This window comes from Eschscholzia californica, unplaced genomic scaffold (assembly GCF_041429995.1).
Source record: "Eschscholzia californica isolate CP2 unplaced genomic scaffold, dmEscCali1.0.p SCAF_2, whole genome shotgun sequence".
NCBI classification, from domain to species: Eukaryota; Viridiplantae; Streptophyta; class Magnoliopsida; order Ranunculales; family Papaveraceae; genus Eschscholzia; species Eschscholzia californica.
The window spans coordinates 30131282-30203370 of record NW_028238309.1 but is presented as its reverse complement, the minus strand read 5'-3'; the positions used below and the strand labels follow the sequence as shown (position 1 = coordinate 30203370).

Sequence of the window (72089 nt, the reverse complement as noted above, 5' to 3'; positions counted from 1 at the left end):
TCTGTCTCCGTACTCCTTCAAATGAGTTTTTTATCCTTAAAAGTCTTCCATTTGCTCTATGTAACTCAACTTTTTACCAGGGTTATGGTATTTTTCCTCTTCAAATTTGAACCAGATTATACGACAAAATTATTCAACAATCTATTATAAGGACAAATCTATATGAATGTTTTTCTGTTTTCTTCTTACAAAGACAATCTATTACAAAATACCTTCAAAGATAATCTCTTCTATTATTCAACAATTTATTTACGGTCTACTAATTAAGTCCTTGGGGATAAGAAACTCCTTATGAATCTATATAACAAATGACATAGGTTTTGGTGTCATGTCATAACTTTGATTTATAAATCTCAGCCATCCAATTTTCTATTGTAAACCACAACCCTTCTTTTTTAAAGAGTCTTTAAAAGATAAAGGTGTAAAAGTGAAAATAACTACCCACTCCCTATAAACTCTCTAATGTTATACTACATGTGGCTGCCCATAAGGATATTAGAGATCAATGTTGCTATGGGACTTTGGTAGTGTGGCCCATGCAGGTCCCCTAAAGCTTCTCAAGGATAAGATGGGAGAAAACATGAGGTGGTGTTGTTGGGTGAGTCACTAGGATGACAAGCATGAGGTGCCTACTTGTTGGGTGAGTCACTAGGATGACAAGCATGAGGTGCCTACATCATGTAGGACTTACCATCTTTATGCTCCACGTTGCCAACATCTCTTGCTATAAATACACCATTCCTCTCATTAATTTTGGTATGTAAGTTGAGTTGAGAATAATATACTCATACATTTATAACTAAGTTTGGTTAATTAAGTGTTCCTTTTACTATTTAAATTCTCTCTCTCTTGGGTACAATTACAATACGTTATCAGCACGATAGTCTCTTGATTCGAGTAAAGAGATTTAAGGGTATAGACGAAGGATTGTATTGAAGGCTATCTGAAGATTGAGGTAAGTTGTCTTATTAATTTTCATAATGTCAAATCTAACCAATATCAAATTTGCAGATCTCTCAAGAAGATTATGGAAAGTTCATAGTTCTTGTAATATCATGAATTCTAATAAAGGAAGAATAAATTAATAAGGTTTGGTTTGTAGTACTTTATCTAATATATTTTATATTTTCCCACTGTCTCTTTAACAAGTTAGTATTGTAACAACAATTTCCCAACAACCGGTTAAATTACGTGATCGTTGTAGAATCACGGTAAAAGTACTAGCTAAAGACGGTGGTAACCGTTCTGGCAGAAAGTGATCGTGGCAACGATCGCAGTAGAAATAATAGAAGTGGTGGCTACCACCTTTTGGCGATCGTGGCAACAATCGTCAATTAAATACCAGAGATGGTGGTTACCACTCTGTGGATCGTGGCAACGATCACCAAATAGATACCAGAGATGGTGGCTACCACTCTGGAGGACGAGGACGTGGGAATGGTCAAAATTGGAATAACAGAGATGGTGGCTACCACTCTGGTGGACGTGGTCGTGGTTACGGCCGTGGTCGTCGAGGACGTAATAATAACTCGAGTAGTAGACCTCATCCATTTAGCCGACAAGACAAAGGAAAAGGGGCATTAAATGAACCTTCTGAAATGCAAACTAAGTCATGTTATAGATGTGGTATGACAGGTCATTGGCAAAGGACCTGTAAAACTGCTAAACATCTGGTAGATCTTTATCAAGCGTCGTTAAAGAAATCAACGACCAATACAGAAATGAACCAGATGGAGATAGGTGGTTCCTCCTATAACACTGGATTAGATGTGTCTGATTTTCTAGTTGATGAAGTGGAAATTCATCATACTGAATCACAAACTGAGTTATTTCCTGTTGATTACGGCAGTAATCTTGAAATTCCAAAAGATTGTGTCCTAGCAGTCGAAAGAGATATATACGATGGTAGCTTTGATCATCTACCTCCCGCTGAATTTGACAAACTACTTGATGAAGAGTTTGACAAAATTTTCCCAGAATAGTGTTAAATTTGTATATGTTACTTTGTTTCTTAAATAATTAGTGTAATATATTGTCATGTTCATATAATATAAATATGTTATAATCTTATGTCTTATTTTTGTGTACATAAGGTATGTATTACAGAAAGACAATATCAAAGGATGATGAGGATATATGTGTAGTTGATAGCGGAACTACAAACTCTATCTTTCGAAACAATAAATATTTTGAGACCTTGAAGTTATACAAGGCTAATGCGATAACAATCGCTGGTTCATCTAGTCTCATTGAAGGCTCTGGTAGAGCAACTATAATATTACCGCATGGTACGAAAATAACCATTAATGACGCATTGTTTTCAACCAAGTCTTTGAAAAATTTATTAAGCTTTAAAGACATTCGTCGAAATGGTTACCACATCGAGACTAGAGATGAAAATAATGAAGAATATTTATATATTACTTCAAATACTTCTGGCAAGAAGCATGATTTAGAGAGACTGTTGACTATTTCTTCTGGATTGTATCTTGTAAGGATAAAAACGATTGAATCATATGTTGTCGTAAACCAGAAGCTTTACGACCCTAGTGTGGTGACACTTTGGCATGATCGTTTGGGACATCCTGGATCTACCATGATGAGTAGAATAATCCAAAATTCTCAAGGACACCCATTACAGAACCAGAAGTTTCTGATAACTAAGAATTTTAATTGTAAATCCTGCTCTCTTGGTAAATTGATTGTAAAACCATCTTTCACAAAAGTTCATATAGAATCTCCTAAAATTTTTGGAAAGGATTCAAGGAGATATTTGTGGTCCTATTCACCCATCATGTGGACCATTTAGATATTTTATGGTATTAATTGATGCATCTACCAAATGGTCTTACGTTAATCTTTTATCAACACGTAATAATGCTTTTGCACTATTACTAGCTCAGATTATTAGACTATGTGCTCATTTTCCAGATTTTCCTATAAAAAAAATACGTCTTGATGGGGCAGGAGAATTTACATCAAAAGCATTTGATGCTTACTGTCAGGCAGCTGGTATTGATCTTGAACATCCTGTAGCATATGTTCATACCCAGAATGGTCTAGCAGAATCATTCATAAAACATCTACAACTAATTGCAAGACCAATGTTGATGAAAACTAAATTGCCTATTTCGGCATGGGGATCTGCAATATTACATGCTGCAGCTTTGATCCGTCTTCGGCCTAGAGCAAATGGTTATTTTCCGTTACAACATGTTTTGGGTCATCAACCAAATATTACACATTTACGTGTGTTTGGGTGTGCGGTGCATATCCCTATTTCACCTCCAAAACGTACTAAATTTGGACCTCAGCGGCGGCTAGGTATATATGTTGGTTTTGACTCACCATCTATTATAAGATATCTCGAACCTATGACAGGTGATACTTTTACCGCACGTTTTGAAGATTGTCATTTTGATGAGACAATTTTCCCACCATTAAGGGGAGAAAATCCGTCTACATCGGATAATAAACAAAATGATTTATGTTGGCATACAGAGAGTTTGTCTTATCTAGACCCTCGAACTAGTCAGTCAGAACTAGAAGTAGAAAGGATAATACATTTGCAAAGCATTGCAAATAAACTACCGGATGCATTTAATGATGCTGCAAGGGTAACTGAATCATATATTCCTGCTGCTAATGCTCGTGCACGAATTAATATTCCTGAAGGACCAGGAGAAACTGCTATAGCAAATGAGTCGTCGAAGCCACGTCAGAAACGTGGACGACCAATTGGTTCTAAAGATACTATTCCCAGAAAGAGGAAGAACCAATCACAAAATAATAGTTCTCTAGAAGAGACTATAAATGATACACCAACACTTTCTGAACAAATACCCCTTGAAGAGGGTAAAGCCCTTGATGAGGCACTGTTACAAAACAATGAGGAAGTCTCTATAAATTATGAATGGTCAAAGGAAGTATGGGACCGAAATGAAACAATTATCGACGAGGTATTCTCTTTTGCAGTGGCAACCTCAATTCTGAAAGAGAATGATGATTATGAACCACGCTCTATTGAGGAATGTCGATAAAGACCTGATTGGTCGAAATGGAAAGATGCAATTCAGGCAGAACTAGATTCACTCAATAAGCGTAGTGTTTTTGGACCAGTGGTCCTTACACCCAAGGATGTAAATCCAGTTGGGTTCAAATGGGTTTTTCTAAGAAAACGAAATGAAAATAATGAAATCGTTCGCTACAAAGCACGACTTGTGGCACAGGGTTTTCTACAAAAACCTGGGATAGATTATGAGGAAACATATTCTCCTGTTATGGATTCCATTACATTTAGATATTTAATCAGTCTAACCGCTCAAGAAGAACTCGATATGCATCTACTAGATGTTGTTACTGCATATCTATATGGCAATCTAGATACTGATATTTATATGAAGGTACCTGAAGGATTCAAGTTACCTGAAGGAAAACCACGTGTCATGTATTCACTTAAACTTAATAGAGCTTTATATGGTTTAAAGCAATCAGGGCGAATGTGGTACAATCGTCTCAGTGAATACTTGACCAAGGAAGGTTATGTAAATGATCCGATTTGTCCATGTGTGGTCATCAAGAAATCAAATATTGGATTTGCTATCATTGCAATATACGTTGATGATATAAACTTAATTGGGACAGTTGAAGATGTCTCAAAAGCTGCAGAATATTTGAAGAAAGAATTTGAGATGAAAGATCTTGGAAAAACAAAATTCTGCATTGATTTACAAATTGAGAGGAGCACAAGTGGCATACTTATTCATCAAAATTTATATACTGAAAAAGTCTTGAAAAGATTTTACATGGACACTTCATATCCTCTTAGTACTCCAATGGTTGTCAGATCTCTAGATACTATAAAAGATCCTTATCGTCCTAAAGAAGATAATGAAGCACTACTTGGTTCTGAAGTACCATATTTAAGTGCAATCGGTGCTTTATTATATTTGGCTCAATGTACTAGACCTGACATCTCTTTTGCAGTAAATTTATTAGCCAGGTTCAGTTCGGCACCAACAAAGCGACATTGGATGGGAATAAAACATATCCTTCGATACCTTCGGGGAACTACTGACATGGGGTTGTTCTATTCGAAAAATTCATCCGATAGTTCACAAGTAACAGGATATACTAACGCAGGATATCTCTCTGATCCACATAAGGGAGTTTCACAAACAGGTTATGTTTTTACTAGTGGTGGTACAACTTTCTCTTGGCGATCAAGTAAACAAAGTATGCCCGCTACCTCATCTAACCATGCAGAAATTATTGCTCTCCATGAAGCAACAAGAGAATGTGTATGGCTTAGATCCATTATTGAACACATTAGAAGCTCAAGTGGTCTTGATTCAATCACAAAATCTCCCATAGTCATTCACGAAGATAATTCGGCTTGCATCGCTCAGATCAGAGAAGGATACATCAAAGGAGATAGGACTAAGCACATATCCCCTAAGTTGTTTTACTCACATCATCTCCAGAAGAATAATGAGATTGATATCCAGAAGATACAATCGTGTGAGAATTATGCTGACTTGTTCACCAAGTCTCTGCCTACTACGACGTTCAGAAAACTGGTAGATGGCATCGGAATGCGAAGCTTGAATAGCCTGATGATGTAAGACTACATCGTTCCAAGATATGATATTCATCAGGGGGAGTCTATTATCATGTGCAGGTTCATGTATCTCTATCTACGCTCTGTACTCTTTTTCCTTCGTCCAGTTTTTGTCCCAATGGGTTTTTCTGGCAAGGTTTTAACGAGGCAGTATTTAGCGTATCCAACGTCACTCGGAATCTATTATTTGTACTCTTTTCCTTCATCAGATTTTGTCCCACCGGGTTTTTCTGACAAGGTTTTTAATGAGACAATTATTCCAAGTGATGGGCATCCAAGGGGGAGTGTTATACTACATGTGGCTGCCCATAAGGATATTAGAGATCAATGTTGCTATGGGACTTTGGTAGTGTGGCCCATGCAGGTCCCCTAAAGCTTCTCAAGGATAAGATGGGAGAAAACATGAGGTGGTGTTGTTGGGTGAGTCACTAGGATGACAAGCATGAGGTGCCTACTTGTTGGGTGAGTCACTAGGATGACAAGCATGAGGTGCCTACATCATGTAGGACTTACCATCTTTATGCTCCACGTTGCCAACATCTCTTGCTATAAATACACCATTCCTCTCATTAATTTTGGTATGTAAGTTGAGTTGAGAATAATATACTCATACATTTATAACTAAGTTTGGTTAATTAAGTGTTCCTTTTACTATTTAAATTCTCTCTCTCTTGGGTACAATTACAATATCTAACTATTTTTCTCTCTTTCCTCTTTTCTTTTTCTCCCTTCAAACAACTCTACTCTCGATTATTATTTTTAATATATTTTTATTACTTCAATATTTGTATAAGACCAAAATATTCGATAATTTTGTAGCTTGCAGGAGAAAATCTAAGCATTGAGTGTTTATCAATCTATATAACAAATGACATAGGTTTTGGTGCCATGTCATAACTTTGGTTTATAAATCTCGGTCGTCCAATTTTCTTTTGTAAATCATGACCCTTCATTTTAAAGAGTCTTTAAAAAGATAGATATTTAATATTCAAAATAACTACCCACTCCCTAAAAACTCTCTAACTCTTTTTATCTCTTTCCTCTTTTCTCCCTTCAAACAACTCAATATAACTTCAAAAAAAAAACTCAATATGATCTGAGTTATTATTTTAAATATATTTTTATTACTTCGATATTTATATAAGATCAAAATATTTAATAATTTTGTATAACATAAATATAAAAATTTCCGTGCCCATAGGGCACGGGCTATACCCTAGTATCAAATAAGGAAAGAAAAAGATTGTACTAATATGAGTACCATAACGAAACAATCCACTCACTACCAAAAGCACTAAACTGATGTGATCCCTTAACATGTGATAGTTAGCCGGCGAAACTCTGAGCGTGAAACCGTGTGCCTCTCTTACACCGTAATCACTAAAAAAATCGATCTATCCCTCAACAATATTACCATGATAAGTAATATTGACAACATAGCTTGTGAAACCAATTTACCTAAGCTTCCTCATTAAATTACATATTCACCTTAATATGATGAGTTCATGTTCATCTAGGCAATTCATCAAACACTTAGTGTGTGTCAATTTATTTTCTGATTTCATAAAACCCATAAACATTGTGGGGGCTCAATTTATCAAAATCAAAGTAGAAAAATCCATATCAAATTAAAGTTTCCAGTCATCAATTTTAGAAGTAGAAAGCCACCAACAAAATTTCCTTACGTTCGAAACAGTTTTCAGAAGTAGTATATCCAAAAATATCGATGAACCAAAGAGATGAAAACATTCAAATAAGAGAAAACAAAGTAATGATACGAAAAGATAGGTTACCAAAACCTTATAACATTCTCTGATTTGTTCTCTGGACCTGTAAGTTTTGGTTTACTTATGACGAAGAATCATCTTCGATTTCTAAAACACCCAAAAACTTTCATCTTCCATTCAATCAATAAATTCTGACATGCAAGAAGCCTATCAACTGAAGTCAATTTGATAACAAATAATAAGGGAATCAATAGGGGAGAGACGTTTAGGGTTTTGGAGTAAAGGAAGAGTTGAGCAACTTTTAACAATAAATTGAATTGAAGTAAGAAGGTGAGGCGTTACTAATTTGAGTTGAAGAAGGATTTTTTTACCCTAGAGGATTATATTAAAAATGTCTAAGCGCTTCTACACAATATTCTTTATTAAGAAATGATGTTTGTCCCATTAAACATTTTCCCTCTGTTTTATATAAGGCCAGCGCTTTTACACAATATTCTTTATAGTTTTCGGGGTGTGAAATTTTAAAGGGAATATGCAAACGGGAAACATATTTTATGAGGAATATGGTTCAAAATAAAAAAAAACCTCCACCTCACCTCACCTCTCTCTCTCTCCACCTCACCTCTCTCTCTTCTCCGACTAGGTCGCCGGCCGGCGACCATGGAAAAAAAATTCACTTTTTCTCTCTCTCTCTAGAAACTCCGGCGAAGGGGTTTCCCTTCGCCGGAGTTCCGTTGAAGAACAGACTAGATCGATTTGTTCTTCAATATTTTCTGGCCGACAACCTAATCGAAGAGAGAGAGAAGATGAGGTGGAGAGAGAAGATGAGGTGGAGAGAGAAAGGTGAGGTGGGGGGGTTTTTCATTTTTCCCTCTAACAACTTACAAAATTAAATTGTCAAACAAAATTGACTAATTTTTGACCAAGTCTTCACACCCCGGAAACTATTTTGCTTTCCCCAAAGCGCTGGCCTTATATAATAGATAGACTATGACAGAAAACTCTTTAAACACTCTAGATGAATTTGGATGGCGATAGAATATAGTTTGATGGTCCTTTTCATGACTTATCATTTAGAAATAAACCTTAATTAGACTGCACTTTTGTCTATTGAAAGAAAATATTTGTTCGTTTGAAACTAATTAGGTTTACCAAAATTGAAGAACTATGGGAAAAGCATGGCAGGTAAGGCGTAGATGGAAGTAAGAGAAATTAAAATAATAAGGGAGAATCACTGAAACCCTCCACTTTTGATAATGCGTTTACTGAAACCTCCCACTTTTATTAGTAATTACTGAACCCCCCCCCCCCCCACTTTCGTTAGATTTAACAAAAAATATGGGTTAGTGCTTGTCTATTTACTTCACTGCCCTTAGTGCTTGTGTATTTACTCAACTGAAACCCCCCACTTTTATTAGTAATTACTGAAAGCCCCCACTTTTATTAGTAATTATTGAAACCCTCGCTAACAATATTTTTCAATTCAAAAAAAAATTTACTGAAACCCCCACTTTTATTAGTAATTACTGAAACCCCCCACTTTCTTTAGAGAGAGAGAGATAATTTCGAGGCGTCTCTCTCTCTAAAGATTGTCGAACCCAGGTAATACATCTCTCTCTCGTACTGATCGAACTACCCTTTAATCGAATTAGGGTTCTTCGAATTGGGGGTGAAGTCAATACACAATTTCTGCAATTTCGAGTTGTCTCTCTCTCTCTCTAAAGATTGCCGATTGGAACTACATTTATTCAAGCTAGGAATCTTCGAATTAGTGGTGTACTCCATTAGAACTTCTTCAATTTCGAGCTAGGATTCTTCGAATTAGGGATTTGTCCAACTAGGTTTTCATTTTCGTCTGAAATTGACCATTAATTTGTTCCAGTAAAACAAAAGGTGGAGGTTTCAGTAATTACTAATAAAAGGTGGGGGTTTCAGTAAACGCATTACCAAAAGGTGGGGTAAAACGTAAGAGGGCAACAAAGTAATATTGAAAATATCAAAGTTAAATCTAACGAAAGTGAGGGGGTTTCAGTAATTACTAATAAAAGTGGGGGGTTTCAGTAAACGCATTATCAAAAGTGGGGGGGTTTCAGTAATTTTCCCAAATAATGATTAAGCTAAAAGATACCAGTGTGTGATCATTACTATTAGACTACTATAGAAATATATCTAATTTTGTGATGTGCTTCTTACTGCTTTATGACCTCCTTATATACAATCTAAGTTCCACAGTAAAGTAACCTAACAACTCAATAGAAAAAACGTGTTATGTGTTAAACTTTTCTCCTATGCACAATATATGCAATTTCTGCACAATATATGCAATTTCTACACTCAAAAGATATGAACTGCATGGTCCTTTCTACTGATCACCACCATTAGTTGTTCACCTCGCTTCCGCACGAATATAAAACTTCAAGCAAATACTAAGATAAATTATTTAGGTAGATAGACATAAAACGAATATAGGATATAAGAAAAGGCAAGCGCCTCAATGATGGTGACCTCGTGGTCGAGAAGTCTTTAATGTCCATCAACTCACTCTTCCATGACTACATAACTGAAAACGAATCATGAAATCAAAGAAAAAGAACTGCATAAGCCATTTTATCCTCATCAAAGAAAGAAATCTTAGACAAAAGATAAAAGTGGCTCTTCCATACATATTCAAGATAACAACTAAAGTATTTACTCGCTCAAATAGCTCGAAATATGAAAATTTAATAACATTAGCTAGTTTCAAAAATCTGTGTGATCCAAATCATGTAGAAAGCGATCAACCAATTAACATAACCTTGAAAAATAAAACAATAATAACAAAGAACCTTAAAGAATAACAATAACAGTTTTACTCAAACTCATGGCTCAATAAACTTTCAGCTCTTACACAAAAAAGTTATTTACTTTAGTTTAGAATAGCTCGAATTCGTAGATAGAAAAAAGTTATTTTTGTGTGAGATCATTTAGAGTTCTTCAAAGAATTCGGAAGATCTCATAAATCCTCAATGATATAGAAATTTAAAAGCTATTTTTGTACAAGCAGTACATAAAACTCAAAGGAAAACATCTAGTTCACATCTGAATAAATAAATTGACGATGAAAGAACATAAATAACACTCACTTCTTTCGAGTGGTCATCTAATCCAGACCTCTCACTTACTTGATGATGGACCCCCCCCCCCCCCCCCCCCCCCCTCCAACACGTTTTTGGGAGGAGAAAAAGAGAAAATAATTTTTTACCTTTTTTACTTATTTTCAACAACTGCAAAATATAAGACGACAATATGAGCAATTTACATCAAATTTCTCTCGTAAATATCGTCATCTACTCCATTTCCCAATCTCAGACCTAAATTAACTTCGAGAGAGGAAACAACTTAAGACGAAGGAAGAGAAACAAAAACTATCTAGGTATCCCGCATTTATGATTCGAGATCCAAAGTATATTTTCAAATGAAATCCATATAAATGAGTTATTGACACAATCCAAATAAGTGAAGACACCAGAGTAATTGGATATGAGGTTAAACCTAAAAATTAATGAAGATGAATCAAATATATGTGAGTTAGAAATATTGATTAATAATCAAAGTCATATTATGCATCGTAAAGAATAAAATCAAAATTAATCAATAATACATCTCCATAAATTATGCATCCTAAAGAATAAAATCAGAAATAGAATTAATCAACAATACCTCTGTCATAAGAGCATCTCCAATGGGACACTCAATCTCAAACACTTAGAGTGCCACATAGATTTTTTGAAGTTTTTGTTAATAAATCATCTCCAATGGAAAACTTTATTAGACACTCTAATATGAGGTGGACACATTTATTATAGAGTGTCTAGAGAGAGAAACTCTAAAATGAGAGTGTCTACTTGAGACTCTCTAAGTGTTACTTTTAAATTTCAACCAATAGAAAATCTTGCTTTTCAACTACTTTTTATCTATTGAATTGAAAAAAAAACATGTGTATTAAGCATAGACACTTTAGAGATCTCCATTGGAGACCAACAAAAATTAGAGTGTCTCTATATTGACATTTAGGAAAGAGAATCTCTATTGGCCCTTGACAACTAGGACTTTTAGAGTGTTTGTTAGAGTGTCCCATTGGAGATGCTCTAAATTGACATGCTCGTGTTTTCTTCTCTGCTTCTCTTCTGTTTTCGTTTATCTAACTTCGTGAGAACTGTCCCACATGGACAAATGATACTCTCATAAGAAGTCTAGAGCAACACCATTGGTAAGCAGTAAGTGTTTGTCTATGCGGGACAATTCTCATGTGTTTAGATGATTTCTGTTTTACTTATTCCAATACCGAAAAATCACAACAACAAGAAAAATGAAGAGGTAAGCATATAAAATTTACCCGTCCCCTTGCTTAACAACAATATGAAATGCATCATAAACCGTTTCAAGCTCTGATACTGGCGGAGACAATATCACAGTGCTTGACCATCTTCTCAACCACATCAACATAACCATATTCAACAGCTACATACAAAGCCCAGCTCCACTTCAAATCACAGACCGATCGAGGGCTTGAACAGTTTCTCTGGATTGGTTTAGTTTCACTAATAACTCCTTCAAATATTTTTCTCCTGTATTAGAGAAGATTATCTTCATTTTATCTAGATTTCCTGCTCAAGATGCAGAATGTGAAGGAGTATCCGCACGTTTACCCGCTAATTTTTTTGTCATTTTCTTCCTACGGAAGCTTTGTTGCCTTGTCGACACTTCCATCTTTGGTACTTATTCAGGAAAACCTTTCACCTCACACATTTTTAAGTAATTTAACACAAAATCCTTATTCCATGAACCACCTAGATCACCAAAACCAAATTTGCATAAACAATTACTTGATCAAATCATTGTTTTTACAATTCCTAAATCTAGGGCTTATTGAGAGAACCATATATCTTCTTCACCCCATTAAGGACCTGTTCAAGACCCTTGCGTATATCATCATTTTTATCAAAGGAAAAAAGGGTATTAGGTTTTGTTCTGATGATTATAATCCAAAATAAAAACCCATGGATTTAAAAAAATAATGGAAATTTCAATTTCAAAGGTAATATAACAACATCAGATTATAAGTTATAACAATCCAAAAAAAGAACCCATGGATTTAGAAGAATGGAAATTTCAATTTCAAAGGGTAACATAACAACATCAGATTATAAGTTAATACAAATGTGGAACCCAAACACCAGTAATGCCAATGCCTAATTGAATTTCAAATAACCCTAATCACCTTTGGTGTAGAGAGTTGCTTATCTACAAAATAGGACTGTATAGATTTATGAACTTGGGAGAACAAATTCCCGTGTCCCGATAAATTACAAGCTCTACCCGTATTTTCTTATACAGTAGTCGTATTTTAATCTGTAAAAGTTTTGTGATTTTCTGATAGTTTTTGTTCTCTGAGTTATGTTTGTTAGAATTAGAGAGAGGATTTATTGTTATTTTTATGATGAATTGTTAGTGGAGTTCGAAGATGGTGATAAGGAATTTGTTATTGCCCAATGAACAAGATAGAATTAGAGAGAAGAGATAATTCTTATTCCATAACAATTGTTGATTACAACCGAAATATATATAGAGACTCACAGTCACTCTATTAGGTAAGAAGACTAATTAAGATATCCTCTCAATATTACTATATATCTTTTATAAATACAATAGAAAATAATATATTTGAAAGATAAATAAATAATATCATGCTAAGTCTTCATCATCTAACGGTAGATGTGGTTGATGTATTCAAGATCCAATGGTATATGTTAATCTCATTTACATCCCCCCTCAAGCTAAGCTGGTTGTTAGACTTGTTTAGCTTGCCATACTTCTTGCAATTTGTCAAGTCTTCTTCAAAGTTTGCTTCTTGTCTTTAAACCTTTTTTTTAATAGTAGATGCGGATTTCTTTATATACCTGGAAAACCAGAGCTAGATCAACTTTTTTTAACACAATTTCTCCCTTCGTTGTTAGAAAGAAAATCGAATCAGAAGAAAAGAAATAGAAAATATGAGCTAGGCCTTGAGTTCAGAAAATTTTAGTCAAGCTATTTTTGTTTTGTTTAGAAAATGAGGGAGAAAGAGGATTTCAGCGAGAAAGCAATGAGGTCGTTGAAAAACCCCGTGAAAGAGATAGAGTCATGTGGATTAGTAAAACAGAGAATATAAAGATCCAAGAAAATTGTAACTGTAGAAAAGAAGCCAGTTATTGTAATGAGATTGAAGAGAAAGAAAAATTTGGAAGAATTTGATTCAATTCAACTCTATTAAGATCAATCATTGAAAATTTGATTCACGCATCCTCTAGGGAGCAGGAAAATAAAGTAAAAAGTGAGAGATTTAGAAATCAGTTAAAAAAAAGATTAAAAAACAATACTCCGGCAGACGGTAGTCATTGATAGTTTACCGCCGCCGGTTTCGCGGAAGCTCACTAGGATCTAATTCAATACTCGTTAGAGTTTGTAGGCTCTAGATACCAAGATAGAATTAGAGATAATTCTTATTACATAACAATTGTTGATTACAACCGAAATATATATAGAGTCTCACAGTCACTTTATTAGGTAAGAAGACTAATTAAGATATCCTCTCAATATTACTTTATATCTTTTATAAATACAATAGAAAATAATATATTTGAAAGATATATAAATAATATCATGCTAAGTCTTCATCATCTAACGGTAGATGTGGTTGATGTCTTCAAGATCCAATGGTATATGTTAATCTCATTTACAAAAAATACCTCTAGAAAGAAACGCCATTCCAAACATAAATGGGGAAAAGAAATGTTCCATGGAAGAGGAAGAGGAAAAAAAGTACCCCTTTTACAGATTTACACCATCTTGTTTGAAAAAGTGATGAGAACATTGAGGAGGAATGTTAAAGAGAGGAAGATAAATCATTCTGTAACGACATCCTGGTTGAAGATCGAGATTTAAACAGACAATTTTCGTTGATGTCCGTTGAAATGAGAAGACGTGTACGTTAAAAGAAAAAAGAGGTGGATATAGGCGCCTGACCACCCACTTAATGATCCCAATGTCGATCCAACGGTGTATACGAATGCTGAAGTGGGATGGACGAATGGATTTATCCAGGAGTTTGTCCCAATCAGCATGTTTGAACCTGTTTTATTATAACAATAAATCATCTCTCTAATTCTAACAAACATAACTTAGAGAACAAAAACTATTAGAAAATCACAAAACTTTTACAGATTAAAATACGAATATTATATAAGAAAATATGGTTAGGGCTTTCGCCCAATGAATATGCTTTCGTCCAATGAATATACCTCTAGAAAGAAACACCCTTCCAAACTTAAATGGGGAAAAGAAATGTTCCATGGAAGAGGGAAAAAAAAATACCCCTTTTACAGATTTATACCATCTTGTTTGAAGAAGTGATGAGAACATTGAGGAGGAATGTTAAAGAAAGGAAGATAAATCATCGTATAACCAGTGGCGGACCCAGAAATTTTGATATGAAGTTCAAGTGATTGATTTATGTATCTTATACCTAAACTTTCAACCAAATCGATTATTGTTAACTTGTGAGATTTATTTACTATCTCAATTAAAATAACTAATCTTATATACATTCAAATTATATAAAAATTAATGTATAAATTTTATTCACCACATTTCACGTTCTTAAAGAAGTTATGAAAAAAGAAAGCTGATTAAGTTATAAAAAAAAAGTAGTCAGAAATGTATCTACATGTAGACATAGGAAAGTAAAATAAAATAAAAATACATAATAACATGAAAAAAATAGTTCTACCAAAGTTAAAAGGGAAATGAAATGTCATCGAATTTACGAAGATAAAAAGGATCAAACTGGAACTGATTAGAAAACAAAGAGCCAAATGAGAGAAATATATAGACCAAGTGGTATTAGTTAAAAACTAGGGGGCTGACACAAATTTACCCTACAAAACCAAAACCAAAAAAGAAGGGATTGGTGGGAATCGAACTCCTGCCTCCAACACAGAGGACTCATTCAAATACCAACACGCCAATAGCTCTTTTGATGATTTAGTGCAAAAACCTTTATATATAGTAAAGTTGAGTTCTATTCAAAGCTAAAACTTGGGCCTGTGGGGTCACGTGACCCCACAGTCCTCTATGTGGGTCCGCCCCTGTGTGTAACGGCATCCTGGTTAAAGATCGAGATTTAAACATACATTTTTCGTTGGGGAGATTTTATTAGCAATGTCCAAAGTTGTTAAAAGCAATCTTGCTAAAGGCAATCTAACAATTGGTTAGAGGCAATGTGGGCTTGAGGACAATGCCCATCTTCCTTCTTTCCCGGCAAAAAATGCCGGTCCCGGACCTTCAACCCATTCTTTTACTATCTTTCCTTAATTCCTTATTTATCCTTCTTCATGTGCTTAGTATAAAAGAATAGATTAAAGCAATCAAATGATCGGTAATCCAAAGTTTAAGAAAGAGAAAAGAAAGCAGACATCCTTCTCTCTCTAGATACCATTACTTTCTATCTCTAAAATTTCACGGGTCTGAAACAATTTTAGAGTGATATAAAACATGCATAAGCGAAGCAATTTACCGCCAAATTGACCTAATTTAAATCATCAGGTCTGCAATTTGAAATGTAAAATCTAGAGTGAACAAGAAATGAAAGAGACTCACATGGAAGAAGACGATGAAGTCTCTTCACTTTCAAGCCCTAATGACTCCACTGATGAGTCTAACGAAGAATACATCATTAGTGTTAATGAAGGTGACAATTAAGACCAAGACCCATCTCCTCTCTATGATGTTCTTCCTTCTAATCAAGAAGATGAGGAAAATGTAAGATTCCAAAATCCAAACGATCTGGAACCCCAGATCTTGAAAAAACTAGACTGCCGACGAAAGAGGTCTTCTTCTTTGTCCGCGAGAGGAGAAGGGATATAAGATACGAGAAAAAGAAGGAGAAGGAGAAGGAAGGACAAATATGGAGGTGCGCAGCCGATAACTTACCGCCGAAGAAGAGGAAAAAGGGCATTGCCTCTAACCATACTTGGTCAACTTAGTTTGACCATGTCTTTGTTGTATAATACATTACCTTTAACAACTTCGAGCATTGCCTATAAAATTTCCCTTTTCGTTGATATCCGGTGAAATGAGAAGACGTGTCCGTTGAAGAAAAAAGAGGTGTCTATAGGCGCCTGACCACCCACTTAATGATCCCAATGTTGATCCAACGGTGTATACGAATGCTGATGTGGGATGGACGACTGGATTTATCCAGAAGTTTGTCCCAGTCAGCATGTTTCAACCTGTTTTATTATATAGACTAGGGATAACCCGTTCCCATAGGGCACGGGCCATTTGTTCAATCATAATGCGCGTGACAGATCACTTAAACTTTGACCTCAAAATAGTGTAGCATTCAAATGAAATCATTGGACACTCTAATGAAAGTTTTAGAGTTGAACCAATTTGAAAGATAATAACTAATGAACGATATTGAGAATTTTAAGAAATTATAGTAAAAAATACAGAAAATTTGTCCAAAGACCAAATTTTTAAACTTTTTTTTAGTTAAAAAGAGAAGTTAATTTTTTTTTTTTTTGCTAAAAACAATGCTTTTTTTGTTAAAAACTCAAATATTTGTATTTTGTTTGGTTGAAAACCCAATATTTTTTACAAAGATGTTGCAAGGGTTTGCAAGACATTGCAAAGGTGTTACAAGGCATTGAGAAGCTGTTGCAAGGCGCTCCAAAGCTATTGCGAAGCAGTTGTAAAGTTGTCGCAAGGTGTTACAAACTAAAAACACTAAGGGAGTTGAAGACTAAAAGAAATTGACTGATCCTTTTTAACCAAAACCCAAATTTTTTAAGGAAGTTTGGCCAAATTTCCATAGTGGAAACAATATTTGTTTACACCTCAAATATTTTTTGAGAAAAAGGGTGGTACTTAGAGAGAATGTGACTGTATTTACTGGAAGAAAGTATAAACAACCTCAAAATAAATATGAAGTGTGAAGGGTGAAAAAAAATGATACGTTTGCTTACTTGGCTCATCTCCAGACTATTCGAATACGGGTTAACGAAATAATTAATGTTATTATATATCCTAATATGTATCAGAAAATTTATGAAACTGTCTAATAGCATTATGATAGTACATTCGCTTTTTTTCTTACAAAATTGATTGCACCTGAACAAATACTTCATCTATATAAGAAGACCAAATGTGTTGTTTAAACCTAAAAGAATAAGGCATAAAGATCACATAAAAAACAACCAACTGATGGTTTGTGAAGAAAAATAGAAAAAGACTTGGATAGTAACAAAAAATAAAGGATTGAAATATATAGTTGTCATAAACTCAAATACCAGGACTCTAAATTTAGCGCCCTATCACGTTTTCAATGCCAACATATGATGGACTTGAAACTTACTAATTATTCTTTTCTTTTTCTACAGAGGCGACCATTGACCTTCACCGACAACTACCGCCTTCGTTGACAAAAAATACTAACTAAAAGTTGGGACGACATGTCTGTACACAACCGACGTTAATCGTAACCAAACTAAGATATATTGTAGCAATTTGCCTGGAGACTTCTTTCTTCACAACACAATTACACACATGTCCTATAGGACTAACAAAGAACATAAATAAGGGTATAAGAAACCATATGTTAGCACATCTACTTAACCTAATAACAGTATCTCATAGATGACTATTTCGACGTATGTTGTCAAAATTTAACATGTTTTTCAAAGATTTGTTTGAATACAAAGCACCGTCAATGATTAACTTCGTACCACTTGGTAACATCATAATTGTTCTACTAGAGTCGTCAATGAGACTAAATGAACCAGCGATAGTAATCGCATTAGCCTTAAACAATTTCAGAGTCATGAAGTACTTATTACTTCGAAAGATGAAATATGTGGTTCCACTGTCTGCAAGAGAAATATCTTCATCATCCCTAAAAAATGTACTTCTTGAACTCATACCTGTAATTCTGTAAAGTCTTGATAGTCTGCTTGAATTGAGTGGGACCTCCTCTATAACTAGAGACTATCGTGTTAATAACGTAAAATATTATCTTGGTTCTTGTTACTATTGGTTATTGTTAATAAATTTATATTATTAAATTAGCACAATAGACATAGCATGAGAGCAACAGTAGTATTTGTGACTTTTAGTTTTTTTGTTGTTGAAAGCGAAATGGGATAAAACATAAGCAAGTACACATACTAGTTCTGAAGAAAATAAGGAAAAACAGTCTCTATACCGTTACAATTATTTTGCTAAGCCCATTTGGCAATTTTGGCAATTTTGTCTGCTTGGCAATTGCCTTTTCGAGGGATGTGCGGACATGATGTATTTAAAGTGCTTGTTTTTTTCCCGAATTGCTGTAATGTGATCTTGAGATTGCCTTTAGACCGTTGCAGACGATCTTCTTAGGTTATCAATGATGTTCCTATTGTCGATCTCGATGTGCAGGTATTCAAGTTTATTGTCCAGTGCCTAAGAGATGCCCATAAGGATGGCCTTGCATTCATATTCTTCCTCGTTTCGACCTCACGTAGTCTGTGATATTGCTAATTGGAAGTCTTCTTTGTGATCACAGATAATGCAGCTAATACCTGCCACTTTGGTGATATGTGTAAAGGAAACGCCCGTAGTGATTTTGAGGAAAGGGTAATTTGGGGGGAGCCATCTGGTGTTGGTAGTTGTAGCAGTGGTGTTGCTGTTGGGTATTGTCCCATCCCGATAGATCAAGATTTTCTGAATAACTTGTATAGGGGTTTGTACCTTCTTCTGAAAGCATAATTCACATATATGTTTCAATATATGCCAAAGAATTTTAGCGTAGAGCGTTGGTTTAGATATGTCCTTGACAATATTTTGGTCCTTCCAAGATAGGATCCAGTCTTTGACATTGTCAAAGTGATCAGTCCTTATAGAAAAGTAAAACCAAATTAGTCTAGCATAAGAGCAGTGAAGAAGAACATGATATGTAGTTTTCAGATTGTTGCAATACATACAGTCAACATTGTTTCCAATATATTTACCGATACGATGTTTTACCAATAGACTATTAGTTCAACATTTGTAAAAAAATAATTTAGTTCCTGGAGTAGCAGAGAGTTTCCAAATGAAGGCCCAAGTAATAGGCATCAGCTGAATCGACTAGTTAATTAGTTTATTGAATGTGTCGATATATAGAGCTGATAATATAATTGCCCTATTTAGTAAGGGGCCATCAGATGCTGTGTTGACCTAGATCATTTAAAGGAATAGATTTAACAGTATTATAGATATTGGTCTCACAAATATTTGAAATAAGCATCTCGTGTCACGGATTATTGGTAATGAGTTGGGAAACCCAAACAAGGTTGGAGTTAGTGGGGTTATTGGTATGAGGGGGGTGATTAGGTATCCAGAAGTCAGTCCAGATGTTGATACCCCAGAAGATGAGGCTTTTGATGGAGGAGTGATGTCTGGTAATGGCTTTCCAAACCCAGGAATGGGATGGTTTGGCCGAGTCTAGAACCGGGAAATTATGGAAATATTTACCTTTAAGAAAGCGTACCCAGATCTCGTTAGTTTCTGGATGAAGACACCAGAACAATTTACCTTAGAAAGCTTGATTGTCGAGATCCGGGAGGCGAATCCCCGATCCCCCAAGATTCCTCGGAGACAGATCGAAGACCACTAAATAGTGTGAATGGTTTTGGTTTTTTCCCAGCAGAAAGACCGCTGAGCGGTCTCGATGCTATTACTTATGTCCTTAGGGAGGGTGAAGCATTGGATTTGGTATCGGGGAACGACCCCCGCTGTTGTAGAGAGTACAATAGTGCGACCAGCTTGAGATAGGAGATTGGTGTGCCACTTTCCCAATTTGTGATGGATCTGATATAGGATAACAAAGAAAGAAATGATTTTCTGGCTCCTATGAAAATATTAGTGCCCAAATATTTACAGGTAGAAGACGATTGTCGGACCCGAAGATTTCAGATGAACAAATGGTGGACTTTACATAATTTATCATCTGCCCCGAAACCGAGGAGAAAATATCAAGAATGCTTGAAAGTGAGAAAACAATGGGTATTCATACCAAACATAAGCTACAAAACACGCCCAAGTACCCCCTTGTGCACGCATGAGGTGTTAGTCATTAACCACCAATATGGGACACCTCATTAAACATATCCCTTAGGGTGTGTTTGATATCTCCTATTTCCATGGAAATAAAAGAATTTCAATGAAAATAAAAGAATTTCAATGAAAATAGGTATTTCCACCGTTTGATACGAAGTATAATTCCATGGCTTTAATTCCATAAGGAATCTATTTCCATGAAATAGTTCACTTTTAATTCCTTGTTCCCCCTCGGAATTAGTTTTCGTGGATAGTCAAAAATCAAAATAAAAATATTTTAATATATTCAGATACTTGAATCCTAATATTTATCTCTATATATGTTCAAAATGACATTTTTACCCACAAAAATTTACCAAAATAAACTTTTACTTATACATTGAGCAAATGACATTTTTTCCTCTTACCAAATGACATGTTTCAAAGTAGTCAAAATGACATTTGACTTTATATAGCCAAAATTACATTTTTACCCTTTTATAATATCAAATTGACATTTTACCTTTATGTTGTCAAAATGACATTTTTACCCTTGATAATATCAAAATGACATTTTTAACCTTACGTGGTATGAATGACATTCTTACCTTTATCTTGTAAAAAATTAAAAATGGCATGTCCACACTTATAAATAAAAAAGACAATTTAACCCTTTTATATTAGTAAAATCTACTCCCTCCGTCTCATTTTGTTTGTAGTTTTGGGTATCCAACTTCTTAAGGAATGTTAGTTATTGTTGACAAATATAAAGACTTTTCCTAAATTACCCTCATTTAATATAGAGTATTTCATTAAATACAACATTGGTAGAAGCGTAGAACCAATTAAAACATTTGAATGATATTCAAACTAATCTTGGAAGTTTCATCAAGATGAATGTTATAAAAGGAAAGTGACCAAACATTTTGGGACATCCATAAAAGGAATAACAACCAAACAAAATGGGACGGAGGGAGTATTTTTTTATCCATACGTTGTCATTTTGAAAACATTTTCGATAACATAAGATGAAAATGGCCGACCAACAACTTTCGCCGGTGAAGACGATGAGGTGGCAGAGAGAGGTGATGAGATGGAGGAGAGAGAGGTGATGACTAGTTAACGGAGTTATAACGGTAACTGAAAAAGGGGGCCATATGGATATTTTTGATAAAGTAGGGGGCTAGGCAGGAAGCTGGTCATAAAGTTGAGGGCTATTTGGGAAATAATTTATATATTCGTAGAAGTTAGTTGTCAACCAAATAACAGAGTTCGTAATTCTGCAGAATAATAAATGACTACCAAATAGGGCTGTTCATCGGTTGGATAACCGAAATTTTCAGGCCATCCAAAGACCGAACCAGAAGTAGCGGTTTCTGAAAAATGATGGCCGAGCCAATCCGGTTGTGGTTCGGTTCGGTTATCCAACCGAACACTATATGAGCGGTTTGGTTCGGTTGGATAACCGAACCACCTGTTGTAATTTAAAAACCCCTAATTTCCATTTTCTGGCATACACCTGCTGCAATTTTAATACACCAAATTTTCATTTTCCGACATAAACACTCCAAATCAATTTAATTTAACAAGATAAGCTTTGTTCATGACAGTTCTAAATGAACCTTTAGCAGTGACAGCAAAAGCAAATATGATTAATGGCCACTGTAAAAATTTCATACAATCTATGTTATTTGCTTGGCTACTTGACCTATTCCACCTCCTAATAATAATATTGGGATTGATAATAAGAAAGTCACAAAGTTTATCATACCAATCAAAGTATTACTTCCTCTCATCTTTCTCTATAAACTCACTTTCTCTTCTCTCTTGGACTGTGTTCTTTACCAAGGGTTATGAAGATATTGAAATTTTAGTGTAAAATAAAACAAACCCCACTATATCATTTACTAAAGTTGTACCGAAACTTGTTCACTGTTATATCATTTACTTATAAACCCCACTATGTACAAAAGAATCATACCCCAGAGAATCATACTTCATACCAAATCATCAATTCAAACAAAAAAAAAAACAAGAGGAGAAGAAAGCAAACCTTGTTATAGCTTTAGTTGATGTTTTTAGATGAAACCCATGTGAGAATAACCTTGAACTGAATTTAAGTTTGGTGATCCTGAAAATTTTGGTAATCAATTTAAGTGAATAAACTTTTCAATATATTCATTACTCAATTTTGAGAATAAGCTTGAACTTGAACTGAATTTAAATGAACCCTAGATTTAGTAATCAACTAATCATCATCTAGAGAGAGAGAGAGTTGTGTTACCTTCTGATTTTGTAGAGAGAGAGAGGTTTAATCACCTGAAATAGAAGAAAAAAAACCCTAATAAACACTTAAATGAACCCTAGATTTAGTAATCAACTACAACCAATCATCATCTAAGAACTTCAAAAAAGAAAAAACAAACCCTAAGATTAAACAAACCCTAAGAAAAAACAAACTCTGAGATTAAACAAACCCTAAGAAAAAACAAACCCTAAGAAAAAATTTTGGTTCATTAGTCATTACCTTAGCTAGAGAGAGAGAGAGAGAGAGTACTAGAGATGGTTGTTTCAAATGGAAGAGATATGGTAGCTTGAGTTCGGTGGTGGATTTCGAGTGCTTGATCGGACGTCCGGCGGTGGATTTCGAGAGATGGTAGTCTGTTTCGAGAGATGATGGTGGAACTTCGAGTGTTTGCCTGTTTGGGGAGAAATTTGGGAAGTAGGTTAGGTTTTGGGTTGTTTATTTGTTTGGTAAACGGGTCGGTTCGGTCTCTCGGTTATCCAGGGGCCTCATCCATACACCGATCCGAAGCCTTCGGTTTTGGGCTTTAAGTAGCCGAGTCAATCCATAATGCTTTTGGATCGGTGCCCGAACCGGCCAAAACCGTTTGGATTGGTCGGTTCGGATACAGAATGTTCACCCCTACTACCAAACGAAAGAACTCTTATTTCCATGGAATAAATTCCGTGTAAGAGTTTTCATGGAACTCTTTTATTTTTTTCCTTATATCAAACACAACCTAGTAGCTACCTAAACTTCTTTGATATGCTTTTATTCTTTTTGACCGATCATGGTCAAACATGTCATTGAATACCAAAAACCAGTTTTCATTTTTTGTTAAGAATCTCGAAACCAGTTTAGCAATTTTTTTGTTGTTGAAAGAACCAGTTTCGCTAGTTGAAATAACGATGCTGAGAACTAGCCGTTGGGTCGTTTTTAGTTTCAACTCGTGGAACCAGATTCAAGATCTTTTTCTTTTTAAATCAAAACGACATTTTATCTTGCTTGTTAAACCAGAGAAAATGTTCAAAATATTTTTGTTTCTACCATCCATTTCTTCACTTCTTGTAAAAACCCTAATCTTCTACGTTGTCTTACAATTTTGAAGGATTTCTTGGAAGTGGAAAGGAGGAATTTATTGCTTCGATTGGATTCTGTGTTAATAATAAGATACTTACGGAGTTACGGTCAAGGTGATCCCTCAAACCCTAATCTTCGACATTTTCTTATTAATTTTAACTTTTCCCTCCTAAATTATGTCCTGCTTCAAAACCCACACTTTCGTGTTAGTTGCTCCAAGTATGTATTTGATTTGATTCCTTTTCAGAAGAAAATTCTTAAACCGCTTCTTGTTCTTGTCGTTGCTTGTTTTACGAATTATGCTACTCAAATTTCTGTGCAGAACCATAGGGTTCTTGTTTCATTTGTGGTAAGGAATTCTATTATGAGACACAATAGGCTTAAAGATCAAGTTCATGAAGCTTGGGTTTAGGTTAATCTCCATCAATCTTGTTTTTCTTACTAAAGTTACTTTATGGTAAATGTTTTCTTAATAGTGATTTTAGTTTTCTAAAAGATGGATGTCAGAAAGTACAATGAGATTTGGAGGATCAGAGAAGATCTGCCCCTGGACTAAGAGGAACAGTCAAGACATCAACTTCTCAGAGCACATGAATGTTTTCGTTCTTTTATCCTTGCATATGGTCACACAAATTCTAGTTTTCAGAACCCTTCAGTTTCATTCATGAACATTTTTTAACGAGAAAAGATTAATCTTGAGTGAGTCCAACTCATCTTATATATGAAGTTTTATAATGCCAATAGCTAGGCGATAAACATCTATCAGACGTGCCTATCTATTTAAGAGAAGATAATTAGGTTGCACCATATCGTGGTGATGCAGTCTATGATTTGCTTACTGAAACATGTTTTAGGGTTCAAATTTCGCTCTCCACATTAGTGAGTTCAAACGTGACTAAGTTGTACTCTTAAACTCACTACTTCTTTAAGAACCCTTCCATACTTGTATAGAGCTAAGAGATACAATATGGCAAGAAGTGAACTTCTTTGATTGGAACTAAAACTAAATATCTGTGAACTTCCCGTACATAATCTTCATAATGGAATTCTAACTTAATCAGTTAAGAATTCTAAGTAAAAGGATGAAGAACAGCACAAGGAGAAAGTGGTGAATAGTTTGATGCTCACTTCTGAAATGACAAGGAGGAAAGGGTGAAATAGAAAAATGGAGACATTAACTTCTCGTCTAATGAATGTTTTCAATCTTAGTGAATTCAAGTATGCTGCAGTTCTATGGCTTCTTTTGTTGGTTGCTCTTTTCTGAACTCCAATTTTTGTGTTGTTGTTTTCTCTACACAGCTAATGCTTGGTTGTTTTTGTCAGCAGAGGTTAGGAACATTAGTAAATTCATGTGTGTTCTACCAAGGATCAACCCATGATAAATGATAAATCTAACCAAGTTGGATCTCATCTTCTTTACAGGTTTACATTGTTGTGGACCTAGGACCTTATTACAGTAAATTTCTTCTAATATTGATTAGTCAGTTTGCACCATGCCATTAACTCACGAATATCAAGTCCATTAACTCATCTTATATAGTTTATAATGTAGAGAATCAGGTTTCCCCATGCCATCACAACGCAGTCTAGGATTTTCATAATGAAACTCATTTGATTCAGAACTTACTTATATTCTCATATTTTTTCCATGTTAAGGTTTGTATTTCATTCCTCCTCTCAAGTTGTGTAGGTCTCTTTTATCATCTTCTTAATGGATTTTGTCCCCCAGGGTTGCGTGTACTCGAAGACCTTTGATTTTCGGACTTCCATGACCTCATCTCCTTGCAGCATTGCTCGTGAAGAGTGCTCGTTCCTAGGTTGAATCTGTTCAGTTATGTGACTGTATATCCATGAGACCGTGACTGTCGAATTATTTTCTTTTACTTCATATTATCATACTTCTTGCAATTGAATGTTGATAATGGAATTGTTCATTGGTCATTCAAAAGTTCTTGTGAACTACTTTTATTCCTCCATTTAGCACTTTCCAATATTCATGGTTGCACAGGCGCTAATAACATTCTTCAATGGCTAAGAAATAGTAGACTTTCAGGAAGTAGCTTCATAAATTCAGTCTATCCTGCATTAGATTTTTAGGAACATTATATTCTCACGCCTAATCAACTAAACATTGTTTGTTCCTGTAGTTTGACATGCTAATGCCATCGCTAGATGATAGGTCACTACGTGTACTACCTGCCTTTTAGGTTATATAAGCCTAAGCAACGCACTTCTGCTTCTGTGTTACTCTGAGGGTGCTTGTTACCTAATAATGCGCTTTTTCATTTAGAGAGATTAAAACTACCATGATGCCTTAAGACTTTAAAAGTTAAGCTTGATATAGGGAGAGAATAAAAGTAACACAATAATTGTGTAATTATGCATTTTTCTATCAACAAATAGTTACATATTAACTATATAGTTTGATGAAAGAGCAAGTGCAGCAGTCTTATCATGTTCTCGGAGCCTTCTGTTTTATGAACCCGGAACATGAGTGGAGCATGAGTGGAACTGGTTATGAATATGTCCTGCAAATACTGTTATTTTTACTATCTTAAAAGAGATATCAAATACTGTGATTTTTGTAACTTGTATGCTTGAAAATTTTAAAACCTCATCCTTGTTGGAGAACAAACATTTGTATAACATTTGCCTTTCTAGGCTTATTTCTAAAATCTGAATTTGTTATTATATCTCAAGTTATCGTCTCCTTGAGTCACTGTGGCTTTCCGGTGTTGTGAACTAATTTCTTTTTAAACGCTCCCACTTTTACACTCTAACCCAATTTCTTCTTTCTCTCTTATTGTTTTTCAGTCTCAAGCTGCTGAGTCTTGGGTCCCAAGTCGTCGCAGTACAGTCTAGGCTTTATAATCTTTACATTTAATCTTTTTATCTTCACAGGTAATACACAGTTGTTCTTCCAGCTGCATACTTCAATGCTTGTATAGAAAAAAGTGTCCAGTGTGGTAGGAAAGGAACTTTGCTTGGAAAATAAATTGAAATTCAACATTCCATCTTCTATTGGCGTTCTAATTTTAATCAGTTAATAAACTATTTGAAGGTGTAAATGCTTCTATTTTCATAGTGGCAAACTGAAGATATGTCTTCTGAGTCCATTAAAGAAACTAACTGTGACTTTAATGCAGGGGTCCTGCACAAACTCAAAAGTAATCAATACATAGCTTCAGGGCAGGACCGAGAAGCTCTGCCTCTTCCCGTAATTTTGGATGATCCGAGCAAGGATATAGGGGAAACTATTGGTACACCATTTATTTGATGTGTATGTTTTTGAGACTAACTTGTAATTTGCTGATAGACATTTAGCACCATTACCTGCATTCTTAGTTAACCTTCAGAAACATCTATTTCTTTGGAATGTTGAAAGCTTGGAAGCCGGATTACACCAAGTAGATGACAAATCATAGCGAGAAGCTTATACTTTCTTACTAATGGGAGCAAGTTGGGAAGAATAGAGGGCGGTATACGTATATGATACTAGGGTACCTAGTACATTTTAGCAGTACACCCATAGGCCTTGGTGCCACACCTAGAGAAGTGTGTCACTCTGACTCTATATTGCCCCCTTTGGTTGATTCATATAATTCACTTTGAAAAGAACGAAAAACTGTTAAGTTACATCTTTGTTTTGTAGGTTCATTATAAGTCCACTAGAGATTTGTAGTGGAGAAAAGTACAGTGACTTAGGAGGAACAAGTATTACGGTCAAACTCACAGTAAGTACGAGGAATAGTAAAAATTGACTCTCAGGTAATTAATGTCTTCTTCTTTTAACCTCCTCGCATATGCGGTTGAAATATTTTGAGTTTTAGGAACCCCTGCAATCTCATTCATGTTTTCGCTTCACTATTAGTGAACACAGCAATGGAAGTGTAATTTGATCGAGCAACAAACTCCAAGTTCAAAGGGGATTATAGGATATTACCCAAATGCAACTGTTGGTCATTTTAGTAAAATAAAATCTTCTCTACTTCAAAGTTCAAAAGACCATGTTGTTATCTTATATGGGTTTATTTTGTATCGAGGCAGGTGGTTTGGTAAGTGACGTAAATATCTGCTGCAGATTAACTACCTAAGATGAGGAGATCACTTTGATGTTTACATAGGCAAAGTACATGCTCACTTTCTTGTATGCTTTTACAAATGATATCAGAATGCTTGGGTTGACTACTGAAAAACTTAACTCTTTTGTTACGAAAGACCATGTTGTTATTTTATATGGGTTTATTTTATGTACCGAGGCAGGTGGTTTGGTATCTGACGCAATTGTTTGCTGCAGATTAACTACCTGAAATGAGGAGATCACTTTGATGTTTATGTAGGCAGAGTACATGCTCACTTTCTTATGCTTTTACAAATGATATCAGAATGCTTGGGTTGAGTACTGAAAAACTTGAACTGTTCTGTTACAGAAGTTGAACCTTATCCAACTAAAGGAAGTGATTTTTATATCATCCAACACATTTAAACATGAACTGGAGGTTTCTGAAAAATGCAATGCTGGTATCAGGTTTGCAGGAATGAGTTTTGAGTATACGAGGAACTAATAAACTGAAAACCAGTTAAAATATCTTATGAATGTCAAATAAATATTAGTTGTTGAAGTTTTTAATGTATTTGAAAGCTTCAAGAATTTACCTCAAGAAAGATAGATCAACGTGTATCTATCAAGAAAAGGAGATGCTAAGGATGGTGATGGAGATTGTGTTGATATTGTGTCATACTGTCATGAACAAGGACATACTTCGGGAACTTGATCGCTTTTGTGTAAGTACAAAAGGATTAAGGAACAATATCAGGAGGCAACTCAAAATTCTATGGCAAATAAAGGGAATAGGGAAGCACTTTTTCTCTAATAATCCAATTGTACTGGCTTTAGTTTCTCTCTACCTTTATGTTCTTACATAGTATGGAGCAGATTATCGTTTATTTTTTTGAATAATTTGAATCATATTAAGAATAAACACTCTGTCCTAAAACACAGGCTACATTTTATGGAGGGTGTATATATATATATGTTATTACATAATATATTCCCAATTGAAAACAAAATCATGGAACGATATAGTTGTCGATCGTTTTAGATTCCTACTCCAGTGGTATAACATCCCTTTCACGTCTTCCTCTTGCAATGAGGTCTCAATAAAGTATCTTATTCTTTCTCTTATGGTGCTTAGTTCTTTTCCGATGAGGCATACAAGATGCTCTTGGGGAGCTCATAACGTTGGGAGGTAGTTCTTTAGCCTTAAGTTATATTGAGCTTGGGACTTTCCTTTAGGTGCATTTGGTGCATTCAGATTGTATTCCTATAATATTGATACCAAATAATCTTAGGGTGAAATCAATTTAATCTTGTGTTTCGCCATCAACTCATTTAACATTAATACAGTCTACGTTTGAAAAGTTATAATGACGCATGTTATGTGCAATTTCCAGTCAGAAACCAAGCTTGCGTTAGAAGTTCAAGAGGAATCTCCTCTCGTCTCCGAATAATACAAAGATGGAGTGGTGTGGATGTGGGAAAGGGGTTCAGAAGAGGACATTATGTAAAAATGTATCGGGAGCACATGCAACTGCAGAAATTTGCAATCTGTGTGTATATCGACCATCTAGGATCCAGAGGGGTGGACTTCAAAGGTGGAGGTGCTGGAATTTGGATTAGTTCTTAGCTACTTAGCTATGATTCTTAGATCTCGATGAAAGAGGGTTACACCACCACCGTCATTGATAAGGTATGACTACCTATTATTACCAACCTCTGGCAAATTTCATTTTACAAAGTTCTACCTATTTTCTTGATGTATAGACTGGTAGATCAATTGTATCTGTGGATGATGCTTCATCATCTTTTGGTGCCTTTGGATCTTGAGAAATAAGGCAATTTTTAAGGGCAGATTGGCAGTTCGCGATAGTGTGATTTACTAATTCCAAATGAATTTTGTTTCTTTTGGTTGAGAGGCAAAGAAAGGGCCAGATTTCTTTCTTTTTATGATTTCAGTCGCTTGGAAGCCATGTTGTGAAGTGTTAACAACGTAATAACTATTGAGGTTTGGGTGGCGTCAGGACATATTTGTGTCCTGTCCTTTGTTTCTTCTTCCTAATCGGCTAACCTAGACGACCAAGGACTTTATCTTTGAAGGCGCTTGTACAGATTATGACAAGACCTGTATTTATTCCGTTCTTTCTCTTCAATGCTAATATTTGGTTCTTCTTGACAGATAACAGTGACGAGATATTGTTGGAAGCTTATAACTCTTGGAAGGAATAAACAAGTTCATCTTTAACTTTTAGACTTTGAAGTTATATTCAATGATACCATATAAACTGTGCTTCAGGGACATTTAAGCATTCATATTTGTGTTCCTCCAGTGATGAAACGCTGCTTTAACGAAAGGACACATGATATTGATTACTTTTAGGCTGGAATCACTTTACTCTTGTGCAGGGCCATAAACTTAGAGTTTATAATGTCAATATTAGGATTAATAATTTTACAAGTTAGTGGCCAAACATGTTTAGTTATCTTAAAAATTAACTTCTCCGGTAATGAATACTTTTTCGTCACTGTTAATGTGTCGGCAGCTGAGGCGCTCGATATGCTTTTTATGAGCTCAAGACAAAGGTGAGAAAACATAACTCCGTTTTTAGCTTTTGCATTATTGTTCTGTCGTGCATCTCTAACTTACATCAGCTCGTAATGTAGATAATTAGGTGATTAGCCTCTATTCAACATGCCTATTTACTGAGACCAATTCGGTGAAAGTGGCTGTGATACATATGATACCATAGGGGGCACCAAGTGCATTATAGTACAGCCATAGCCCTAGGCGCCACACCTAGAGAAGCAGGTCAGTAATCTATCTCTCTTGTCTTCCTTCGGTTGATCCCTATTATTTCACTTTGGAGAAAATAATGGGTTGTTATTTAACTTACATCAGCTCGTAATGTAGATAATTAGGTGATTAGCCTCTATTGAACATGCCTATTTACTGAGACCAATTCGGTAGAAAGTGGCTGTGATACATATGATACCATAGGGGGCACCAGTGCATTATAGTAGTACAGCCATAGCCCTAGGCGCCACACCTAGAGAAGCAGGTCAGTAATCTATCTCTCTAGTCTTCCTTCGGTTGATCCCTATTATTTCACTTCGGAGAGAATATTGGGTTGTTATTTAACTTTGTCTTTAAGGTTTAATGCAAGTTCAGTAGAGAATTTTCTATTGGAGAAAATCGTTATGTGTTTAGTTTTGTGTAGCATGTCGATCTCGAAATTCCAGTCCAACCCATAGCATGACAAATCCGTAATACAGTATTTTTCTTGCATATTTGCATGTTTTGTTAGTGAAAAACCCAACAAGATGGGAAATAACTATTACATGCTTTGTAGACAAAAAGATTGGGAATAGTTATACTTTGTAGAACCCTGCAGTTTCATCCATGTGGAAACATGTTCAATTTTCCTAAAAAATTGTTTCTTAGGTAATGAAATTTTCACCTTACTGTTAATATTGGTTGGTTTCGTCATCTATGACCCGAAATATGCATGTTGGGAGCTCATAACAGAGTTAAGAAGACAAAACTCTTTGTTTACCTCCTGCACTTTTAAGTTATGGTCTATGTTATTCAGATTAATTAATACGTGTGATGCCCGTAGAGGAAGTGCAGTTTTGTTGACTCAAGAATCAGCTTCAAAAGGGTATGACTGTGCCACGATGCAACTGCTGGTTCTTGAATATGATGAGTTTTAGTTAGTTTTTGGTTAATCAAAAGCAACACATGATATTGAATACTCTTGAGTGTCCAAGAAAGAAAATCATCTTCAAGCAGGATGGTAGGAGAGGGGATGCAACTGCGGGTTGCCAGTTCATGATGCAGGACAAGGAAGCTAAAAGGTTCAGGGAATACAGTTCATATGACATTTTACTAATTTCTTCAGAACTTTGTCGAAATGATGCTTCAAGCCAATTTTTCGATGTTTAAAGAAAGAAAGCAAGAAAGGAAAAGTTAAGGATGGTAGGAGAGGGGATGCAACTGCGGGTTACCTGTTTATGATGTAGGACAAGGAAGCTAAAGGGTTTAGGGAATACAGTTCATATGACATTTTACTAATTTCTTCAGAACTTTGTCGAAATGATGCTTCAAGCCAATTTTTCGATGTTTAAAGAAAGAAATCAAAAAAGGAAAAGTTAAGGCCTTTCCGATCTTCTCTTACAATCACTTTCCAAAGTTATGGTATTTAAAATTCTTATTAACGACTATTACTTATCAAGCTGCCTTTAGGCAAAAGGTTTTATGGAGATTTATTTGAAGGTGAGACCTTACTTCTTTAGCAATGGATATAACTACAAAATTTCATTTGAGTAACGTATTTGAAGGATAAACCCTGCTCTCCTCAGAGAAACACAACACATGATATCAAACTCTTATAGGGTATAATTACTAAATCTTATGTTAGGGCATCAACTCATAAAGTTCACAATGTGAATAGGATGAATCGTTTAACAGATTAGTGGTCAAAAGTCAACACATGTTTAGTTTACCGAGAAATTGACTTCTCAGGTAATGACTGTTCTCTCTTTACTAAAATATTTAGTTTGTTTTCTCTTCACTAATATACTTTCAGGGTGCAGTTTGAACAAGCAACAAAATTTAGCTTCAAACAGGATTATAGGAGCAGGGATGCAATTGAAGGTAACCTGCTCATGGTGAAGGCAAGATATGTAGCTAAAAGGTTCATCACCTGTGGCTCAGGTCAGTCTATTCAGTTACATATTCAAACAGGATTATAGGAGCAGGGATGCAATTGATGATTCTAGCCAAGTTGTCCGATGAAAAAAAGAGAGGAATCTTGGATTAAGAGGCTGATTTCAATGGTGGAGATATTGGATTTGGATGAAAGAGGGTTCCACCACCACTGTCATTGAATAGTTATAACTACTCCGTATTACCAAAAGCTTTAACGTCAAACCTTAAACCCCAACACATCAACCAAAGAAACTAGAAGTAAATGGTAGCCTAAGAACTCTTTACCTTCTTCTAATAATCTTGTTAACAAACCCACCACAACCGTTTTGATAGGAAGACCCTTTTTAATGTAAGGAACTAGACTATGGTGGTGGAATTTTAACCAGGGTTGTGGATGTCAATGGAAAGAGCAACTACAAATTTCTTTAAACAATCTTTCTTGTTGGCACCTTTTATAAATGGAGGAGCTTGGTTCTTGCCTGTGGAGGATGAATGTACAAAATTATTAGATGTTGGGAGTTGGGAGGACAGTGAGATTAAGTTTCATCTCTGATGGAAAGGATGTCTGCCATGGCGGAGAGGCGTGGAAGGAGGAATCTTGGATATAATGTCTATGTTGCGTGTTGCCATGCTTTTGTTAGATAACACCCAACACGAAAAATTTAAAGACCGAAAGAACGGTAGCCTTTAAGAAACAGATGTCATAAAGTTCAGTGAGTTTCATAGGAGCAACTAAAGACCATTCGCCAATTATTGTCATCCTGTTAGTAGGTACGAGGAACAATCGAGAAACTAACTTCTTGGGTAATGAATGCCTTATCTTCATTGTTAATATTTGGTTGTTCATTGTTATATGTACATTTAACATATTTACTGCATCGGTTAGATGCACACAAGTTGTGGCAAATTCCATTACATAGTTCAACTAATCTTCTCGATGTACAAACTATTAGATTAGTTGCATCTGTAGATGAGATCGTGAGGTGTTTTAGGGGTGATTATGATTACATTTGTGACTGGTTTTCTATCTCTTCGGTGATAATTATTTGGTTCTTCTTTTCGGATGAGGGTTACAAGATATTTGTAGCAAGCTTATACCTTAGAAAGGTAATAAACAAACTCATATTTAGTTTGTAACTGTATTCAGCTTTATCGTTTGAAATGTTTTTACCAACATTTATGCATAAATATTGTTGTTCCCTCAAGGATAAACCTCTAATCTCCTTAATGGAAAGCAGCACATGATCAGATGCTTTTAAGGTGGAATGACTTTAATTTTGTGCATGCCCATTAACTCAGAGTTTTCAATCTAGATGCTGGAATTGATAACACTGATTAGTGGTCAAAGCTTGTTATCTCATCTTTTTAGAAACTAAATGTAACACATCCAAGTTTCCTGTGATTGTCTCACAAAGTGTGATGCTAATTAATGAATATTTGCAAATAGAGGATAAATCTAACACATTCCTTAAGAGCACGTGCGACTGTGTTATCATGGTTCCAGAAGCCTTCCCTTTTATGAACCCTCAGCATGAGTGGAACTAGTAATATGGCGGTATTTGTTTTAGTTTTTTTCTATATAAAGTTTGATGAATATGTCCTAAATTTATGATAATTCTTATTATATTATTTTCATCTGTTTCCACTGCTTATATCCTTGAACAGAATTCCCTAGTAGGTCAGTTCTTGTTAGAAAACAAACCTTTCTTGTATTATAACTGTTTTTTGGGCTTGTCGACATATATGTTTGTTATTCTATCTTAAGTTGTCGTCTCTTTGGGCCATTGTGGTTTTCGGTGTTTTATCCAAATTCTTTTTGCATGCTCTCTTTTACACGCTAACCCGATGTCTTCTTTCTTTCTTATTGTCTTCAGTTACAAATTGCTCCGAGTCTAGGGTCCCAAGCTGCACAGGATCTAATAATGTTGGATGCGTACAAAACTATCAAATCATGGATGATTACAAGCAACCTACCGAATAGATTGATTTCTTTATCTTATTTGATAAATGACTATGCTTGAATGATTTTTCTGATTGGACTGGTGAACACTTAAAAGCTAGAATACCTGGTAGGTAACAACTCATAGTGCGCCTTTTGCTTTTGTACTAACAATCTTGATGGAACTGTTCTCCATTATAGAAAGGATCACATTTTTGTAAGTGAGAAGAGCAAAACAAAGATAGATTTGAAGCGATAGATTTGAAGAAATATATCAAGCGGTGTGGATTAAGTGGACAAGAAATGTGAAGCTATAACAAAATGGTTAATGTGATTAAGTTTAACATCTAGTTACAGACAAGGTTATACTTTGGGAACTTGATTAAATGCATTTACTAGATGAAGAAGCACAATGAGGAGGCAGCAAGCTCCTGCTATAGAATTCTATGATGTTGAAAGGAAATAGGGTAAGGTCATCCTCTCAGGATACTCATTTGGCTTGAGTTTCTAGTTATCTTTGTGTTCTCTGTAGCATTCTTAAGGACTGCTGACCATAAAAAGGGTTCCTCTTGTATGCAGCAGCGAGTAATAAGGAAATACTTTGTGGAGCAAAGGAGGATGCAGGTGTTGGTGAGAAAATTCCAATAGGCAATTTCACTTTTGGGGATAGAAATGGACATTTTTAGGTTTGGTTTTGCAACATATTGGCATGAATTTCTCATTATCTTTGTGAGTTTCTATCAACTGTTGGACCCTTGTAGTATACTAACATCCTTTTAGTATACGAATTCAGTCATGTTCCCAACTCTATTCACTTATGTTCCCTTCTGTCTTTGTGTTATCGCAAAAGTGTCCCGCAGTATGCAACAATGAAGAAACATGCTCATGTTTTAGCTTTTGCAGTCTTAAGTTTAACCCACATTATTTTGGTATATTAATTAATTCAAGGTATGTTGTTACTTTTATTGATGTAGAATGTACAGAAATGGTGAGTAATGGTGAGTAAGGATGGATCTTGGGGAGAGCTAAAAGAAACTTTCTTCTATAACAACTAACAAATTCAAGGTATGTTGTTACTTTTGATTAATGTATTATCTAGAAAAGTTTTTTACCAACATTTATGCATTCATATTGTTGTTCCCTGAAGGATAAAGCTCTAATCTCCTCAATGAAAATCAACACATGATCACATACTTTTAATGTGGAATGACTTTAATCTTGTGCATGACCTTTAACTTAGAGTTCTCAACATATATACTAAGATTGATAATACTGATTAGCGGTGAAAACATGTTATCTCGTCTTTTTAGAAGTTAAATGTAACACATCCAAAACTATCTCATCATGGATGATTACAGGCAACCTACCAAATAGATTGATTTCTGCATCCTTATTTATCTAATGACTATGCTTGAATGATCTTTTTGATTTGATTGGTGAACACTTGGAAGCCAGTATTTACCTGGTAGGTGACAACTCATAGTGTGCTTTTTTTCTTTTACTATCTCATCATGGATGATTACAAGCAACCTACCAAATAGATTGATTTCTGCATCCTTATTTATTTAATGACTATGCTTGAATGATCTTTTTGATTGGATTGGTGAACACTTGGAAGCCAGTATTTACGTGGTAGGTGACAACTCATAGTGTGCTTTTTTGCTTTTGTACTAACAATCTTGATGCAGTGTTCTCCATCGTAGAAAGGGCCACCTTTCTAGAAGTGAGAAGAGCAAAACAAATGGTATTTGAAGAGAGAGATGAATTGGTGGATTTGAAGAACGTCTCATTCCAAATTTTAGTAGTCTACAAAGGCATGGAAAAATTGTTATATCAGAAGATGGAGTGTATCCATTTGCCCTGAAAGTCGATATCCCTGTTTCTCTAATAACAGAGTTAACCTTTAGATACTGTTTGCTTTGAAAATGGTGAGGTTGAAAGTTGCCACTTTTTTTAAATGTGATATTAAGATTTAGGTGGATTCGTACGCAGCGTTTCTACTGATATTTGTAGGCATGGAAGTGTAGTTTGATCACGCATCAGAACCAGCTTCAAAAGGGGCTGTGGGAGCTGGGAAGCTACTGCTGGTTTGTGCTACTCTTATGACAAAATACCTTTTCGGGTTCATGAATTGTGGTGACTTTTTTAGTTAGCTTTTGGTTTCCTTTATCCTTGTTAAGTTTCAGTATCTTGAGCTAAGTTGTAATGCAGGTAATTTTTCACGATGAAGGTCAAGATATGTAGCTAAAGGGGTCAGCATTAGTGGTTCTGGTCAGACTAGTCATTTGCATATTTTACTAATTTCCTCATGACACTTCAAGCCAATTTTTCCGAAGAAATATAAAAAGCAAAAGAAAAGTTAGGTCATGCCAATCTTTGGACAAAATGAATTTTTAAAGAAAGTATTCAAAATTCTTATTAACGACTTCTCCTTTCTTTGAAAGCTTTGTTTTCACTAAAAGATTTGTATGGAACACATCTTTTTATTCATAGTTACAATGTTACATCTGAATTATGTCTTTGGCCAGGCACTTGGGTTAGATTAATTTCATGAGACGAAGCAAAAACATGAGACTTCGATAAACGCATAATAGCCGAGTTTGTTTAAAACCGGACGCGTTTTAAGATGGTCATCTATTACCGTTCATTTTTGGTGGTAAGAATATTATATTGCTAGTAGTTATTAGTTTAGCATTTAAAATGTCCGGCCTTTCGACAATGGAAGAAAAGGTGATCTGCGTTCTCTTCTTCCTTTTCGCATTTGATAGGAAACATGCTGCAGAGATTGAAGCTGTTTATGGCGTTCAATTGAATGTCGCCATTTATTTTCGTTTCTCCTTTTCAGGGATCTCGATGGTCGGCCTGTTCTGCCAAGTTCATTGGCTTTCTATGAAAATTGTGGACAATTTCCATCGAGTTAACCCGTGAAAGGGGCTCTGAACTTGCATCATCAAGTTTTCTTTATCTTTGTTAGAGAAGTTATAATTGGGGTGCTAAACTGTGGTGTCCAAATAATAACATATTGGAACTTATTTTAATATTTATAGGAATCTGCAATACCCGAAAATCAGATGACCATGTATCACTACAGTGAAGCGAGCAGTACCATAAAAATATTGAACCTTCTGCGGAGCTGCGGCGCAGTACTTTCTTAATATCTTTTTTCCACATCATTTTTTGACTAGCACAACTAAGCTCCATAGAAAGTTTATTCCTCTTGGACGGAGGGGGGTTTGTCTCAAATTTCAGTTGGGGCAAAAAAGCTTTTTTGTCCCAAGTTAAATTTGGTTACAGCTCTAACCTTTTTCTTTCCATCTTCTTAGGTATCTCTCATTTATGCTTCTCTGACTTGCTTCATCTGCAAAGTCCAGTTTTATGTCCTTCTCATGTCCCTCGTGAAAAGCAATTAATTTTTTTCTTGCGTGCCAACTTTTAGTAATCTTGCTACACCTTTTTATTCCTTAACCAGCCTATAGTATGTTTGGTCTTGCGTTGTGTTAGTTGATGGTACCGAGGATAACTGCTGTCTTATTTTCCGCTTGGAATTCCGTCTTCGCCTCTACACTAACTGGTGGGTTTTCTATTTAGAAGGTGCTTTTAAGTAACAGAGGGATAACAATGAAAGTATGTGGAACCTATTTATTTTATGTTTTTACCAACATTTATGCATCCATATTGTTGTTCCCTCAAGGATAATCTCCTTAATAAAAAGCAGCACATGATCAGATACTTTTAAGGTGGAATGACTTTAATTTTGTGCATGCCCATTAATTCAGAGTTTTCAATGTAGATGCTGGGATTGATAATACTGATTAGTGGTCCAAACTTGTTATCTCATCTTTTTAGAAGTTAAATGTAACACATCCAAATTTTCTGTGATTGTCTCACAAAGTGTGATGCTTATCTAATGAATATTTGCACATAGAGGATAAATCTAACACATTCCTTAAGAGCACGTGCGAGTGTGTTATCATGGTTCCAGAAGCCTTCCCTTTTATGAACCATCAGCATGAGTGGAACTGGTAATACGGCGGTATTTGTTTTAGTTTTTTTCTATATAAAGTGGGATGAATTTGTCCTAAATATATGATTAATTTTAATATATTATTTTCATTTGTTTCCACTGCTTATATCCCAATATAGAATTCCCTAGTAGGTCAGGTCTTGTTAGAAAACAAACCTTTTTGTATTATATCTGTTTTTTGGGCTTGTCGACATATATGTTTGGCTTGAGTTTCTAGTTATCTTTGTGTTCTCTGTAGCATTCTTAAGGATTGCTGACCATAAAAAGGGTTCCTCTTGTATGCTGCAGCGAGTAATAAGGAAATACTTTGTGGAACAAAGGAGGATGCGGGTGTTGGTGAGAATATTCCAACAAGCAATTTCACTTTTGGGGATATAAATGGACATTTTTAGGTTTGGCTTTGCAACTTATTGGCATGAATTTCTCATTATCTTTGTGAGTTTCTATCAACTGTTGGATCCTTATAGTATACTAACATCCTTTTAGTATTCACTCATGTTCCCAACTCTATTCACTTATGTTCCCTTCTGTCTTTGTGTTTTCGCAAAAGTGTTCCGCAGTATGCAACAATGAAGAAACATGCTCATGTTTTAGCTTTTACAGTCTTAAGTTTAACCCACATTATTTTGGTATATTAATTAATTCATGTGTGTCGGTCCAAGGCTTAAGCCATTTGGTTGGATTTTCAGTTTTTCTACAATTCGTTCTGTTTTCGGCCGAGAGCCTTATCGCTATAAATTTTCTACGAATATTAATAAATCTAATGCAAGTTGATTTACTCATGTTATATAATTTATAATGTATATAATTAGGTTGCACCATGCCTTTTGGAACTCATTTTATTCAGACTCTTTTATGATGGATTAGTTTGCATTCATATCTGTGTATTTTACATTTTTTAAGGTTTAACTTTGAATTTCCACATTATTGAATTCACGCGCGACTAAGTTGTGAAACTTCTTTCTTCAGGTGGCTTCTTTATGATTTATAATCTTTACCTGTGATGTTTTTCTCTTCGCTTGTAATAGACAGCTGTTCTTTGAGCTGCAGACTTCCAGATGCTATTACAAAGCAAAGGGTATTGAGTGCCATGAAAGATACTTCTATTTTTGGAACTTAATTAAAATTCAACACTTCAGGCATTGTTAGCCTTCTAATTTTCAGTCGCTTAATAAGTTATTTAAGGTGTAAATGTTCCTCTTATCATATTTGGCAGAATGGCGATGTGTTTTCTCAGTCCATTAAAGAAACTAAGTAAGACCTTACTGCAGGGGCCTTGCACTGACTCAGAAGTAATTAGATACATAGCTTCTGGGTTGGACCCAAAACCTTTCCTCCTTGCAGCAATAAGTAATTTGGGATGATGGATTAGTTTGCTTCTAATTTTCAAGGATGTAGGAGAAACTGTTGCTACGTCATTTATTTGACGAGTCTGCTTTTGGGAGTTACCCGTAATTTAGTTATAAAAATTCTAGCGCCACAACCCGCACTCTTTGTTTACTTTCTCAAACATCTCTTTGTTGGAACGTTGAACACTATGAATCCGTATTATACCAAGAAGGTGACAAATCATAGTGAAAACCATATATGCTTTCTTACTTATGGAAGAAAGTTGGAAAGAATTGAGAAAGCTAAAGGAGTGTTGAGACATTTTTAAAATTTTAGAACTTTGCAGTTTCATTCATGTTCTTAGAACCTTGCAGTTTTTGTTTTTCTTCTTCTGATTTATTGTCTGAAATTGGCTACTATACAGTGTTGAATTCAAGCTCTGCAACCATCTGAACATCTTTAGGTTGCTGCACATTTGTTCAGTGACAACTGATAATGCATAGACATACTTTGTAAAAGCCTTTTATTTCTCTTGCAATGAGTAATGCCTACTTGTGACATGGGACAGGTCGGGTCGAGGGATTTTGCTGTCTAGTGATTTCATTAATAATGCTATTCTTACTATCTCCTTATAACAGGTCCTTCATCAAAGATTCCCAAGCTAGCGTAGTAGCATGAACTTATCCTCTCTGTATCATACTTATGTAGTTATGTTTGTTTGAGTGACAGGCTAGTGACAGTTAGAGGGACTATCAAGAAACAAATGCAAACTATCTTCCTTATTTTGTCTTACGGAAGATGATTATTCATAATGTATGAATGCTAGTTTTGACACGCAAAAACTTTCACATGATCTTATTCTTCTGGACCTGCATTATCTAATTTTGGAACTGTGTATCCCTTGCCTTTTTCCTTCTTTTCATGTTTGTTGCAGAAATTTATTATGTTCATTATGTGTAGGTTATGGTTAATAGTTTAATTCAATTGTGATTTTTGAGCACTTGCCACTTGGTACCTTTTTTTGCAGCATAAGGTTATACTGCTTCGGTGGAAGGTATGAACTTTTGAGGTGTTAGGGGTCCTAGCCTAGTAAATAAATGATACAAGGAAAGCCAAGTATGTATGTTATAATTATTCACTCTTCTGTTTAAGTTGTTCACTTGGATTTAACATAACGTGGAGCCATTAGTGTAATATATCTATTGCGATTTTAACAAACTCAGTAGGAAGTGAAACAATATGGATTGAAATTTCTTTTGTATGAAGAGATGATGGAATGCTGATTTACGGACAGATCTGATCAAAGTATGGCATTATACCTTTCAGTCTGTAAAGTCAAAAGAGTGAAATGATGATAAAAATTCAACAACATCTCTTGATGAAATGAAACATTGGCAATACAACCTAGCAGAAAAAAAAGTAGGTATGTAGTTCCTCCATTTCCAATGAAAATAAAATATTGGTGTTCGGGCGTGTGGTTTTCAATGTTTAAAGTAGTTGATAGTTTATCTTGTGTGGCCTTAGTCTCTATATAAGTTTAGTTTTAATAAAATACATAAAAATATATGTTTGCTGGACTTCTTTACTTGTCCAACAAGGCTACACAACCCGCCTCCTTGGACTCCCACTTGAACCGCATGTGAGAGAAACAAGAGTTTCTCTCTCAACGTGACTGACATGTGAGAGGAGTGAGAAACCTTTGCTTCTCTCACATGCGGTTCAAGTGGGAGTCCTAGGAGGCGGATTGAGTCTACTTTTTGTTACTTGTCATGGTGTTTTGTTTGGGCATTTGGTTCTTTCTGTTGGGACAGTAGCACATGATGACTAATGCAAGAAACCATGGAGAAGCAAAGTTCGAATGAGGTGTCAAAATAACAAGGTTTGTCCCATCCCATTCTTTTTTCCGTGTATGTATTTTTGTGTATAAATTAGATACACAATGGAGATGAAATTGAATATCTATTTGTTTGGGTTAACTGCAATAATACGTACACAATAAAAGAAGGATGATATAGAATATTGGTTTGAGTCGGGTTTAATTTCATCGCACCAGAATAGAAGATTGCACACGCCTCACTGGCTATATCTTTTGTCCAAATTAATAATGCAAACACATCTCTTTCAACATCTCTTTCACTCTCTAACATTGATCGAAGTTAGTGTTATCACCCATTTACGTCGATATTGTTTCTCTCACTCTTTGAATATGGGTAATGCTTAAGTACTGGGTTGGAGTTGCTACTTTTCCACACTTTAAACTCCGTTTATTTATGGTTGGATGAGTTTGGGCTGACGAAGAGACAACTTAATACTTTTGATTAGAGTTTCTTGGCTAATTTTTATGGAATAATTATGTGTCGTTACTAGTCATATCACTTTGCAAACAGTAAAAGTAGAGATATTCTTAACTTCATCCTGTAAATAGTCGTAAGCTTGAAAATGGACTATCTCAGAGTAATGTTACTGGGTAATCATTCATACCATTCTTATTGTTGAAATGAAATTTAGTTTTATTTGGAATCACTTATTCGTGAGTTCATATGATTTAAAATAATCTTGAATGCTGCATTTTGTCATGGTAACTCTCTACTGTAGTTATGTCTAAAATTAGAAAATTTCATATGAGTCGTGTCTTTGGCCAGTTAACCTCGGTTAGATAATTGTAGTGACCCGAAGAAAAAATATGAGACTTTGATAAAGGCATATGACAGACTAGGATCGGACTCCTTCTAAGGTGGTCATAGCTACCTATATATTTTTCGTGGTATCAATATTATATTGCTAAAACGGTGTTTAGCATCTAAGTAAAAAATTGTTGCTTCAAAAGACCTTGTTTTGTTTTATGACTTCGGTTTATATATAGATTCAAGTGGCTGGTAATTGATTCCAAACATTATGCTGCCAAATAACTAATCATCATACTTGAGGAGATCAAAAAGGGAGGGTAGTAAGTAAACGTGCAACTAAAACCCAGGCAATCGTCACAGATTTAGAATCTGCGTGTATGTCAGCTGACAAAGACTGGGAAGGATGGATTTAAATCGCAGAGGTATTGGAATTCTGATCGATCTTAAATGAAGCAGTTGTTGGAGATTCAAGGTATACAAGTCCTTTTCAGTTTTCTTTAATGCCATCTTCCTAATTTTTTCCTCTCGATTCTACATGTATCTTTGTGGGCAGAATTTGTTTCTTAACAAGGGTTTGCTGTTAAGGAAGATATTTTACTGGAAAAAGGATTTTTCAGGGAAGAATACTAGTACTAGCTATTATTTTAGCTTTTTTGGTTTATTTGTGTAGTTCTAATCCACGGCTCCCTCTAGATCTGTTTCTTTACGTTGCTGTGACTGTTTCGACCTTCAAATGGTAGTACAAGAAGACTAAGGGGAATTCCCATCAGGTCAATTTATGGAAATCTTTTTCTGCATTGGTTTAACGATAACTTTCTTCTAGTTTTTGGTTCGAAGTTTTAGGCGAAATTTAAAGAGTTGGAAGCTCAAAAATCTGGTTTTTTCAGTTTCATATAGTGGCAAACGGATTGTAGGTACCAAGTAATAGTTTGAACTGTTCGAACTACATTACTTCTGGCTTCACTATTTATTTCCGTTGAATTAAAAGTCAATTTTTGCATAGCAGTGGAGTTCTCAAACAATTTAATACGCTGATGCACTATTTGAGACTTTTTGTATGCTTATGAGTTATGCCATCTATATATGTTGAGATATCTGAAGTTCAATCATGTAACCTGACGGTGGTTTCTACTGATTTTATCCAATTTCGTTTACATGTTGTCACCCGCCTCTGCGTGTTGAAGATTGTTTGAGGATACATTTCTCTGCCTAAAAGCATATAAAGCTTAGCAACAATCGACCAGCATCCTTTCCGGTTACATTTTTGTGGTCAACGGTGATGAGTCTGTTAGAATGGTGATTGATCCTTAAACCGTTTACGGTAGTAAGTTCTAACTTTGCCTGCACTTGTTTATGAATTCCAATCTCAAATTTTTTTGTTTTCTTCATTTTAATGCTTGGTTGTTCGTTAGCTAAGGCCTACGAGATGCTTGCTTGTATCCTATAGAGACCTCATATGAAAGGTAAGAAACCTACAGTACCTACTCATGTTTCAGCTTTTACAGTGTTAACTTAAGCCAACGTTATTTTGGCATATTAATTAATTCATATGTGTTCTTCCAAGAATTAAGCCATGATAAACCTAACCAAGTTGGGTTTTCAGTATTTCTACAGCTATACACTGTTTTCGATCGAAGGCCTTATCACAATAAATTTTCTACGAACATCACTTGATCATCTGAAAGTTGATTTACTTATCCTATTGTTTGTAATGTTATAATGACGTTTTACCATGCCATCATTGCGCAGCCTAGGATTTTTATTTTGGAACTCATTTTATTTATAATATTTTATGATGAATTAGTTTGCTTTATATCCTTATATTTTACATTTTTTAAGGTTTAACTTTTAATCTCGACATTATTGAATTCACGTGCCATGAAGTTGTGAACTTTTTTTTTCTTCAGGTGGCTTTTTTATGATTTATAATCTTTATGTTTGATGTTCTTTCAGCTGCAGTCTTTCAAATGCTATTACAAAGCAAAGGGTGGGAAGAAAGATACTTCTATTTTTGGAAGTTAATTAAAAGTCTGCACTTCATCCATTATTCGCCTTCTAATTTTTCAATCGGTTAATAAGGTATTTAAAGGAACTAAGTGAGACCTTATTGCAGGGGTCTTGCACCGACTCAGAAGCAATTAAATACAAAGCTTCAGGGTTGGACTCAGAACCTCTACCTGTTGCAGTAATAAGTAATCTGCAATGATCCGACCAAGGATTTAGGAGAAACTATTGCCACGTTATTTATTTGATCAGTCTGGCTTTTGAGAACTACCCATAATTTAATTATAGAAAGTATAAGTACAATGACTTTGGAGGATCAAATATCATTTTTAAACTCGTAGTGTATAGGATGAAAAAATGAACTTCTTAGCTAGTTAATGTTTTCTTTCTTTATCCTTACATAAGCGGTTGAACACATTTTGAATTTTTAGAACCTTGCAGTTTCATTCATGTTTTCAGAACGTTGCAGTTTCATTCATGTTTTTAGAACCTTGCATTTTCATTTTTCTTCGTCTAACTTATTGTCTGCAAAAATGAGGTTGGCTGGCCATATTGCTGGATCATGACAACGTGTACTGGTCTTGGAGAAGAACTGGCACTTTTTTACTCTCTTCGAATTCAATTATAAACCATAACTTGGTGGTTTGAAGTTTTGTGCTTTTAGCATATTCTTTTTCTCGTTCAAATATCGTCTTAGATGTGAGGGTTGTGCCATTATAGGGATTTGAATTTTAAATTACAGGAAATTCTCTCCAGACCTCTAATCTCATATTGTTTTCCTCGTTCCTTTGGCTGCTAATGTTTATTTTTCTTTTGTAAGTTGAAACGATTTCTTCTAATTTAAGGAACAAATAAAAAAAAATTAAGGAACACATATTTATATAGATAGATCTTATAATGCCTTAATGAACATGTATGTTAAAAGCTTCTTAATTTTGGTATTTTAAACTTCTATAGCTAATGGCAGAAATAATTCCCAGTGTTGGAGATGTCGAGCTCGGAATATATTATACTACATGCGCAATAGAGTAAGTCTTGCATCATTAACAAATGGAAAGATCTCGTGGTAAATGTTGTTGCTAGGAAGAGACATCAGTATTTCTTTAACCTACCTCATTATGCTGTAATAATAAGAATTTTATGATTTTAGAAGTTGTAAGGAGCGCTTGAGAAAAGACAAAGCTAATGGTTAATTTTCTCTCCATTTTTTTTTGTTTATCGCTGAACAGCTGCCTCTGTTATGCAGTCGCGAATAGTATGAAAAGGAAACATTAGAGTATTAAGAGGAAACCTTGTGGAGCAGAGGAGGGTGTGGACAGAGATTTTCCAGTATTCAGGTTGCTCTTGTCAGATGAGGCCGACAAGATGCTTGTAGGGAGGTCATGACCTTGAGAGGTAGTAAAAGAAACTCCTCTTTCGTTTCTAAACTTTTGAGTTATACTAAGCTTATCACATGAAATGTTCTTCAGGTAAAGTTGTTCATTCATTGTTATGTTCCTTTTACAAAAGTGGCTATCAAATAATCGTTTGAACGTAACTCATTTTCCTTTTACACGATGTATGGGTCTTTTAAGGCTTGCTTCTGACATTTATATTCGTTGTTAAAGTTATCACATCTTTGCTGCAGTGTTGGTTTGGTGTTTTACTCCAATTTTCTTTACATTTTGTGACTTTTACTGCGTACTGAAAATGGTTCGAGGATACATTCCTACATCTAATGCTATACTAACAAATGCAATATTCATTGATGACGAGTCTGTTAGAAAGCTGATACATGGTTAAGCTACCAAATCTCTAGATATTTTGTTGTGTTTGTTCAATTTAAAATATATAATTTGGTGTTATGCGTCTGTTTACCCCTGCTGTTTTATTAATGTCTGTAACACACCCAGTTATTGAAATTTGTGTGTATAGCGGCTGTGTTGATTGGGAAGGATGGATTTCAAAATGGCGGATATTTTGGAATTTTGAGGAGTTATTTATTAGTTATGAATCTGATATCCGGACTAGAGAGGGTTGCTCCACTACTGTCACTGAATAGTTATAACTACCCAGCATTACCTAAAGCTTTAACTTCTAATCTTAAAACAGCAGCATATCAACTAAAGAAACAGAACACAAAATTGCAGCCCAAGAACTCTCTAGCTTCTTCCTTTCACTAATCCTGTAACAAAACTCAGATTAAACCGCCGATAGCAGCAATCATTTTTTTGAATCCTGTTACAAATTCAAAATTCTTATTAACGACTGCTCCTTTCTTTGAAAGCTTTGTTTTCACCAAAATATTTGTATGGAACACATCTTTTTATTCATAGTTACAATGTTACATCTGAATTATGTCTTTGGCCAGGCACTTGGGTTAGATTAATTTCATGAGACGAAGCAAAAACATGAGACTTCGATAAACGCATCACAGCCGAGTTTGTTTAAAACCGGACGCGTTCTAAGATGGTCATCTATTACTGTTTATTTTTGGTGGTAAGAATATTATATTGCTAATAGTTAGTTTAGCATTTAAAATGTCCGGCCTTTCCACAGTCGAAGAAAAGGTGATCTGCGTTCTCTTCTTCCTTTTCGCATTTGATTGGAAACATGCTGCAGACATTGAAGCTGTTTATGGCGTTCAATTGAATGTCGCCATTTATTTTCGTTTCTCCTTTTCAGGGATCTCGATGGTAGGCCTGTTCTGCCAAGTTCATTGGCTTTTTAGGAAAATTGTGGACAATTTCCGTCGACTTAACCCGTGAAAGGGGCTCTGAACTTGCATCTTGAAGTTTTCTTTATCTTTGTTAGAGAAGTTATAATTGGGGTGCTAAACTGTGGTGTCCAAATAATAAAATATTGAACCTTATTTTAATATTTACAGGAATCTGCAATACCCGAAAATCAGATGATCATGTATCACTATAGTGAAGCGAGCAGTACCATAAAAATATTGAACCTTCTGCGGAGCTGCGGCGCAGTACTTTCTTAATATCTTTTTTCCACATCATCTTTTTACTAGCACAACCAAGCTCTATAGAAAGTTTATTCCTCTTGGACGGAGGGGGGTTTGTCTCAAATCAGTTGCATCTCTAACCTTTTTCTTTCCATCTTCTTAGGTATCTCTCTTTTACGCTTCTCTGACTTGCTTCATCTGCAAAGTCCAGTTCTATGTCCTGCTCATGTCCCTCGTGAAAAGCAATTAATTTTTTTCTTGCGCGCCAACTTTTAGTAATCTTGCTATACCTTTTTGTTCCTTAACCAGCCTATAGTATGTTTGGTCTTGCATTGTGTTAGTTTTTGGTACCGGGGATAAATGCTGTCTTATTTTCCGCTTGGAATTCCGTGTTCGCCTCTACACTAACTGGTGAGTGTTATATTTAGAAGGTGCTTTTCAGTAACAGAGGAATAACGATGAAAGTATGTGGAACCTATTTGATTTTATGTTTTTACCAACATTTATGCATTCATATTGTTGTTCCCTCAAGGATAAACCTCTAATTTCCTTAATAAAAAGCAGCACATGATCAGATACTTTTAAGGTGGAGTGATTTTAATTTTGTGCATGCCCATTAACTCAGAGTTTTCAATGTAGATGCTGGGATTGATAATACTGATTAGTGGTCAAAACTTGTTATCTCATCTTTTTAGAAGTTAAACGTAACACATCAAAATTTTCTGTGATTGTCTCACAAAGTGTGATGCTACCTAATGAATATTTGCACAGAGAGGATAAATCTAACACATCCCTTATGAGCGCGTGCTATTGTGTTATCATGGTTCCAGAAGCCTTCCCTTTTATGAAGCCTCAGCATGAGTGGAACTGGTAATACCGCGGTATTTGTTTTAGTTATTTTCTATATAAAGTGGGATGAATATGTCCTAAATATATGATTAATTTTACTATATTATTTTCATTTGTTTCCACTGCTTATATCCCAATGTAGAATTCCCTAGTTGGTCAGGTTTTGTTAGAAAACAAACCTTTTTGTATTATATCTGTTTTTTGGGCTTGTTGACATATATGTTTGTTATTATATCTTAAGTTGCCGTCTCTTTGGGACAATCGAGAAACTAACTTCTTGGGTAATGAACTATGTTGTCAAAGGCGACGCTTCCCCGCGAAGCGCCAAAAGCGATGGGTAAACAAGGGTGTCGCCTCTTTTAGAGGCGATTCCCCCTGATTTCCCCGGGTATCGACTTGAGACGCTTAGGCGAGCGCCTTTAGTCGCCTCGGGGAAGCGAGCCCTGGTTTCCTCGGGTGTCGACTTTTGTTTTCTTCTTTCTGTATTGTATTTTTCTTCTCCTTAAATAATTCTACTTCACTTTCTCTCTCTAACCTTCACAGTTTCTTTCTCTCTCAAACAGAATCTGTTTTTGTTCTTCTTTTACTTTCTTCTTCTTCTTTTACAATATAAACTATATTTATTACTTCATTAATAGTACTTGTTTTGTTCATTATTACTTCATTAATACTTTGAGACTTTAACACTTTAAGTCTTTCATAGTAATATAGTATACAGAATCAGTAGTTTACTACTTCATTAACACTTTGGGACTTCATTAATACTTTAATAGTACTTGTTTTCTTCTTTTCTTTTACAGTATACACTATACTTAATTTCTTACTTCGTCTGAGGCGGTCGCTTAAGCACGCCTAAGCGCGCTAAGGCGAGGCGATTGGTCTGTCGCCTCGCCTCGCCTCACGCCCTAAACAACATAGGTAATGAATGCCTTATCTTGGGTAATGAATGCCTTATCTTCACTGTTAATATTTGGTTGTTCATTGTTATATGTACATTTAACATATTTACTGCATCGGTTAGATGCACACAAGTTGTGGCAAATTCCATTACATAGTTCAACTAATCTTCTCGATGTACAAACTATTAGATTAGTTGCATCTGTAGATGAGATCGTGAGGTGTTTTAGGGGTGATTATGATTACATTTGTGACTGGTTTTCTATCTCTTCGGTGATAATTATTTGGTTCTTCTTTTCGGATGAGGGTTACAAGATATTTGTAGCAAGCTTATACCTTAGAAAGGTAATAAACAAACTCATATTTAGTTTGTAACTGTATTCAGCTATATCGTTTGAAATGTTTTTACCAACATTTATGCATAAATATTGTTGTTCCCTCAAGGATAAACCTCTAATCTCCTTAATGGAAAGCAGCACATGATCAGATGCTTTTAAGGTGGAATGACTTTAATTTTGTGCATGCCCATTAACTCAGAGTTTTCAATGTAGATGCTGGAATTGATAATACTGATTAGTGGTCAAAGCTTGTTATCTCATCTTTTTAGAAACTAAATGTAACACATCCAAGTTTCCTGTGATTGTCTCACAAAGTGTGATGCTATCTAATGAATATTTGCAAATAGAGGATAAATGTAACACATTCCTTAAAAGCACGTGCGACTGTGTTATCATGGTTCCAGAAGCCTTCCCTTTTATGAACCCTCAGCATGAGTGGAACTAGTAATATGGCGGTATTTGTTTTAGTTTTTTTCTATATAAAGTTTGATGAATATGTCCTAAATATATGATAATTCTTACTATATTATTGTTATTTGTTTCCACTGCTTATATCCCTGAATAGAATTCCCTAGTAGGTCAGTTCTTGTTAGAAAACAAACCTTTCTTGTATTATATCTGTTTTTTGGGCTTGTCGACATATATGTTTGTTATTCTATCTTAAGTTGTCGTCTCTTTGGGCCATTGTGGTTTTCGGTGTTTTATCCAAATTCTTTTTGCATGCTCTCTCTTTTACACGCTAACCCGATGTCTTCTTTCTCTCTTATTGTCTTCAGTTACAAATTGCTCTGAGTCTAGGGTCCCAAGCTGCACAGGATCTAGTAGTGTTAGATGCATACAAAACTATCAAATCATGGATGATTAGAAGCAACCTATCGAATAGATTGATTTCTTTATCTTATTTGTTTAATGACTATGCTTAAATGAATTTTCTGATTGGACTGGTGAACACTTAGAAGCTAGAATACCTGGTAGGTGACAACTCATAGTGTGCCTTTTGCTTTTGTACTAACAATCTTGATGGAACAGTTCTCCATCGTAGAAAGGATCACATTTTTATAACTGAGAAGAGCAAAACAATGGTATTTGAAGAGAGATTTGAAGCGATAGATTTGAAGAAATATATCAAGCGGTGTGGATTAAGTGGATAAGAAATGTGAAGCTATAACAAAATGGTTTATGTGATTAAGTTTGACATCTAGTGACAGACAAGGTTATACTTTGGGAACTTGATTAAATGGATTTACTTGATGAAGAAGAACAATGAGGAGGCAGCAAGCTCCTGCTATAGAATTCTATGATGTTGAAAGGAAATAGGGTAAGGTCATCCTCTCAGGATACTCATTTGGCTTGAGTTTCTAGTTATCTTTGTGTTCTCTGTAGCATTCTTAAGGACTGCTGACCATAAAAAGGGTTCCTCTTGTATGCAGCAGCGAGTAATAAGGAAATACTTTGTGGAGCAAAGGAGGATGCCGGTGTTGGTGAGAATATTCCAATAAGCAATTTCACTTTTGGGGATAGAAATGGACATTCTTAGGTTTGGTTTTGCAACTTATTGCCATGAATTTTTCGTTATCTTTGTGAGTTTCTATCAACTGTTGGATCCTTATAGTATACTAACATCCTTTTAGTATCCACTCATGTTCCCAACTCTAGTCACTATTACCGTTCATTTTTGGTGGTAAGAATATTATAGTGCTAGTAGTTATTAGTTTAGCATTTAAAATGTCCGGCCTTTCGACAACGGAAGAAAAGGTGATCTGCGTTCTCTTCTTCCTTTTCGCATTTGATAGGAAACATGCTGCAGAGATTGAAGCTGTTTATGGCGTTCAATTGAATGTCGCCATTTATTTTCGTTTCTCCTTTTCAGGGATCTCGATGGTCGGCCTGTTCTGCCAAGTTCATTGGCTTTCTATGAAAATTGTGGACAATTTCCATCGAGTTAACCCGTGAAAGGGGCTCTGAACTTGCATCATCAAGTTTTCTTTATCTTTGTTAGAGAAGTTATAATTGGGGTGCTGAACTGTGGTGTCCAAATAATAACATATTTAAACTTATTTTAATATTTATAGGAATCTGCAATACCCGAAAATCAGATGACCATGTATCACTACAGTGAAGCGAGCAGTACCATAAAAATATTGAACCTTCTGCGGAGCTGCGGCGCAGTACTTTCTTAATATCTTTTTTCCACATCATTTTTTGACTAGCACAACTAAGCTCTATAGAAAGTTTATTCCTCTTGGACGGAGGGGGGTTTGTCTCAAATTTCAGTTGGGGCAAAAAAGCTTTTTTGTCCCAAGTTAAATTTGGTTACAGCTCTAACCTTTTTCTTTCCATCTTCTTAGGTATCTCTCATTTATGCTTCTCTGACTTGCTTCATCTGCAAAGTCCAGTTTTATGTCCTGCTCATGTCCCTCGTGAAAAGCAATTATTTTTTTTCTTGCGTGCCAACTTTTAGTAATCTTGCTACACCTTTTTGTTCCTTAACCAGCCTATAGTATGTTTGGTCTTGCGTTGTGTTAGTTGATGGTACCGAGGATAACTGCTGTCTTATTTTCCGCTTGGAATTCCGTCTTCGCCTCTACACTAACTGGTGGGTTTTCTATTTAGAAAGTGCTTTTAAGTAACAGAGGGATAACAATGAAAGTATGTGGAACCTATTTATTTTATGTTTTTACCAACATTTATGCATCCATTTTGTTGTTCCCTCAAGGATAATCTCCTTAATAAAAAGCAGCACATGATCAGATACTTTTAAGGTGGAATGACTTTAATTTTGTGCATGCCCATTAATTCAGAGTTTTCAATGTAGATGCTGGGATTGATAATACTGATTAGTGGTCCAAACTTGTTATCTCATCTTTTTAGAAGTTAAATGTAACACATCCAAATTTTCTGTGATTGTCTCACAAAGTGTGATGCTTATCTAATGAATAGTTGCACATAGAGGATAAATCTAACACATTCCTTAAGAGCACGTGCGATTGTGTTATCATGGTTCCAGAAGCCTTCCCTTTTATGAACCATCAGCATGAGTGGAACTGGTAATACGGCGGTATTTGTTTTAGTTTTTTTCTATATAAAGTGGGATGAATTTGTCCTAAATATATGATTAATTTTACTATATTATTTTCATTTGTTTCCACTTCTTATATCCCAATATAGAATTCCCTAGTAGGTCAGGTCTTGTTAGAAAACAAACCTTTTTGTATTATATCTGTTTTTTGGGCTTGTCGACATATATGTTTGGCTTGAGTTTCTAGTTATCTTTGTGTTCTCTGTAGCATTCTTAAGGATTGCTGACCATAAAAGGGTTCCTCTTGTATGCTGCAGCGAGTAATAAGGAAATACTTTGTGGAACAAAGGAGGATGCGGGTGTTGGTGAGAATATTCCAACAAGCAATTTCACTTTTGGGGATATAAATGGACATTTTTAGGTTTGAATTTGCAACTTATTGGCATGAATTTCTCATTATCTTTGTGAGTTTCTATCAACTGTTGGATCCTTATAGTATACTAACATCCTTTTAGTATTCACTCATGTTCCCAACTCTATTCACTTATGTTCCCTTCTGTCTTTGTGTTTTCGCAAAAGTGTTCCGCAGTATGCAACAATGAAGAAACATGCTCATGTTTTAGCTTTTACAGTCTTAAGTTTAACCCACATTATTTTGGTATATTAATTAATTCATGTGTGTCGGTCCAAGGCTTAAGCCATTTGGTTGGATTTTCAGTTTTTCTACAATTCGCACTGTTTTCGGCCGAGTGCCTTATCGCTATAAATTTTCTACGAATATTAATAAATCTAATGCAAGTTGATTTACTCATCTTATATAATTTATAATGTATATAATTAGGTTGCACCATGCCTTTTGGAACTCATTTTATTCAGACTCTTTTATGATGGATTAGTTTGCATTCATATCCGTGTATTTTACATTTTTTAAGGTTTAACTTTGAATCTCCACATTATTGAATTCACGCGCGACTAAGTTGTGAAACTTCTTTCTTCAGGTGGCTTCTTTATGATTTATAATCTCTACCTGTGATTTTTTCTCTTCGCTTGTAATAGACAGCTGTTCTTTGAGCTGCAGACTTCCAGATGCTATTACAAAGCAAAGGGTATAGAGTGCCAAGAAAGATACTTCTATTTTTGGAACTTAATTAAAATTCAACAATTCAGGCATTGTTAGCCTTCTAATTTTCAATCGCTTAATAAGTTATTTAAGGTGTAAATGTTTCTGTCATCATATTTGGCAGAGTGACGATGTGTTTTCTCAGTCCATTAAAGAAACTAAGTAAGACTTTACTGCAGGGGCCTTGCACTGACTCAGAAGTAATTAGATACATAGCTTCTGGGTTGGACCCAGAACCTCTCCCCCTTGCAGTAGTAAGTAATTTGGGATGATGGATTAGTGTGCTTCTAATTTTCAAGGATGTAGGAGAAAATGTTGCTACGTCATTTATTTGACGAGTCTGCTTTTGGGAATTACCCGTAATTTAGTTATAACAATTTTAGCGCCACAACCCGCACTACTTGTTTACTTTCTCAAACATCTCTTTGTTTGGAACGTTGAACACTATGAATCCGTATTATACCAAGAAGGTGACAAATCATAGTGAAAACCATATATGCTTTCTTACTTATGGAAGAAAGTTGGAAAGAATTGAGAAAGCTAAAGGAGTGTGTAGACAGGAGTGGAGCTTTCTAAGCAACTTATGTCAGAAAGTGTAAGTACAATGACTATGGCCGTACACTCTTAGTCCTAGGCCCCACACCTAAAGAAGTGTGTTACTGACTCTATCTCTCTATTGTCCCCTTTGGTTGGTCTATATATAACTTTGAAAGAACGAAAAACTATTATGTTAAGTTTCGTAGGTTCATTAGAAGTTCACTAGAGAATTTTCTAGTGGAGAAAAGTTTGAAGAGAGATGATTATTGATTCAAAAAGTTTCTTATTATAATCAATATATTTGGAGGTGTACATTTACATTTTTTAAGATGCTCGTCTTGAATTTTTTATCTGAATTCTAGCATGATTACTACATATTTTTATTTTATGCATTTACATGTTTTGTCAGATGAAAACTCGACAAGGAAGCTTTGTAGCCCCACACCTAAAGAAGTGTATCACTGACTCTATCTCTCTATTGTCTATAAGTAACTTTGAGAGAACAAAAAACTATTATGTTAAGTTTTGTAGGTTCATTAGAAGTTCACTAGGGAATTTTCTAGTGGAGAAAAGTCTGAAGTGACATGATTATTGATTGAAAAGGTTTCCTATGCACTGGAATATTATAATCAACATTTTTTGAGGTGTGCATTTACTTTTTTTTTTAGCATGCTCGTCTTGAATTTTTTATCTGAATTTTAGCATGATTATTAACATATTTTTATTTTATGCATTTGCATGTATTGTTAGATGAAAACTCGACAAGGAAGCTTTTTAGACAGGAGGAGTGGAGCTTCTAAGCAACTTATGTCAGAAAGTACAAGTACAATGACTATGGAAGACAAAGTATCATTTTGAAACTCGTAGCAAGTAGGAGGAAAAAATTAACTTCTCTTCTAATTAATGTTTTCTTTCTTTTATCCTTACATATGTGGTTGAAAGTTGAAACATTTTTAGATTTTAGAACTTTCCAGTTTCAATCGTGTTCTTAGAACCTTGCAGTTTTTGTTTTTCTTCGTCTGATTTATTGTCTGAAATAGGCTGCTATACAGTGTTGAATTCAAGCTCTGCAACCATCTAAACATCTTTAGGTATGTGCACATTTGTTCAGTGACAACTGATAATGCATAGACATACTTTGAAAAGCCTTTTATTTCTCTTGCAATGAGTAATGCCTACTTGTGATATAGGACAGGTCGGGTCTTGGGATTTTGCTGTTTAGTGATTTCATTAATAATGCTATTCTTACTATCTCCTTTTTTTTATGTTAGTTGCAGAAATTTATTATGTTCACAAGTAGGCATGGCTAATGGTTTAATTCAATTATGTGTAGGTTATGGCTAATGGTTTAATTCAATTGTGATTTGTAAGCACTTGCCACTTGGTACCTCTTTTTTTGCAGCATAACGTTATACTGCTTCGGTGGAAGGTATGAACTATTGAGGTGTTAAGAGTCCTAGCCTAGTAAATAAATGATACAGGGAAAGCCAAGTAAGTATGTTATAATTATTCACTTTTCTGTTTAAGTTGTTCACTTGGATTTAACATAACGTGGAGCTATTAGTGTAATATATCTATTGCGATTTTACAAACTCAGTAGGTGATAGTTTATCTTGTGTGGCCTTAGTCTCTATATAAGTTTAGTTTTAATAAAATACATAAAATTATATGTTCGCTGGACTTCTTTACTTGTCATGGTGTTTTGTTTGGGCATTTGGTTCTTTCTGTTGGGACAGTAGCACATGATGACTAATGCAACAAACCATGGAGAAGCAAAGTTCGAATGAGGTGTCAAAATAACAAGGTTTGTCCCATCCCATTCTTTTTTCCGTGTATGTATTAGATACGCACAATGGAGATAAAATTGAATATCTATTTGTTTGGGGTAACTGCAATAATATGTACTGATGTACACAATAAAAGAAGGATGATATAAAATATTTGTTTGAGTCAGGTTTAATTTCATCGTACCAGAATAGAAGATTGCACGCCTCACTGGCTATATCTTTTGTCCAAATTAATAATGCACACACATCTCTTTCAACGTCTCTTTCACTCTCTAACATTGGTCGAAGTTAGTGTTATCACCCATTTACGTCGATATTGTTTCTCTCACTCTTTGAATATGGGTAATGCTTAAGTACTGGGTTGGAGTTGCTACTTTTCCACACTTTAAACTCCGTTTATTTATGGTTGGATGAGTTTGGGCTGACGAAGAGATAACTTAATACTTTTGATTAGAGTTTCTTGGCTAATTTTTATGGAATAATTATGTGTCGTTACTAGTCATATCACTAGTCATATCATTTTTTATGGAATAATTATGTGTCGTAAGCTTAAAAATGGACTATCTCAGAGTAATGTTACTGGGTAATCATTCATACCATTCTTATTGTTTTTTTTTGTTGAACTACCATTCTTATTGTTGAAATGAAATTTAGTTTTATTTGGAATAACTTATTCATGAGGAATAAAAAATCAAAATATTTCGGTCGAAAAATCCGAAATATTTCGTTTTTTGAGATTAGGTGCACGAAGTGGAGCTTACAACTATTTCGTGCAAGATTTCGTCGAAATATTCGAGATTTCGACCGAAACTTTTAGAAATATCGAAACAGTTAAAGAGAAAGTGAAAGTTTAAAGAAAAACCTCTTTGATTCATCATATTCTTCTTACTTTCTTCAATATGTCTTCTTAATTTCTTCTTCATATCTTTATTAGTCTCTAGGGTTTCAGATTTTAAGAGCTATTTTAGAGAGAAGAAGAAGGGATTAGGGTTTTAGGTTTTCCATCATTGTCCTATAATCCTATTGTGCTTCCAGGTGCTAATAACACTTTCGAGGGGTGTCTTTAGTACCTGATTTTCATATTACTTCAGAAGTAATTTCTTACTTAACCCCTAAAGAAGTTGTTAAGTGAAAATAGGCCCTCAAACTAACAAAATAGTTAAAAAATAATTCACTTTACCCCTGAAAGTAACTGTGTTATTGCACATTGACCCCTAATCTAACTGGGTTAGGATTATTAGAAGTGAATTGTTCAATTTTGCTTGCTAACTTAATTTGTTATTGCATATTAGGCCCTTAAGATACTAACATTTCATACTAAACAAACGTTAATAAGTATACTAACATTTTTACAAATTTGTAAAATTTCCACACAGACCGAAACGTTTCCACTTTTGGACCGACCGAAATTTCCACCGAAACCGAAGGTTCATTCCTTGCTTCATATGATTTAAAATAGTCTTGAATGCTGCATTTCGTCATGGTAACTCTCTACTGTAGCTATGTCTAAAATTAGAAAATTTTATATGAGTTGTGTCTTTGGCCAGTTAACTTCGGTTAGATGATTGTAGTGACCCGAAGAAAAAATACGAGACTTTGATAAAGGCATATGACAGATTAGGATCGGACTCCTAAGGTGGTCATAGCTACCTATATATTTTTCGTGGTATCAATATTATATTGCTAAAACAGTGTTTAGCATCTAAGTAAAAAATTGTTGCTTCAAAAGACCTTGTTTTGTTTTATGACTTGGGTTTATATATAGATTCAAGTGGCGGGTAATTGACTCCAAACGTTTGCTGCCGAATAACTAATCATCATACTTGAGGAGATAAAAAAGGGAGGGTAGTAAGTAAACGTGCAACTAAAACCCACGCAATTGTCACAGATTTAGAATCTGGTCTATGTCAGCGGACAAGGACTGGGAAGGATGGATTTAAATCGCAGAGGTATTGGAATTCTGATCGATCTTAAATGAAGCAGTTGGAGATTCAAGGTATACAAGTTCTTTTGATTCAGTCAGTTTTCTTTAATGACATCTTCCTAGTTTTTTCCTCTCGATTCTACATGTATCTTTGTGGGCAGAATTTGTTTCTTAACAAAGGTTTGCTGTTAAGGAAGATATTTTACAGGAAAAAGGATTTTTCAGGGAAGAATATTAGTACTAGCTATTATTTTAGCTTTTTTGGTTTATTTGTGTAGTTCTAATCCACGGCTTCCTCTAGATCTGTTTCTTCACGTTGTTGTGACTGTTTCGACCTTCAAATGGTAGTACAAAAAGACTAAGGGGAATTCCCATCAGGTCAAGTTATGGAAATCTTTTTTTGCATTGTTTTAACGATAACTTTCTTCTAGTTCTTGGTTCGAAGTTTTAGGCGAAATTTAAAGAGTTGGAAGCTCGAAATTCTGGTTTATTCAGTTTCATATAGTGGCAAACGGATTGTAGGTACCAAGTAATAGTGTGAACTGTTCGAACTACATTACTTCAGGCTTCACTGTTTATTTCCGTTGAATTAAAAGTCAATTTTTGCATAGCGGTGTAGTTCTCAAACAATTTAATACTCTGATGTACTATTTGAGACTTTTTGTTTGCTTATGAGTTATGATATCTATATATGTTGAGATATCTGAAGTTCAATCATGATGCCTGACGGTGATTTCTATTGATTTTATCCAATTTCGTTTACATGTTGTCAGTTGTCAGTGACATTTCTACTGCGTGTTGAAGATTGTTTGAGTATACATTTCTACGCCTAAAAGCATATAAAGCTTAGCAATAATCAACCAACATCCTTTCCGGTTACATTTTTGTGGTCAACGGTGATGAGTCTGTTAGAAAGGTGATTGATCCTTAAACTGTTTACGGTAGTAAGTTCCAACTTTGCCTGCACTTGTTTATGAATTCCAATCTCGAAATTTTTTTGTTTTCTTCATTTTAATGCTTGGTTGTTCGTTAGCTAAGGCCTACGAGATGCTTGTAATCTTGTATCCTATAGAGACCTCATATGAAAGGTAAGAAACCTACTCATGTTTCAGCTTTTACAGTGTTAACTTAAGCCCACGTTATTTTGGCATATTAATTAATTCATATGTATTCTTCCAAGAATTAAGCCATGATCAACCCAACCAAGTCGGGTTTTCAGTTTTTCTACAGCTATACACTGTTTTCGATCGAAGGCCTTATCACAATAAATTTTCTACAAACATCATTTGATCTTGTGAAAGTTGATTTACTTATCCTATTGTTTGTAATGTTATATAATGATGTTTTACCATGCCATCATTGCGCAGTCTACGATTTTTATTTTGGAACTCATTTTATTTAGAATCTTTCATGATGAATTAGTTTGTTTTACATCCTTATATTTTAAATTTTTTAAGGTTTAACTTTTAATCTCGACATTATTGAATTCACGTGCCATGAAGTTGTGAACTTTCTTTCTTCATGTGGCTTTTTTATTATTTATAATCTTTATGTTTGATGTTCTTTCAGCTGCAGTCTTCCAAATGCTATTACAAAGCAAAGGGTACAGAGTGGGAAGAAAGATACTTCTATTTTTGGAAGTTAATTAAAAGTCTGCACTTCATCCATTATTTGCCTTCTAATTTTTCAATCGGTTAATAAGGTATTTAAAGGAACTAAGTGAGACCTTATTGCAGGGGTCTTGCACCGACTTAGAAGCAATTAAATACATAGCTTCAGGGTTGGACCCAGAACCTCTACCTGTTGCAGTAATAAGTAATCTGGGATGATCCGACCAAGGATTTTGGAGAAACTATTGCCACGTTATTTATTTGATCAGTCTGGCTTTTGAGAACTACCCGTAATTTAATTATAGAAAGTATAAGTACAATGACTTTGGACCTTGCAGTAATAATTAATGTTTTCTTTCTTTTATCCTTATATAAGCGGTTGAACACATTTTGAGTTTTAGAACCTTGCAGTTTCATTCATGTTTTTAGAACCTTGCATTTTCATTTTTCTTCGTCTAACTTATTGTCTGCAAAAATGAGGTTGGCTTGCCAAATTGCTGGATCATGACAACGTGTACTGGTCTTGGAGAAGAACTGGCACTTTTTTTACTCTCTTCGAATTCAATTATAAACCATAACTTGGTCGTTTGAAGTTTTGTGCTTTTAGCATATTCTTTTTCTCGTTCAAATATGGTCTTGGATATGAGGGTTGTGCCATTATAGTGATTTGAATTTTAAATTACAGGAAATTCTCTCCAGATCTCTAATCTCATATTGTTTTCCTTCCTTTGGCTGCTAATGTTTATCTTTTTTTTTTTGTAAATTAAAACGATTTCTTCTAATTAAGGAACAAATAAAAAAAAAAAAAATTAAGGAACACATATTTATATAGATAGATCTTATAATGCCTTAATGAAAATGTATGTTAAAAGCTTCTTAATTTTGGTATTTTAAACTTCTATAGCTTGTGGCAGAAATAATTCCCAGTGTTGGAGATGTCGAGCTCGGGATATATTATACTACATGCGCAATAGAGTAAGTCTTGCATCATTAACAAATGGAAAGATCTCGTGGTAAATGTTGTTGCTAGGAAAAGACATCAGTATTTCTTTAACCTACCTCATTATGCTGTAATAATAAGAATTTTATGATTTTAGAAGTTGTAAGGAGCGCTTGGGAAAAGACAAAGCTAATGGTTAATTTTCTCTCCATTTTTTTTGTTTATCGCTGAACAGCTACCTCTGTTATGCAGTCGCGAATAGTATGAATAGGAAACATTAGAGTATTAAGAGGAAACCTTGTGGAGCAGAGGAGGGTGTGGAGAGATTTTCCAGTATTCAGGTTGCTCTTGTCAGATGAGGCCGACAAGATGCTTGTAGGGAGCTCATGACCTTGAGAGGTAGTAAAAGAAACTCCTCTTTCGTTTCTGAACTTTTGAGTTATACTAAGCTATATCACATGAAATGTTCTTCAGGTAAAGTTGTTCATTCATTGTTATGTTCCTTTTACAAAAGTGGGTATCAAATAATCGTTTGAACGTAACTTATTTTTCTTTTACACGATGTATAGGTCTTCTAAGGCTTGCTTCTGACATTTATATTCGTTGTTAAAGTTATCATCTCTTTGCTACAGTGTTGGTTTGGTGTTTCACTCTAATTTTTTTTATATTTTGTGACTTTTACTGCGTACTGAAAATTGTTCGAGGATACATATCTACATCTAATGTTATACTAACAGATGCAATATTCATTGATGATGAGTCTGTTAGAAAGCTGATACATGGTTAAGCTACCAAATCTCTAGATATTTTTTTGAATTTAAAATATATAAATTGGTGTTATGCGTCTCTTTACCCCTGCTGTTTTATTAATGTCTGTAACACACCCAGTTCTTGAAATTTGTGTGTATAGCGGCTGTGTTGATTGGGAAGGATGGATTTCAAAATGGCAGATATTTTGGAATTTTGAGGAGTTATTGGTTATGAATCTGATATCCGGACTAGAGAGGGTTGCTCCACTACCGTCGCCGAATAGTTATAACTACCTACCATTACCTGAAGCTTTAACTTTTAATCTTAAATCAGCAGCATATCAACTAAAGAAACTGAACACAAAATTGGCATCCTTATTTATCTAATGACTATGCTTGAATGATCTTTTTGTTTTGATTGATGAACACTTGGAAGCCAGTATTTACTTGGTAGGTGACAACTCATAGTGTGCTTTTTTTGCTTTTACTATCTCATCATGGATGATTACAAGCAACCTACCAAATAAATTGATTTCTGCATCCTTATTTATCTAATGACTATGCTTGACTGATCTTTTTGATTGGATTGGTGAACACTTGGAAGCCAGTATTTACCTGGTAGGTGACAACTCATTGTGTGCTTTTTGCTTTTGTACTAACAATCTTGATGCAGTGTTCTCCATCGTGGCCACCTTTCTAGAAGTGAGAAGAGCAAAACAAATGGTATTTGAAGAGAGATGAATTGATGGATTTGAAGAACGTCTCATTCCAAATTTTAGTAGTCTACAAAGGGGCATGGAAAAATTGTTATATCAGTAGATGGAGTGTATCCATTTGCCCTGAAAGTCGATATCCTTGTTTCTCTAATAACAGAGTTAACCTTTAGATACTGTTTCCTTTGAAAACGGTTGAAAGTTGCCACTTTTTTTAAATGTGATATTAAGATTTAGGTGGATGCGTACGCAGCGTTTCTAGTGATATTTGTAGGCATGGAAGTGTAGTTTGATCACACAGCAGAACCAGCTTCAAAAGGGGTTGTGGGAGCTGGGAAGCTACAGCTGGTTTGTGCTACTCTTATGGCAAAATACCTTTTCGGGTTCATGAATTGTGGTGACTTTTTCAGTTAGCTTTTGGTTTCCTTTATCCTTGTTAAGTTTCAGTTAGCTAAAGGGCCCAGCATTAGTGGTTCTGGTCAGACTAGTCATTTGCATATTTTACTAATTTCCTCATGACGATTCGAGCCAATCTTTCCGAAGAAAAATAAAAAGCAAAAGAAAAGTTAGGTCATCCCAATCTTTGGACACAATGAAATTTTAAAGATAGTATTCAAAATTCTTATTAATGATTGCTCCTTTCTTTGAAAGCCTTGTTTTCACTAAAAGGTTTGTATGGAACATATCTTTTTATTCATAGTTACAATATTACAGCTGAATTATGTCTTTGGCCAGACACTTGGGTTAGGTGCTGTTTGTTTTTTTAAGTTTTCAGATCTGAAATCTGAATTGGGATCAATTCAGATTTCAGAATGTTTGTTTTTCTTATTTAATGAAATCTGAAATGCTGGCTGAATTATGTTCATGTCTGAATGGGCTGAAAAATATCCCACAATTTTCAGACTGCAAAACAAGTTTAGCAAATTCAGATTCAGCCATTTTCAGTCAATTCAGATTCAGCCATTTCAGTTTATCAAATTCAAATTCAGCAAATTCAAATTCAGACACAAACTAAAAAACAAACAGCACCTTAGATTAATTTCATGAGAGGAAGCAAAAACATGAGACTTCGATAAACGCATAATAGCCGAGTTTGTTTAAAACCGGACGCGTTTTAAGATGGTCATCTATCATCGTTCATTTTTGGTGGTAAGAATATTATATTGCTAGTAGTTAGTTTAGCATTTAAAATGTCCGGCCTTTCGACAATGGAAGAAAAGGTGATCATCGTTCTCTTCTTCCTTTTCGCATTTGATAGGAAACATGCTGCAGAGACTGAAGCTGTTTATGGCGTTCAATTGAATGTCGCTATTTATTTTCGTTTCTCCTTTTCAGGGATCTCGATGGTAGGCATGTTCTGCCAAGTTCATTGGCTTTCTAGGAAAATTGTGGATAATTTCCGTCGAATTAACCCGTGAAAGGGGCTCTGAACTTGCATCTTCAAGTTTTCTTTATTTTTATTAGAGAGTCATATTCATGGATCGGCCATCTGATCCATCTACACGGGCTGACTAGAGAGTCATACACATGGATCGGCCATCCGATCAATGCACACGGGCTGATTGACCCGGTCGGCAAAATGAACCGGCCCCACCCGGTTCCATCTTCCAGAAGACTCTTTGTTGTAATTAGGATTAACATCAATTACTTGTAATCCCTATCTTAGATTTACCCTAATTGTATTTCATTAAGTCTATAAATACCTGTAACCACATTGTTATCAATACACAAGAGAAATATTAATCTGTAACTGCTTCTTCTTTACTATTCTGAAATATCTTTTCTATCGTTCGACTAATACTCGAACTATCTAAGAGATAGTTCTCACATGGTATAAGAGCCACACGTTTTTTTTTTAAACGATTTCTATCTTTCTCTTTATTCATCATGTCTACACCTCCTGAATCAGGATCGGATTACAATCCAACCACTCCTCCACATTCTTCTGCAATCTATGATATTCACCATAGTGATTCACCTACTACTATATTGATCACACCTCTTCTTTCTAGAGATAACTATGCCTCATGGTTAAGAGGAATGAAAATGACTTTAAGAGCCAAAGATAAATTCGGGTTTGTCGATGGTTCAATCCCTAAACCGACAATCCCCGTTGAATTACATGCATGGGAGAGATGTAATGACCTCGTATCCAGTTGGTTAGTCAACTCAGTTTCTCTTGATCTTCGTCGATCCATCTTATATGATGAATCTGCTGCTGAAATTTGGACAAATCTTTATGACAGATTTCATCAAACGAGTGCACCAAAATTTTCTCAACTCAAACGTGCAATCTCTACGATGAAACAAGACGGATTAGACGTCTCTACTTACTTCACTAATCTCAAGTCTCACCAGGATGAGCTTCAATCTCTCCTTGCCGTCGAACCATGTCTATGTGGTCACGGTAAAGCTTTTATTGATCGATCTAATCAAGATCGTGCCATGGAGTTCCTTCAAGGACTCCATGATCACTTTGCTGCTATCCGAAGTCAAATACTTCTTAGGGATCCCTTCACGTCTGTTCTTAAAATTCACAGTATGGTTAAACAGAAAGAGATCCAGCAAAATCTTACTCACTCGGATATCACCACCGACGCTGCTGCACTAGCCGTCGGACAATCATCGGAGGTCGTTTTGATAGAACCAATCGACAAGATCGCCAACGCCCGAAGCGCATTCGGCCCTATTGTGAAAACTGTCACCAATATGGGCACGTGAAGGATACATGCTATAAATTGCATGGGTATCCACCGCGTACCCGACAGACCTAGCTCGCTGGCTCGGTGATGACGGGTCCGTTCTCTGACCCGTCGCAACAGGGGGTGCCCTTCAGCCACTACAATGACTCAAGACCAATACCATCACTTGGTTCGGTTGTTTGAGAGTAACAAACCCGCTACAGGCACCCTCCATCTCGGCGCCACCGATCCGCAAGTTAACTTCACAAGTGCGCTTCCCTACATCCTTCCATGGATTATAGATTCCGGCGCCGCGAAAAACATATGTGTCTCTCTTTCCTCTTTTTCTTCTTATACAAAGGCACCTCCCCATTACTACGTTCGTTTACCGGACGGTTCACGTTCACAAGTTGTCCACATTGGTTCCGTTCCCTTTACTAAAGTTTTTTATCTTCTCAATGTCTTACACATACCAACTTTTAAGTTTAATCTTATTTCGGTCTCTGAAACCACTAAAACTCTTGATTGTGGTGTTTATTTTAACAAACCATCTTGTGTCTTTCAGGACCCGTCGACGATTGGACTTCGTGATACTCATGACGGACTCTACTACTTACGCACGGAACTTAGGATTTTTTCATCTTTTCTTTCTAGTAGTTCTAGTCATTTTAATTTATGGCATTGGCGACTTGGCCACCCGTCTTTAGAACGCTTGTCTTTTATTTATTCTAAACATCCATGTATTAAGAGTGGATTAATAAATAAAGTTCCGTGTGATATATGTCCTCTTTCTAAACAACCACGTCTTTCTTTCCCTTCTAGTTCATCTAAATCATCTCGTATTTTTGAATTAATACATGCCGATATATGGGGACCATTCAATATACCATCAACATCCGGTTGTCGCTATTTTCTAACTTTAATGGACGACTTTTCAAGATGTACTTGGCTTTATCTTATGCATTCCAAATCGGAAACTTCCAAATTAATTTCCAAATTTGTGAATTATACTATTACTCAATTTCAATCTAACATTACAATCATGCGTTCGGGTAATGGCAATCTTCTATTCCCCTCTTTACAAACGTTACGATCCGATAACGGCTCCGAATTTCTATCTAACGAAATTCAATTTTTTTTTTAATACTAATGAAATTATTCATCAAAAGAGTTGTGTATACACTCCTCAACAAAACGAGGTGGTAGAACGTAAACATCGTCACATCCTCGATGTGGCTAAGGCACTCCGTTTTCAAGCCCAATTACCACTCAAATTTTGGGGAAAGTGTGTTCTTACGGCAGTATATTTAATAAATAAAGTTCCATCACCCGTTTTACAAGGTCAATCCCCCCATGAGGTACTCATGGGCTCCCCCTTCCCTTCTCTTGATCACCTTCGAGTATTTGGTTGTCTTTGCTACGCTCACAACACAAATATCCGTCATAAAATGGATCGGCGCGCTTCTCCCGTTATGTTCATTAGTTATCCCTACGCTCAAAAGGGTTATCGAATCTATGATTACGACACTCATAAATTTACACGTCCCGTCATGTCACTTTTCAAGAAAACTGATTCCCATTCCAAACTCTTGATCAACATTCCTCTCGGCCATCTCGTTCGTTTCTGTCCATATTGGACAATGGGACGTTCATTTTTCCGACACCCTCAGCCAACTCAGATCTACAGGCACCCACTGTTCCAACGAACACGGGCCTGACTCAACCCACCATTCGACTAGAGTCGGATTCTCCTCTGTCGGCACCACCCTCGGATTCCTTCACTACGGATCCCAGTCGGCCCGCTGCTCCATCTATACAGGCACCCCCATCCACAGGTTCGACCGACTCCAGCTCTGTCCCGCAGTTTGATCAGCAGACCGCTGGTCCTTCCTTACAGGCACCCCTCTTTCGGGTTGACCTACTTCGGGTCTCAGTCGGCCCACTGAGACGTTACTACAGGCACCTTCGGCTTCTGACTTTCCAACGGAGATACCCGCCGCCGATTCCTCAGGCACATTAGATTCACCTCCCACGTCTTTGGATTCAGGCATTATTTCACCTAACGGACGTCCAGTGAGGAATTGTCGACCCCCTTCTCACTTAGCAGACTACGACTGTAATAACATCTCTCTACCTTATTCCAACTCCGATTCTGACATTCCTTATCCTTTGACGGATTATCTATCTGTTACTTCTTTTACTCCAGAACATAAGATATTCTTAACGTCGGTTCTGTCACATTCTGAGCCCACCTCTTTCAAAGAGGATATGACCTCCCCTCATTGGAGAGAAGCCATGGCCGTCGAAATCAAGGCGCTTGAGTCCAACAATACTTGGACATTAACCCATCTCCCAAATGGGAAGAAACCCATTGACTGCAAATGGGTATACAAAATCAAGTTCAATGTTAATGGATCCATTGAACGTTACAAAGCCCATCTTGTAGCGAAAGGCTACACCCAAATCGAAAGACTCAACTATAATGACACCTTCGCCCCTGTGGCTAAGTTAATCACTGTTCGGGTCCTCCTTTCACTCGCAGCTGTCAAAGGCTGGTCATTACATCAACTAGATGTTAACAATGCCTTCCTTCAAGGTGACTTGGATGAAGAAGTCTTTATGAAATTACCACCTGGTTTTTCCCCTAAGGGGGAGACACGTGTCTGTCGCCTAAATAAATCCCTTTACGGAGTCAAACAGGCTTCTCGCCAATGGTTCTCCAAATTTTCTTCCGTTCTTCTGCAAAAAGGATTCAAACAATCTCTTTCTGATTACTCTCTCTTTACGTATCGTAACTAAAACACTTCCGTACATGTATTAGTATAGTTGACGACATCATAATCGCAGGGAATAATACATCGGCAATATCTTCCCTTAAATCATTTCTTCGCTCCGCATTCTCCCTTAAGGATCTTGGTCGCCTTCAGTACTTCTTGGGGATTGAAGTGTCTAGGTCTTCAAAGGGTATTTTCTTATGCCAACGCAAATATATCGTTGACATTCTCAAAGATTTTGGCCTCACAGCCTCAAGAGTTTCTCCTTTTCCTATGGATCAAAAATCCAAGCTTAATCTCACAGATGGTCTCCCACTTCAAGATCCCACTGTATATCGACGTCTAATTGGTCGTCTGATTTACCTCACGATCACTCGACCGGATATCACATTTGCAGTCAATAGTCTTAGTCAATTCATGCAAGACCCTCAAACTTCTCATATGGATGTTGCCCATCAGGTCTTACGTTACCTCAAAGGTTTCATTGGAAAGGGAATCTTGCAATCTTCCTCTAGTCGTCTCCTTTTTTCGGGTTTCTGTGACTCAGATTGGGCTGGTTGCCCAACCACCCGACGCTCAACACCTGGTTATCTAACCATGCTTGGTTCTAGTCCACTTTCTTGGAAATCCAAAAAGCAATCTACTATTACTCCCTCTTCCCCAGAAGCTGAATATCGAGCTTTGGCCACACTCACCTGCGAACTTTAATGGTTAAAAGCCCTTCTCCTCGATCTGGGAATCGATCACTCATCTCCCATGTCGGTACACTGTGACAATCGTGCTGCGATTTACATTGCAGAAAACTCGGTATTTCATGAACGTACCAAACACATAGAAATTGACTGCCATTTAGTCCGTGAAAAGATTAAATCAAGTTGATTTCTCCGCAATTCAACCCCTCCTCGGAACAACTAGCAGACATCTTTACGAAGCCACTCGGTGCCGGAGCTTTCAAATCTATTATTGGCAAGTTGGGCATCATTGACATTCCTGCTCCAACTTGAGGGGGAGTATTAGAGAGTCATACACATGGATCGACCATCCGATCCATGTACACGGGCTGACCGACCCAGTCGGCAACATGAACCGGTCCCACCCGGTTCCATCTTCTAGAAGACTCTTTGTTATAATTAGGATTAACATCAATTACTTGTAATCCCTATCTTAGATTTACCCTAATTTTATTTCATTAAGTCTATATATACCTGTAACCTCATTGTTATCAATACACAAGAGAAATATTAATCTAACTGCTTCTTCTTTACTATTCCGAAATATCTTTTCTATCGTTCGACTAATAAGAGATAGTTCTCACAATTTTTAATATTTACAGGAATCTGCAATACCCGAAAATCAAATGACCATGTATCACTACAGTGAAGCGAGCAGTACCATAAAAATATTGAACCTTCTGCGGAGCTGCGGCGCAGTACTTTCTTAATATCTTTTTTCCACATCATTTTTTGACTAGCACAACTAAGGTCTATAGAAAGCTTATTCCTCTTAGACGGAAGGGTGTTTGTCTCAAATTTCAGTTGGGGCAAAAAAACTTTTTTGTCCCAAGTTAAATTTGGTTACAACTCTAACCTTTTTTTTTCCATCTTCTTAGGTATCTCTCATTTATGCTTCTCTGACTTGCTTCATCTGCAAAGTCGAGTTCTATGTCCTGCTCATGTCCCTCGTGAAAAACAATTAATTTTTTCTTGCGTGCCAACTTTTGGTAGTCTTGTTATACCTTTTTGTTCCTTAACCAGCCTATAATATGTTTGGTCTTGCGTTGTGTTAGTTGTTGGTACCGAGGCGAGGATAAATGCTGTCTTATTTTCCGCTTGGAATTCCGTGTTTGCCTCTACACTAACTGGTGAGATTTCTACTTAGAAGGTGCTTTTCAGTAACAGAGGAATAAAAATGAAAGTATGTGGAACCTATTTGATTTTTATAGGCAGCTTTAGACTAGACTTACTCCAAGGAGATCTGGTCTAGTTTTGCCCTCAAAAGTGTTTTCTTATTTTACATAGGTTTTGTTACATTCTCTTCCCTGTTGTTGGTTTATCCTCTACGAGATTTTATCACTTTATCTGTTGTGATCAATGACATTTTTTTTATTTTGTACATTTAAAAAATATGGCATCTATAACCAACTGTCTATGTTCCTTTATGACTCTATGTCCCTTGAAATATAGTACAATAACATTTTTTTGGTTTCTGTTCTAAGATTCAGTCCCCAAAAGGTGCAATAAGTGGAGCATGTAAAATTCGTTTGATTTTACCAGGGATCTTCGAATTGAACAAGAGACCGTATTTGGTTTTCTCATAAGGACGTTTTGCCATTTTACAAGGTTCCACATAATTCTTCTTGTGTTGTTCTATAAAGGTCGTGTTTCTTATTCATGATTAACGGAAGTGTTAGAGATGCAATCAAAGAAAGGGTGAATATACTGAATACTTTATGAGGAGCAAAATAGGGCCTAAGTATCCTTTTTATCCAATCATAGAGATCAAACCAACCCGCTCGACCCCTTTCCGCAGTACCTAAAGTATTCAGTTTCTTTTTCTCTCTTCACAAGGTGGTCTTCTTCAATTGGAAGACAATTTTGCTTTTTTCCCTTTCTCCGGGATTTTGTGGTGCGACTGTTAGTTTCGTTTTTAAGCTTGAGGTATCCTCTAAAAAATTGTTGTCGAGTTTAATTTTTTAGCACGTGTAGAATATCATCTTGCATGTAAGGTCCATATTTATTTGGGAAATTTGGCCAAAACTTCCTAAAAAATTGGGGCTTCGGTTAAAAAATGATCTATCAACTTTTTGTAAGCTTCAGCTCCCTGGGGCATTTTTGTAAATAATCAGATACAGGGAAAAGACTAAAGTACCCTTATTGATCACAGAAAATTAAGAATTCTTTTAGTTTTTAATTTTTCCCTCTTTCTCTATCCGGTCTTTCTCTCTCTAACCAGATTGCAAGAAACATTTTAGGGCTTCCGGAGGCGCAAAGGCAACAATTGATTTCTATCTTTAACTTCATCCAATTTCTTCACTAAGTTTAGATTTGGTAAGTGTATGCTCCTTTCCAAACATATCTCATTCTAGTTTTATGCTAAATTTATAGTGTTCTTAGTGTTTTTAACTATTTAGGAAGTTGACTTGTTCTTAGTGGCGCTCTAGTTTAGGATTCATGAATACTTGGTAGGGATTAGCGAAGAAAAGAAATTGATAATGAAGAAGCATGTGAGTAAATGATCAAGTTATTGTGATTGTTAGGTTTCTATAAGATATTGAAAATCAGGAACCAATAAAATGGGTTTTTCTTCCAGGTATGAACACATGGAAACCTAAATATTGCTCTACTCCTATTTTGTTATTAACTTATTGAATTAGTGAAAAGTTTGGTTTTAATGGATGGATTTGTATAAATCCATATGACAACCTGAAACTGATGTTACCATTTCTAAACTGCTTTCACTTCAAGAAATGTTTTCTATGAAAGATTTTATCAAAATTTCACTTCGATATAAAAACCTGTATTTTCAAATTGAATGTCACTAACTTTATATTAGCATTGGGGCTTAACTGAGGGAATTGCGTTCCAACTTTTGGAAATACACTTCAAGTGAACAAAAGTGGGCTTTTGGAATCATCTTCTGGAGCGAAGAAAATTCTTGGGCAAATCTTTTATCATATTTAGACTTCAGCTATAGATGGGATAATAGGCTAACAACACTGTGTATCCTTTATAGTTTGTTTGTTTGAATTCTTTTTGCAGCATATATGTTTGGTTGTATCTCTCATACAATTTGCCTCAACTCCATGAACCAACCCAAGTGATCATGGCCTGGAATTGGATTTTCATCTGAATATCTGAAATCAATATTATATGCATGTGGAAGAGGTTGCCATCAGTACAGATAGAGTCATCCCTATATAGAAAAAAAAAATCATCTTTGATGCTTCTGTGCTGCCATGAGTACTGCATATATGATAGTCTCAACTCTAATAGTATAGGGTAGTAGTCTTCATTTCTGTTGGATTTCTCGGGAACTTAATTAGGTTAACCCTAGTATTTGAATGATTTGTTTGCTAAATTTGCAGATTCTTTTGTTTCTCTATTCGATTTTTGAGTGGGTCTCTCTGGAGTCGAGAGATTCTTCAATGTTAAATGCAAACTATCAGATGGTGGATACGCAGGTTTTGGTCTACAGTTTGTATGGACTAATAAAGACTCTTCTAGTCGCATGAGATGAGACGACGTTCCTCTTATAAGGAACTAAACAATTTATTCTAGTGGCACCTTTTAGAGTGGTATCCTTTAGTGTCAAATGGACAAGATTACTAGCAGCCTCAAAGAGGTCATAAGATGGACTAGTGTCAAATGTACAAGATTACTAGCAACCTCAGAGATATGTAGTAACATGGACTAGTCTTAATGGTGGTTATGTTAAGTGTGGTGAAATGTTTAGAGCAGAAGAATTGTTTAATAACATGCCAGAAAAGAATGAAGTTTCATGGACTGTTATTATTTCGGGTTTCCTCGGGAACGAAAGATATAATGACGCACTTCGATATTTCAATGAAATGTTGTGTGATAACCGTTGGGTAAACCGAATGAAGTTGTTCTTGTTTGTGCATTGTCTGCGTGTGCTCGTCTCAGGGCGTTTATTCAAGGGAAATGGATTCATTTTTATATA

General features: G+C 35.6%; 5 long non-coding RNA genes across 17 annotated transcripts; 3 read left to right on the top strand and 2 right to left on the bottom strand.

Moving 5' to 3' along the window:
• Positions 1-21787: 21787 nt before the first annotated feature.
• LOC147557334 (uncharacterized) lies at positions 21788-23202 on the bottom strand. The gene is made up of 3 exons (XR_015235169.1): positions 23009-23202; positions 22766-22800; positions 21788-22612 (listed from the first exon to the last, which is right to left on the bottom strand). It is a non-coding gene; the product is annotated as an uncharacterized LOC147557334 (long non-coding RNA).
• Positions 23203-23607: 405 nt separating this feature from the next.
• Positions 23608-40217, top strand: LOC147557332 (uncharacterized). Its single transcript, XR_015233949.1, has 14 exons — positions 23608-23958; positions 26660-26746; positions 26992-27105; positions 27498-27613; positions 27717-27974; positions 28143-28787; positions 29041-29094; positions 29300-29595; positions 29670-30485; positions 30567-33717; positions 34485-35016; positions 35129-35235; positions 35524-36636; positions 36761-40217. It is a non-coding gene; the product is annotated as an uncharacterized LOC147557332 (long non-coding RNA).
• On the bottom strand, positions 23640-27806 carry LOC147557333 (uncharacterized). Its single transcript, XR_015233964.1, has 2 exons — positions 26358-27806; positions 23640-26259 (listed from the first exon to the last, which is right to left on the bottom strand). It is a non-coding gene; the product is annotated as an uncharacterized LOC147557333 (long non-coding RNA).
• Positions 40218-40220: 3 nt separating the features above from the next.
• Positions 40221-63704, top strand: LOC147557330 (uncharacterized). Of its 12 annotated transcripts, none has more exons than XR_015233957.1 (8): positions 40221-43001; positions 43714-43853; positions 43947-43992; positions 44483-45561; positions 45763-45928; positions 46884-48601; positions 49239-50873; positions 50986-51202. It is a non-coding gene; the product is annotated as an uncharacterized LOC147557330 (long non-coding RNA). The 12 variants fall into 12 exon arrangements; XR_015233961.1 differs by having other exon boundaries at positions 43714-43992; positions 49239-49999; positions 50585-50873; XR_015233958.1 differs by having other exon boundaries at positions 43714-43992; positions 45780-45928.
• On the top strand, positions 51312-55483 carry LOC147557331 (uncharacterized). 2 transcript variants are annotated; one of them, XR_015233963.1, is made up of 4 exons: positions 51312-52151; positions 52892-52995; positions 53653-54875; positions 54982-55483. It is a non-coding gene; the product is annotated as an uncharacterized LOC147557331 (long non-coding RNA). The 2 variants fall into 2 exon arrangements; XR_015233962.1 differs by having other exon boundaries at positions 52892-54875.
• Positions 63705-72089: the final 8385 nt, after the last annotated feature.